Here is a 72,089-nt window from a genome sequence, read left to right as displayed (position 1 = left end):
TGCACCTCTATATCTCCGAAAGCGCTGCATAGAAAAAATTGAGACGTGGCTCATTGTAAAGAACTCTCCATGGGGAATAACATATGTTGATGATGATGTCATAGGTTCCTCCATTATGACATCATAATTCGAAAAGTACAAAACTTCATCCGATCAAGATGAAATTTCTTGAGTGTCATCTAGGGATAAATAAAGTGGAGAAAAAAATAATGATGACGTCATAGGTCATGTAGTTCGGCCGCCATGTTTGTTTTAACACAAAAGCCTTAAAAATCACTAAAAACACGTCCTAGCGAGGGTCTGCAATCCCTGATTGCTCTTTCTTGTTGTAGTTGTGTGAGCGATGATGAGCATTCTCATATTCTATAAACTGCTGTGACTGATGTCTGACGCAAGCAAGTATCGTATTAAATATGTTGAACAGATAATGCTGGAGAATCACTGGAATATGAATATGTGACATTGCAGAAGAATTTGAAATCTGTTGGAATAATGGAAATCATTTAATCACGTTAATGCAATGTGGACACCAAAGGACCTCATGTTTGATCAAAATGCAACTTCTGGGGCAATTGCAACAGCTCCTGGAATGTTACCGCAAGGGGTGAAGTGATAGATGATTCTTAAAATATATTATAATGTGAGGCCTTGGTGCATCACTTCACGCCAGAGTTGAAACGAGCCGGTATCAAGTGGGGACATTCTTCGTCTCCAACAACAAAATATATTTCAAGGTTCGGCCATCAGGCGAAAGCATATAGCAATTGTTTTGGGACATTATTGGTTTAATTTGTGACTAATTTATTGAACATGTGTTAACTATTAATGTTCAGTATTGCAGTGACTTTGTAAACGATGCGTTGAGACAAGCAATATGCAGATACTGGCCGGGTATGTTGTCCTATGTTGTGCCTTTCCTGCTCTATATAATGCTTGCCTTCACACGTCAAATGTGATCACTACAATCCTATCAGACATGAATTGGCAAGTTCGAAATTGTCCAGACTCGCTACCTTGCAATTTTCATCTCTTTTGAAAACTCAAAGAACATCTGGATATCATGAAGTTTACGTTGAATGATAACTTTGCCAAACTTGAACGGCACTCGGTAGAGCACATACCCTCCGCCAGGCTGAACAGTTTATGTTTTGTATTTCACTGATAGGCCAGATCTGGATTCTGACCTGAACCAAAATCGAATCGGCTTGTTCTTGTCGCCGAACCAACTCATTCACCAAGTTTAGTCATAACTCGTCCACAACTTTTTAAAATGTCATGTTGTATATCGCTTTTCGCCCGATCTCTCAATGGTGAAGAATCACTTAAAAATTATCGGATCCAGATTTGTATCTGGATCTTCACCAGTCTTATCATTTTGTCCTCGTCACATACCCAACGTCTCCACCAAATTTCGTCCGAATCCATCCACAACTTTTTTAGATATCTTGTTCACAGACAGAAAGACAGACAGACAGGGGTGAAAACATAACCTCCATCCACCTTTGGTGGTGGAGGTAACAATGTATCCTGAAATGACTGCTTATCCATCCCATATATTTCTACAAATGGCATAATGATCAAATCACTACATTGTTGACACAAATGAGTACCTGCAGCAGGGCAGTACCTTGAGAGAGAGAAAGACAGACAGAGAGAGAGAGAGAGAGACAGAGACACAGACAGAGACAGAGAGACAGACAGACAGACGGAGACAGACAGGTTTCAATGTCGTAATTTTATATTTCCTAAAATATAAAGTCATCCTTAACTTTGTACTACCCTTGTATATTAAGTGAACAATCAAGGAATAAGTCATAATAGATGAGATTAATGGCCTCTTTGCACATCATATCCAGAGAACATTTTGCTAACCAGGAAATTTTAAGCTGAAGAAGCTGGTACCACATTGAGCTGAATGGATATGTTTTGTCGGCCATTCGTCACAACCAATAGTCATCTTAAGTGGAGTTTATTAACATAAATATTCTGACCTTTTTTGGCGGAAATTAGCATTGACAGTGAACATGATATTTTCCTTTTTCAGGCTGTGATGCATCCGCTCATCTGACACCGGCACCAACTGATGTCGGGCAAGTCTTTAATTGTCAGTCTGAATCTGCTTGGCCTATTGTTACTCATGAACTGTCACAACCGTGTACTGGTTGCGAAGCATCAAACTCTGGAAAGGCAGAACCTACCCCACCGGTTCCATGTCTGGAGCAGGAAGAAGGTTGCTTCAACTGGCAGTCGAGTGAGTATGAAAACAATGGTGGTGAGACTGGAATGTTCATGTGCAAGGAAACAGAGGTTTGGCCCAGCCGTGTTGGGCCAGAATCGTTGTCTGGCAAACCCCATTACTGCACCGAGTGTGGCCTGCGCTTTGCCTTCCGCAGCAAACTGGAGGTGCACCGGCGCACTCACACAGGAGAACGTCCATATGCTTGTGAAATGTGTGGCATGACCTTTGCACAATCCTGCAACTTGCTTCGGCACAAACGCACACACGCGGCACAACGACCATATGTATGCTCTCGTTGTTGTCGTGGATTCATCCGCCGTGGACAGTTCTTGAGGCACTCGTCCAAGTGTGTGGCATACAATGTCGTGCTCTATCCTGGCTTCAATGATAAGCAAAGCCTCATCTCAAGGAAATGAGGATGCTTGCATCAGTGGTGAAACTCGTACCTGCATAGATTTTTATTTTCAATGAAAAATTCGGATGAATAAATTTGTTACGTTCACGTTTAAGAAACCAAAGATTGTTGCTTTTGAATAACCGTTGTAAGTAGAAAAAAAAAAACTTGTATTTAATTTTATTTACTCAGCATCGTTTAAACAACGCCCTGGAAATTGTTGCAGTGTTACTTCCAAACAATAAGCAGGCAATTTTAAGGCTTCATTCTTAAATAATGAAAAAGCTTGCATTTCCATCAAACATTCATTCATTCATTCATTCATTCATATTCATTCACCCATTCCTGTTCATTGGCTTAGCGGTTAGGGTGCTGGCTTGGGATCCTGGGATCCTGGGTTCGAATCCCGTTCGATCGCTGAATTAACGCCAGGGGGGCTGACTCAGCCTGTTATCCTTCCGAGGTCGGCAAATTGAGTACCAGTTCACTGGTAATTCCCTGTGTGTCGCAAGAGGCGACTAACAGGGTTGGCGGCAGGAAGGACATCTGGCCGTAAAACATTGCTTCAAAAAGGGGACCACGGTGCCCAAAAAAAGGCCAACCTCTGCTCTGCGGGGAAAAATGGCCTCTAAAGGTGGTTGGTTCTTCTTTTCTTCTTCATTCCAAGCAGGAGATATTTTTAAAGTTCTGAGAACGAAATGCTCAAAATAGTCCAAGATGCCAAATTTTTCTTCAATATGGTGTTCCTTGAATTTGATACACTTACTCCATTTGTCATTCATACTGTCTATGCCAGTAAAATAGAGCTTTTCAGGTTGCTCCTTGTCTCATCTTAGTTGCTTCCGTCGTTTTATTGTCACCTGTGAATTGGCAGCCATGCAAATGGACTTTAAATGTTGAAACGAATAACAGTCACGGGTCCATGTCCAGACGGACTGTATGGGGAGGGGAATGGGGGGATTGGCGGTGACCCAGCTGCTCAAAGCTACTGTCATGTATGATAGTCTGCATAAACACAGGCCTTGTGCAGAGACGCTGTCATGAAAGAGGAGTACACCTTTCATCAACATCCTTTGGCATTTGCTTACTACAATTTTTGCATGTTTCCCTTTGACATCCCAGATATTCAAGACCATTATCTTGCCAGCTGATATTGGGTGAGAAATTTATTGGGTGCAATTTATTGGCTTCCACTGCATGAATTCCAGTTTGGCTTCAGTATAAGAGTGGTGGAGCTACATTTCATTCCCAGTTTCCAGATCAGTGAAGTGTTGGTTGTATGTATGTGGAACAGTTTCAGAATCCCATGACCCGATGCTAGCTGTTGTTGATCGTGAGTGCCCAGATTTCGAGCAATCCATTTTGATAAGACCTTGGACATGCCAACGCAGCCCTGAGAATTTTCAATTTCTTTGGAATAGTTGAGCCCACGGAACCTCCGCGCAATAGACAGGGAAGATTGGAGGTGGGGGAACACGTTGTCAAGGGAATACACAGCTCCGTGGGATAAATAGAACCGTACCTCAGTGCTTAAACAACAACAACAACAACATGCATTTTAAGGCCATTTTCCCTGCGAGAGCGGGGGTTAGCCTTGCGGTCCCCATGAGAATCTTCTCCATTTTGCCCTATTTTCTGCATCTTTCCTTGTTAACCCCCTTGCCCGCATTTCTTCTTCCACCATCTTTAGCCAAGTCTTTCTCCATCTTCCCCGTCCTCTACTTCCTTCTACATTAATTTCCATCACTCTTCTCAACCAGTCACTTTCATCCTTCCTCAACACATGACCAAACCATCTCAACCTGTTCCTCTTCACAGCATCAATCACAGGCTCTATTCCCATCATCTTTCGCAATTCATCATTTGTCTTCCTCTCTCTCTCAACGATACTCCGCACATCCACCGAACCATTCGCATTTCCACCCTTTCCAGCCTTCGTTGCTGCTCTACGTTTATTACCCATGTCTCGCTCCCAAATCATAACACTTCTCACACATGCAGCATACACCTTTCCCTTCAGCTTCAACGACACTCCCTCCTCATCAGCACGCCACTCAGTTCCCGAAACGTCTTCCATGCACATCTCACTCGAGCAACCGTTGCCGAGTCTGATCCACCTTCTCCATTCAGCATGTCTCCGAGGTAGCAAAATGTTTTCACACCTTCCAGCTTCACGCCGTCTCCAAGATCCAACTCAACATTTCCTCCATCTGCAGCTCCCTCTGTGCACACCTTACATTTGAATGGAGCTGCCACACTGGTTAATGACCCTCTCAGACCACTACATTTTTGATGAACCCACTCAGCGCACATTGTACATTGAATGGAGTTCACTCCGACACCCTTCCTGCACACAGCACATGGCCACTTCCCACTTCTTTCCACCTCACCACATGCTTTACCACTTGCCATCACCTTCGTCTTTCCTATATTCACCTTCAGACCTTTTGTCTCCATACATTCCTTCCACTTGTTCATCTTTTCCTTCAGTCCATCCATACTTTCCGCAATCAACACCAGATCATCTGCATACAACAACTCCCACGGTAAACCCTCCTTTACGTTCTGAGCCAGCACCTCCATCACGGCTACAAATAGTAGTGGACTTAGTACCGACCCCTGATGCACTCCCACCTTCACCTCAAACTCACCACTGTTCCCGTCCTTCGTCCTTACAGCTGTGCGTGCTCTTTTGTACATTGCCATCACTACTCTGATCAACCATTCCTCCACTCCTAACTTCCTCAATGCCCATGTCACTACTTCGCGTGGAACCCTATCGAATGCTTTCTCCAGATCAACAAACCCAAGAAACAACTTCTTCCTCTTCTCCATGTACTTCTCCTGCAACTGCCTCACAATAAAGAGCGCGTCTGTCGTTCCTCTTCCTGGCATAAATCCAAACTGCATTTCGTCGATCTTCACCTTCTTCCTTATCCTCCTCTCCAACACCCTTTCCAATACCTTCATTCCATGCTCCAATAACTTTATCGCTCGGTACGAGCCACACTCCAGAGGGTCACCTTTCCCCTTGTTTAGAGGGACGAGGGTACTCAGTTCCCAATCCACTGGAATGCGGCCTTCTTTCACCACCAGATTACAGATCTCTGTCATTCTCTTCACACCCCAACTTCCTGCTGCCTTCAACATATCTCCCACAACTCCCGTCGGCCCTCCCGCTTTTCTACTCTTCATTGCTTTTATCGCTTCCTCAACTTCCTTCTCAGTTATCTTCTCTGCCGGTCCTAAAACTGGGTTACTCTCTATGTTGCCATCCCATTCATTCTCTGTATTCAACAGCATTTCCATATATCTTTTCCATCTTCCTTTAATTCCATCTGGGTCGACAACGATTTGTCCCACTTCATCCTTCAAGCAACTCACCCCCATCACATCACACCTCTCTTTCGCTATCTGCTTTGCAATCCTGAATACCGCTCTCTGACCCTCTTCTGAATCCAAGCTTTCTCCGAACATTTTCCGACATGCCTCCTGCGCCTTTGCTACCTCTTTCTTTGCAGCCTCCTTGGCTGCCTTATAACTTTCATGCTCTGCTTTTTTTGCTCCCGTACCCTTCGCCTTCTGCCACTCCTTGAACTTATTCCTCTTCTCGTCAATCCTCTTTCCAACTTCCTCATCCCACCACCATGTTTCCGAGTGCCTCGGTGGTCCTTTTGTCCATCCACATACCTCAACAATGGCTCCCAACAGACTATCTTTCATTGACATCCAACCACGTTCAAGCTCAACCACGTAATCCTCTACCATACTCAGCCACTCTTTTAATGCCTCCCTTACTGTCACCTCTTTCAACCTCCACACCTTCATTCTCAGTTGGTACTTCACCCGCCGAGCTCTCCTCGTACCTTTCACCCTTATGTCGCAGACAACCAAGTGGTCCTGTGAAACAGCCTCCTCCCCCGGGATCAACTTTGTGTCCCGGAGGTGCCCCCTATCTCGCCTACGCACCATCAGGTAGTCAACGGTTGTCGTCGACCCACCTGACGTGTATGTAACAAGCTTATTATCCTCTTTCTGGAACTGAGTATTACAAATCAACAAATCAGCTCCATCAGCAAACTCCAAAATCCTTTCACCTTCTCCATTTCTCACACCATATCCGTAACCCCCATGAACTCCCTCAAAACCGTCCATACTCCTTCCCACATGTCCATTTAGGTCTCCTCCTACCACAACAACTTCCTCATCTTTCACGTTTTCCATCAGCTTCTCTATCGCACACCAGAACTTGTCCTTCTCTTCATCGCTCCGACCAACCTGCGGAGCATATCCCGAGATGACGTTTACCAAGAGCTTTCCAATCATCATTTTCACCATCATCAACCTATCACTCACTCTAGTCACACTCACCACACTGTCTACAAACTCCTCAGAAAACAGGACACCAACACCATTCACGCCCTCCGGGCACCCTTGCCACACAAACTTGTATTTCTGTCCCTGCCTACCCTTCACCATTCTCACAACACTTCCCTTCCATCTCGTCTCTTGCACACAACATATGTCCACTCTTCTTCTGATCAATACTTCCACCACTTAAGTTTAAGTTGTGTGTTAATCCTCCGCTTTCATCTGATTGCCCTTGAAATACTTGTAACTTTTTCTTTCGTCGATCATTTCCTAAAGATCTGGATTCAGAGGACTTCAATAGTTTACAGCACCCCCCTGAAGTCGATATTGCTACCAAATTGTACATCTCGCAAATTGCCTTTATCTCTAGGTTTACCTGCAAATACACCAAGTCGCCCCATGTACGCCCGATATTGGTCCCTTGTAACTACACACTGTGGCATTCTATCTGGGCCACATGAATCAACCATCCCCTCAACAAACCCGAGAAAAACGCCGAGAAATACCCTGAGAAAAACCCTGAGCCTGGTCCCAAAATATGCATACATGATGAACAGTTTTCCATCTAAGGTTGACATGAGTGTTCTCATCACCCTCCACCAATAAAGCGAGACTTTAAATTAAACAGTTTCCATCACCAAATAAACCTCCTTGACGAAAATCTCCAATTGTTTGGAGCAGTAAATACCGCCATTTTACAACAAACAGAACTTCCACACTACATATTACCTTCACAAAAACAACAACATTAACAACAACAACACGATTGCTCCTTCCAATCGTGGAACACCGTCACAGCACTGTTGTTAAATATAATTTAACTTGCAGGCCTGTGGATTTACTTTTGTTTCATAAAGAAACGTATGATTATTTTATAAATATATTTATTTTCAAAGTGATTTTATAAATATACGGAACTTCAAATAGCAAATAAAACATTTCTGTGTTCGGAAGCCATATTTTATCGGATTTGATCAGTTGCTTTATAAATTATGTTGAAAGAAAAAAAAATCGTCCATCTATCGCAGAAGTTCCTTTAGATAAATGATGTTGATAGGTGGGAAGTGAGCCGAGCCAGATACTAACTTACCACTATTAAAACAGGAATGGGAAAAGGGAACGGGTCGAAACAGGATTCTAAACATGAATGGGTGAAAACGTTTGGCGGCATTTCTCATAGGATTTCTCATCTCATACTCACCAAGCATAGTTTCACCATCCCCAAGCGTTTTGATAAATAATTGGCTTCAATGCTAATTTAGGTTTGGCAATAATCAATTATTACCGCTTTGTTTACAATGAGCTATATTTGTCAATGCACTAACTTGCAGGTACAAAAATAATTCCAGGTTTAGGTACATGTGTACATACTTGTTTGGAATATACTTACAGGAAGTGGACAAAAAAAATGGAAACACCGATGTAAAGTCACTTAATAGGACGTTGGGCCACCACGTGCGGCCAGTATGGCCTGTATGCACCATGATGGAGCGTCCACCAGCGTCCGGAATTCTGAGGGAGTGATGCGGCACCATTATTCCATGAGAACGTTAATCAACTCACACCTGTTTGATGGAGGTGGAAAATGCTGTCTCAGGCGTCGTTCCAGAATATCCCATAAATGCTGGTGACAGGGTCCATATCTGGTGACTGAAATGGCCATGACATATGGATATCATCATTGTCATCTTCATCCAACCATTGGGCGACCACACATGCTATGTGGATGGGAGCATTGTCATCCTGGAAGACGCTCCTCCCGTCAGGAAAGAAATTCTGCAACATGGAAAGATGTTCCCTCAGTACCATTAAGTAGTGATTGGCATTGACCTTGCATTCCAATGGCATGACTGCACCCAAACTATGCCAGGAAATGTGCCGCACAACATTACAGAACCACCAGAACCCTTCACTGTGGGAACCAAGCACTCAGTGTTGTAGAGTTCTTTAAGTTGGCACCACACGTGCACTCGTCAGTTTATCGAGAACATGGTGAAAGACTATTCAACTAACCATATCACATTTCTCCACTGCTTGGTAGTCAATTGCCTGTGGTCTTTGTACCAATGGACTCGCAAACATGCATTGTCAGGTGTGATGAGTGGTCTGTGCACTGCAACCCGACTATAAATCCTGCTCTGTGGTGTAATCGGCGGACCGTGTGATGAAACTGGCTGCTCGGAACCCAGGTTGAAATTTACAGTCAATTGATCTAAAGTTCTTGCCTGCTTTGCCTTGCATTTCAAATTGATGCATGGATATGATGATCCTGGAGTATGTGCTTCCACCCACTGTTACTCTTCGCTGATGATGTCTTTCCCTCAGAGTTCCATGCCGCCACCACCTTAGATACCGTTGCTCATGAAACATAAGCAAGTTGAGCTGTCTTTGCCACTGAAGCTCCTGCCAAAGCTCCCCAACAATTACCCCTCTTTCAAAGTCACTGAGGGGTGCCTCTAACAGCCATGCTAGCCATAATTATAGGCAAACCAGGCCTGTGCAGCATTTTTATACATGACCCTAAGCATGCTGGGATTGTATTTGCTTTACTAACACATGAGCCACATCCGTGTGGAAGCCGTTGCTTTCAATATACTTGGTGTCCCTCATTTACCTAGTTGTTGTTCCCCATCGCACCACGGAGCGTGAGGGGGACTATGGTTTTCCCCTGTGTGCGTGCGCGCGTCTGTGTGGACGTGCGTGCGTGCATGCGTAAGCGAAGGACGGAATTCTACTTTGGTGTGTGGATGCAACTAGGCATATGGAAGAACCCTATTGAAAATTAGGTCGCCACGTCAAAATCCAAGATGGCCACCGCCATGTATGTCTGAACATTGTGAGCGGAATATCTTGAAAATTAAATGAACTACTAACTTCTAATCTGGTGCGTGGGTGTATCTAGGCATAAGGAAGAACGCTATTGAAAATTGGGTCGCCACGTCAAAATCCAAGATGGCCGCCTTGCGTCTTCCACTTTGTCAACGCACAGCACTTCACCGACGGGGGACCTAGGCGTAACGCTTGTTTCCATTTTTTTGTCCACTACCTGTATATTTCTTCATATTGTTGAGTTTATTTATTTATCCAAATATTTCTAATGGTTTCATTGTTTAAATTGCATTTTTACTTTATCTGAAGGGTGTTATGTCCAGAAAATATGTTGCAATTTATTAAAATGTTTCTCCTTCTTTCCATATCTCCTGATATTAATCCATCTGATGTTGAAGTTTGCATACCATGTGACCGACAGAATTGATACTTCCATCGATTGATGTTTTGGTGGTATGCAGTGTACCACTTCTGGAGTCGCTTTAAATTAAGTGTACATTGTATGAAAATTGTACATTAAAAGCAAAGCAGCTTCACTAGTGGGTAATGGAATCCAAGTGGATTTGCATATTTTCCTTGAAAGTAAAACAGGCTTTGTCACCTTTCTGTATTTTCCTTTTTTGGTAAATGATGTTTGAACTTTAATTGTGTGCACGATAAAACCTGCTCTATGTGATTTTTGAATGAAAACTTCAGAACCATTGTTGTAATAAATGTTCAGTGGATCCTCAAAAGTGATCCATATTGATCAAAAGTGATCCAATTATTCTTTGTAATCACAAGTTATTTGATTAGTACAGGTAAAACACCTTCTGATTCATTCATTTTTAATCTGGATTTTTTTTTATTAGCCTCACGCGTTGCTGAATGGATGGGAGGCAATTATAGTGTGTGTGTGTGTGTGTGTGTGTGTGTGTGTGTGTGTGTGTGTGTGTGTGTGTGTGTGTGTGTGTGTGTGTGTGTGTGTGTGTGTGTGTGTACGCACGCGTACGCGCAAGCAGACCTACTTTCGTACAGAATTTTAGATCGTGTATTCTCAGATCTTCTTTCATCGATGCACCCTGGGAAGGCTTTGTATTTTTAAAGGCTCAATCTTGATATTTGCATTGGGGCTGATGGAGCTTTTAGAGTCATCATACTACAGTGGCCTGCAAAAGTCTTCACCTTTTACCAATAATGCCACATTTAGATGAATTACGAATTATTTCGAAACAATTTTTCCAAATGATTTTTTTATTATTCATAACTGAAGAGGTCAAACGAAACAATGTTATAAGAAGGAGGTTACATGTCAGGAATGCCTGCAAAAACGTGTACAAATCAAAATTAACTGGTTGCAAAGTATTCAGCACCTTAGGTCAGTACTTGGTGGAAGCACCTTTTGCAGCAATGAGGTCTTTTTGGGTCGGTCTCTACCAATTTGGCACAGTGAGATGATGAAATCTTTGCCCATTCTTCACGTGAAAATTGCTTTAGTTCTGCCAAGTTTGATGGGGATGGTTGATGGACTGATATTTCCAAATCTCACCATAAATGTTCAATTTGGTTCAAGTCAGGACCTTGACTGAGCCACTCAAGAACATTTACTTTCTTCTTATTCAGTCACTCCAGTGTGGATTTAGCTTTGTGCTCTGGATCATTGTCCTGCTGAAATGTGAATCTCCTACCCAGTTTCAAATTCATGGCTGACTCAAGCAGGTTTTCATCAAGGATTCTCCTGTACTTTGCACCGTTTATTTTCTCTTCTATCGTGACAAGTATGCCAGTCCCTGCTGATGAAAAGCAGCACCATAACATGATGCTGCCCCCAATGTGCTTGACAGTATGGATGGTGTTGATTGGGTGATGTGCAGTCTTTGGCTTGCACCAGACATAATGCTTTGAATTTAGACCAAAAAGTTCAATTTTTGTCTCGTCTGACCACAAAACTTTTTCTCCACATGCCTGCAGTATCATTGAGATGCCTTTTTGAAACTCCATATGAGCTTTCAGATGCGTCTTTTTCAGTAATGTCTTCTTTCTTGCCACCTGTCCATAGAGGCCAGCTTTGTGAAGGGAACGTGATATTGTTGATTGATGAACACTGACCCCCCATGTCAGACATAGAGCCTTTCAGATCTTTCAAAGTCATTGTTGGATTTACAGTGACGTCCTGGACCAGTTTCCTGCTTGCCCAGCTGCTGAGTTTGGATGGGCGACCTGATCTGGGTAGAGACTGGGTGGTATGATATGTCGTCTACCTCTTGATGATGGATTTCACCATACTGGGTACTCAAAGGGATACCGAGTGACTTTAGAACCTTCTTACAACCCTCTCCCGAATGGTGCTTCTTCACCACTTTGTGTCTGACTTCTTTGGTACACTCCTTGGTCTTCATGTTTGCCCTGTTGGTTGACCAAGTGAGTTGCACCTTAAAACACCTCAGATAAGTGTGCGAGATTAATTTTTAAGTTGAACCACTTATTACATACAGGAGAAACATATTACATTTATTTTGTAACCTTTCAAACAACTAATTTCCTCCTGAAGTGATTTAGGGTTAATTGGACAAAAGGTTTGAATATTTAAATGCAACTGAGAATCATCTGATTTTCTCTGTTAATTTGACTTATTCACATTTTATCTGCATTTTTAGCTTCATCACTTTCGATTAGTTTGTGAAGACTCTAATAAGTTTTACTTGAAAGCATCATGAAATAATCTCATGTTGCATCAAAATGTGAAAACCTCGGAGGAGGAAGGGAAAGGGGGGGGGGGGGGGGGGTTGAATACCTTTGCCGGTCACTGTATATAATTTAAGGTGTGTGTTTGTGCTTTGTTTGTTTGAAATTCTCTGCACTCCTGAACTGCTGGAGGGAACAAGTTGAAAACTGGTGCTTGTACTCAGGGTGTGCACAGGAAGGGAAGGATTCAGTCGGTTAAAAAAAAAATTAGTAGTCCCCACGTTTCAGAGTAGGGGGTGGTGGAGGGAGTACCCCAATAAACTCGATGTAAATGTGTAATGAATAGCACTGGTCCAGTGGGAGGGGAAATTTATTAGAAGTCATACCAAAATATTCAAATTCTGGGCAGACAGGTTCTCCAGTAGTCCATAATCACAGAACACATAATTTGTTGGACCACCTCTGGCCTTAATGACACCATGAATGCAAAATAAAAACTTTTCCACAAAATGGTAAGTGGTATCTCATGATCAGTTTATTTTCTTCCTTTCCTCACAGGGTGCTTAGCAAAGTTCTATCATTGTGGATGGTAACTGTGGAGAGATTCAGATGCAATGGATTCTCACATCCCAGAAGTTTTAAGATTGTGGATAAAGTTTCCAATTTTGATTTAAGATTTTAATTTAAATTTTATTTAAGATTGTGGATATTGTGGACTGTTCTAAATGGATTTTTATAACATAATTTAAAGCTCATGGAACAGCTAGGGGAGAGTGAGGTAAGATGAGCCACCATACAAGTTGAGCCACCATTGTTGCTTGGAAAGTAAATTGCTGCGAGATTTATCTGCACCCTCTACAGTTTCTTTAAATCAGTAAATCTTCGTGTTTCATTCTGGCCTACAGAGGCTGAAGGTAAGAAAGTTTTACTAAAACTGCTTTTTCATGTTTTCTTAGTTTTCATTTCTCCAAAAAAAAATCAAGTGATTATATCTTGTTACCAGGAAAAGCTCCAGATTGAATTTATGTGCAGAATGCAGATGACACCTTCAGAATATTGTGTGAAAGTTTTGGTTGCTATCTTCAATGAAGTAATGAGTATGCACGTGTTTATTTCAAAATGGCAGCTATGGGGTAAGTTGAGCAATGGAGTTGGGGCAAGTTGATCCACGGCTCAACTTAATCCAGCTACATTCCATCAAAGTAGGGCTATCTCATTTATTGTTTATATATTGTGGAGCTGTGATCAAGGTTTTAATTTTATTATCTTTTGTTCGACATGACGTAGATGTCAGTTTTAAATTAACAGGCCTCATTTTCAAATACGGAAATGATCTTTAAATGTGATCTCATTTTCCACAGGTGACAAAATGCCTAGAGAATACAAAAGGAAAACAAACCGTGGAGCGTCAAAAGATGTGCTTCGGAGAGCTGCACATGAGGTTCGACAAGGAAGATCTATAAGATCGGTTGCTTCTGATTTCAACATTGACAGAATGACCCTCCAGCGTTTTATTGTAAGATGCACTGAGACCCATCAACCTCATGGGAACATGCTGTTTGGTTATGAAAACTTGGCATCTTCAAAAAAAATATTCAGTGACCAAATGGAAAATGACCTTGCCAAATACATTAAAGACCTCATCAATCAATTCCATGGTCTATCGCCACAGAAATGCAGGGAGCTAGCCTTCAAATTTGCAGTTTTAAACCACATTGATGTTCCCCCAAACTGGCACAGAGACAAAGAAGCTGGTAAGTAGACCTTTCAAAGACAACATGAATGTAGATTGATAGGTATTAATATTGATAGTGAAAGTGATTAGGATAAGATAATGAAAATAATAATAATAATAATTGTGATAATAATAATAATAGTAAAGATGATGACTGTGTATTTTCACAATGTGTGTTAAGATTATAATTTTGACACCGTGCCATAAAGCTATTGTTCCGTGGAATGGGGGTTGGGGAGGTGGGGGGGGGGGGGGTGGAGGGGGTTGGTTGGTGGAGGGAGGAGTCCATAGTTAAAATGTAGTAAGACCATATTATGGACCGTGTGATCCGTGTAGCATAGATTTACTCTTGTGAACAGGGAAAATGTAAGAGTAAGTCGTCTTGTTAAATGTGACGTTGCGGGGGAGGCGTATGTAATTTATAAACAATATAGTCAGGGTAATGTTGTTTGCATAAACACCTGTCGTCAGCAGGCGGGGCCAGGTGAAGACTTTGCCACAAAAAGGCACAGAGGAAAGTGCTCGGTGCTTTCCAATGATAGATCATAATCTGTCTGGCTGGTGTTTGTAAGACATGGCGGCAAGATGTGTTGTAGGGCTCAGAAGAGGCGATGGAGTTTGATTTTTGCTGGAGCCGCCCGGTGGGTGAGACAGCCAAAACGATTGGACATCCCTCAAGGAGCAAGCAGCCAATCACGGGGCCTGTGGCAGGAAACGACGGTCCTGAGATAGGGAGGGCAAACCAGAAGGAATCGGTTTTAAGAAGCATGGGAAAAGGATAGGACACGAGGGTTTGTTCTGGATGCATAAACAGAGTTGGGCTGGAATTATTGGAACAAAAGAAGGTTGCTCTTGGTTTTCTCTCGCTCCTCATTCTTGGACTCTTTTCATCATTGGCTCTCCTCATCTTTAGCTCTGTCCATATTTGTTGTTAACTTTCCACATCTTAAACTCTTCATTGCTGGCTCTTGTTGTCTCACTCCTGCTTCCATAATGGGCCCACACCATCGCCCAGCGCACTCGGCATCACACAAGGGAAGTCTTTGCCTGTATTTACTATTGTTTGTAAAACTGCGATCTGTGGCACCTTGTTTGCGAGTTAGGAATTGTTATTTATTTATATTCTTTATTGTACTTGTGCTTAAACCCTATCTGTGTCCATTGACCGCTTGATTTGTATCGTTTAATAGCGCCTCATTTACCCTCTTCCCTCTACTTTTTATGGTAAACCTTATTGTAATTATAAGATTCAGTGCCTTCAGAAATTATTCACACCCCTGACTTTTTCACATTTTGTTGTTACAGCCTGAATTTAATATGGTTTAAATTTAAAAAAATTGTCGCCGATCTACACAAAATACTCCACAATGACAAAGTGAAAACATGTTTTTAGAAATTTTTACAAAATAATTTTTAAAAATACAGAAATATCTCATTTACATAAATATTCAACCCCCTCCATCAATACTTCATAGAAGTGCTTTTGGTAGCGATTCCAGCTTCGATTATTTTTGGGTATGTCTATCAGCTTTGCACATCTGGATTTGGGGAGTTTCTCTCATTCTTCCTTGCAAATCTGCTCTAGCTTTGTCAAGTTGGACGGGGGGAGGGGTGGGGTGTCTGAACAGCAATCGACAAGTCTGTCCATGCTCTCAACGGGATAAAAGTCTGGGCTTTGGCTGGGCTACTCAAGGACTTTCACGTTCTTGTTCTGAAGCCATTCCAGTGTTGCGTTGGCTGTATAATCGGGGTCATTGGCTTATTGGAAAGTAAATCTGCACCGCAGTCGAAGGTATTTTGCACTCTGAAGCTCGTTCTCCTCAAGGATTTGCCTGTATTGGCTCTATTCATTGTTTCCTCTATCCTTACAAGTCTCCCAGTTGCTGCTGCTGAAAAGCATCCCCACAGCATAATGCTGCCACAACAATGCTTCACTGTAGGCATGGTTTTAGATGGATGAAGAGCTGTGCTTGGTTTCCACCAGATGTAGTGCTTTGCAGTCAAGCGAAAGGGTTCAATTTTTGCCTCATTAGACCACAAAATATTTTTGCTCATGCTCTTAGTCTTTCACGTACCTTTTGTAAACTCCAGGCATGCTGTCATGTGCATTTTTCTCAGGAGTGGCTTCCGTTTAGCCACTCACCCGTAAAGCCTAGATTTGTGAAATGCTGCAGAGACTGTTTTCCTTCCGGCAGGTTCTTCCATCCCAGCCAAGGAACTCTGTAGTTCTGTCAGTGGTCATTGTGTTCTTAATTTGGTCACCTCCCTGACCAAGGTCCTTCTTGCCCGGTTTTTCAGTTTGGTTGGACGGCCATCTCTAGGAAGAGTTTGGGTAGTTCCATATTCTTTCCATTTCCTATTGATAGAGCTCACTGTGCTCTTGGGAACTTTCAACACTCTAGAAATTGTTTTATACTCTTCCCCAGATCTATGCCTCCTCACAATTCTATCTTGGAGTTATATGGACAGTTCCTTGGGCTTCGTGGTGAGGTTTCTGCTCTGACATGCACTGTCAATTGTGGGACCTTAATATAGAAAAGTGTGTTTCTTTCTAAATCATGTCCAATCAATAGAATTGGCCACAAGTGGACTCCGATTGGCTACAGGTGGACTAGGAGGCTAGACAGAAATACGAAAGAGGTAAGCCATTGTGGGAGGGGCTCGGAGAGGAGCATAGGATAGGAGCCTTTCGGAACGAGACAAGCCATTGTGGGAGGGGCTCAGAGAGGAGCATAGGAGTGAAGCGTTTAGGATAGGAGGCCAGACAGAAATAGACAGGTGCAAGTGGGGGGTAGAATCCTGGTGCAATGTCTACTCAGGCCATGTTTCAATTATTAATGGAACAAATAAATGAAAATAATAATAAATTGGGAGCATAAATCAGAGAAATGAGTGGTAAAATGAAATGGATAAAGACGATGAAAGTTTAGCGGCACAAGCACAGGCACAGATTAAAAGTGGAATGGCAAGTTGGTTTAGGGTGGCAAAGGAACGTTCCACAGGGACATACTTGGTGGATAATGGCCTGGAAAGACATCATACCAGTGTGGACACTGCTCTGGTGGAAAGAGACGGTCCACGTGATGAGCAAGATGAAGGGCTTAGAGGGGTCAAAGTTTCGCCACTGTGGTTGGCGAAAAAACAACCTCCATGGTTTGCGGTACGGCTCTCATGGCCTTCGGCTCATTCTCATCTTCTCATCTTCGGCTTCTTCTCATCGGCTCTCATGGGCATCGGGTTAGACCCGGCAGAGGTTCTTCTGGCACGCCCGGGACTGATGGGGTGCGACCCAACACCAGCTTAGCTTTGGTGGACATGCAGGCGACCGAGCCCTAGCTGCTGAGCCAGGTCTCCGAGCCTGCTTAGGGTGGGTCCGAGGTCAGACCGCTAGTGAGTGAGGCTACGACCGTCAAGGTGTGCGAGCTGGTTTCGGTGAAGGTTGTGCCGAATCTCAGGGTGTTAGAGACGGACCTTGTCAGGATGGACTCGGCACCCGGGGTTGTTGACTTGTCATGGACGGGGTGTGTGTTAGTGACTGTAGGGCAGCAGGTAAGAAGGAAGAGGTTTAGTGGTAGAGAGATTAGAAAGAGACAGGCCATTGTGAGCCTGTGTTCATATAGGCCTCAATTGGAGTTAAAATGTTTTTGTATTGATATAGGAATGTGAGCCATGAGCAACTGGCAGCAGCCCATGACAATGGAGAAAAGTTGGAAGAGCGGGTGTCTCAACGCCAGCAGCCGCTACAGAGAGGGGCAGAAAGGCCCATGGTGGAAAGAGACGCTGCAGAGACACAAGGCAGTAACAATGGGGCCATAACTTCTAACTAAAATTGGTCATATTTTCCAAGAAGGGCCAGGAATTTTCAATGAGAATTTATTTTAAACCACCCTCTTCTCCATCATTAAAAAAAAAAAAAAACCTTATTGCAATTATAAGAGACATTTTCCTGCCTGTTTCCTCTTGTGCACATTCTTTCGCCAGGTTCGGCTTTTACTTGCGACATGTCGTAGGTTTCCAAGAGCTTTACGTTGCTGCTGTTGTTGGGTACTTGTTGGGGTTCTATTTTTGACTTGTCTGCTATCTTGGTTTTCTGGTGGGCCTAACACATTAGGCTTGTAGGCCTCTGCTGATTATACACTGCCCGGGTTTGTTGCATCAGATTTCCATTGTCTTTGTTTGGGTCGAGTGTTATTCACTTTGAGGGACCCCAAAAAGGTCTAATCGTATGTCGAATAATGGTAAGGATTAATCAAGCCTTTCAGAAAGCATGGTTGTTTCAGAAAGCGTTATGTTATGCAAATTACTTTTTAAAAATTGCGTTACATAATTTTTGAATTTCCACATATTGTGGTTAAGCAATCCGTGGTGACTGTGTGGCGAATCAGCTCGTCCTGATATAACTGTGGGTAGGGTGACATTGATAAGAACCGCCTTTAGAGGCCATTTTCCCTCGGAGAGTGGGGGTTGGCCTTTTTTTTTTTTGGGTACCGTGGTCCCCTTTTTTGAAGCAATGTTTTACGGCCGGATTCCCTTCCTGCCAGTCTCTTGTGACACACAGGAAATTACCAGTGAACTGTTGCTCAATTTGCCGACCTCGGAAGGATGACAGGCTGAGTCAACCCCCCTGGCGTTAATTCAGCGATTGACCGGGATTTGAACCCAGGTCCTAGGATCCTAAGCCAGCACCCTAACCGCGAAGCGAACACCAGGCTTAGTGACATTGACAAGAGTTGTGGAGTTAATTTTGTAATCACACATTAAATGTGTGTTTCCCAATCGCGCTGTTCATCTTTTTAAGAGTGCTTTACATGTGCGTTTCCCAATCAGCCCATGACCGAATTTTGTCGCAGGTTGTGACCACAGTGCAGTCATTCTTGATAATGAATGATCCTTGGGGAATGGTAACTGAAAGCTAGATGCTAGAATAACTGAACACAGTACAGTATACTATAGTAGTGGAGTACATAGAACCGTTTCAGAAATCCGAAGAGGCATTCATAAGATCACCTGCACAGAATCAAACACGTTACTGAGCCTCTGACGTGACACTATGTAGAGTTTATATTGTCTTGTCATTTTATTTTCTTGGATGCTGATGAAATGTAGTACTACTTGATTTGTTTTGTCTTGCTTTCAGGTCGAGAGTGGTTTGCAACCTTTAGACGCCGCCACAACCTTTTGGTGAAATAACCAGAAGCATTGGGCATGGACACCTACATGTGGGTCCTGTCATGGGAAGGCTCCATACTAAGTTTGGTGCATAACATTGCTGATGGAATAATGAGCTGGTGCTCATTTTGCCGACTTCGGAAGGTTGACAGGCTGAATCAACCCACCTGGTGTTGTTTCAACGGCATGACAGGGGCTCGATCTCAAGACCTTAAGCCAGCCACCTTAACCGTTAAACGAACACCAGGCTACTTATAACAACTAAAGTCATCCAATCAAAATAATTCAATAATTTTTAAATAACAATTCATGATTGGAAAGTTTAGAGAGTGATTATAGAGTCTCCACAGTGTACATTATATACATTACTTTTAGGGGAAAAAAAGTCAATAGTCAAAAAAAATTCCAAAAAGTCAATCATTTTGTTAGTTTTTGTTTTGTATTAGGCCAAGTGTTCCATTTGAGTTCTGAAACATTGTTGTTTTGCGTTTAATAAATGGTACTTGTGAAAATGCATTACCCATTTTGAAAATTGTCTCATTCGTCTCACCCCGAATGGGGATGCGAGACCATTGCAATGCCCGTGTGTGTTGGTTATCTCCATATGCGGGATTCAGAAAGTGGAAAAGATTCCTCCCAGGTCTCCGTATGTGTGTGTGTGTGTGTGTGTGTATGTGTGTGTGTGTGTGTGTGTGTGTGTGTGTGTGTGTGTGTGTGTGTGTGTGTGTGTGTGTGTGTGTGTGTGTGTGTGTGTGTGTGTGTGTGTGTATATACAGTCGTGGCCAAAAATATTGGCACCCTTGCACTTTTTTCAAATAATGCACCATTTCTTCCAGAAAATTGTTGAAATTAAAAAATATTTTGGTATCCACAAATGTATTTCTTTGGTTTGCAGTGGAACAAAACAAAAAAAGCTGAAAAAAATATGAAATCTTAGCTTTTTCCACACAAAAATCCTAAGATGGCCTGGACAATATTATTGGCACCTTTTAGAAGTTGTTAGAAATAATGAGATTTCAAGCAGGTGATCCTCCTTTACTTTGGTATTGAACTCACTTGTGGTGAGTAGCAGGTGCCTGCGATATAAAAATCACTCATTCAACCAGTTCGAATAGAGAAAAGGAGTTATTCTGCTGTTTTGTGTCACTGTGTGTACCGCAATGAGCATGGAGAAAAGAAAGAAAAACAGAGAATTGTCTTTTTTTTCTTGTATACAGAATCAAGACTCGTGTAAGAGCCAACACAACGAGGTCATACAGTTAGTCACAAGGTCAGAGGAGGTCAGACACAAGATTGTAGCCAAGCATGGACAATCTCAAGGTTACAAGTTCATCTCCAGAGACCTTGATGTTCCTGTGTAAACCGTACGTAAGGTTATCAGGAAGTTTAAGGCCCATAGCACTGCAGCCAACCTCCCTGGACGTGGCCACAAAAGAAAACTTGATCGAAGATTGCAGTGAAGGATTGTTCGAATGGTGGAGAAAGCACCTCAATCAACTGCCAAAAGATTCAACCTGACCTTCAGACAACGTACGACGGTTTCAACTCGCACCATCCGTCGCCAACTCAATGAAAGGGGGTTCTATGGTAGGAGATCCAGGAGGACCCCACTGCTGAGAGAGAGAGAGACATAAGAAAGCCTGACTGGAGTTTGCCAAAGCACACCTGAACAAGCCAAAATCCTTCTGGAGACAGATGAGACTAAATTAGAGCTTTTTGGTAAAGTAATCTCTATGTTTACAGAAAACAAAATGAAGCCTTCAAAGAAAAGAACACCTTCCCTACAGTCAAACATGGAAGAGGATCAGTGATGTTTTGGAGTTGCTGTGCTGCCCCTGTCACTGGGTGCCTTCAATGTGTGCTTGGCATCATGAAATCAGGAGATTACCAAGGCATTTTGGAGCGCAATGTTCAACCCAGTGTCAGAAAGCTGGGTCTCCGTCAAAGGTCATGGGTCTTGCAGCAGGACAATGACCCCAAACACACTTCACAAGACACCCAGGAATGGTTCAAGTTCTGAAGTCGCCAGCAATGAGTCCAGATCTAACTCCCATTGAACACCTGTGGGGGGATCTGAAAACAGCAGTTGGGAGAAGGCACCCTTCAAATCTGGGAGAACTGGAGCAGTTTGCACAAGAAGAGTGGGCCAAACTGCCAGTAGAGAGGTGTAGGAAGCTCATTCATGGCTATAGGAAGCACTTGACTACAGTAATTTTGTCCAAAAGCCATGCTACCAAATATTAAGTTTGGGGTGTCAATAATTTTGTCAATGCCATTTCTTTTTTATTTGTTGATTTGAAAGGATATATTAAGTTCTAAATCAAAAACAAAGCTTCTGTAATATTAACAGTGAAATAAAGAATTGTGGAGACCAAATACTTTTGTCAATTTCAACTTATTTTCGTCATTCATCCCAACTCTCATCTCCAGTCATTCATCCCAACTCTCATCTCCAGTCATTCATCCCAACTCTCATCTCCAGTCATTCATCCCAACTCTCATCTCCAGTCATTCCCAACTCTCATCTCCAGTCATTCATCCCAACTCTCATCTCCAGTCATTCATCCCAAATCTCATCTCCAGTCATTCATCCCAACTCTCATCTCCAGTCATTCATCCCAACTCTCATCTCCAGTCATTCATCCCAAATCTCATCTCCAGTCATTCATCCCAACTCTCATCTCCAGTCATTCATCCCAACTCTCATCTCCAGTCATTCATCCCAAATCTCATCTCCAGTCATTCATCCCAACTCTCATCTCCAGTCATTCATCCCAACTCTCATCTGCAGTCATTCCCAACTCTCATCTCCAGTCATTCATCCCAACTCTCATCTCCAGTCATTCATCCCAACTCTCATCTCCAGTCATTCCCAACTCTCATCTCCAGTCATTCATCCCAACTCTCATCTCCAGTCATTCATCCCAACTCTCATCTCCAGTCATTCATCCCAACTCTCATCTCCAGTCATTCATCCCAACTCTCATCTCCAGTCATTCCCAACTCTCATCTCCAGTCATTCATCGCAAATCTCATCTCCAGTCATTCATCCCAACTCTCATCTCCAGTCATTCATCCCAACTCTCATCTCCAGTCATTCATCCCAACTCTCATCTCCAGTCATTCATCCCAACTCTCATCTCCAGTCATTCATCCCAACTCTCATCTCCAGTCATTCATCCCAACTCTCATCTCCAGTCATTCATCCCAACTCTCATCTCCAGTCATTCATCCCAACTCTCATCTGCAGTCATTCCCAACTCTCATCTCCAGTCATTCATCCCAACTCTCATCTCCAGTCATTCATCCCAACTCTCATCTCCAGTCATTCATCCCAACTCTCATCTCCAGTCATTCATCCCAACTCTCATCTCCAGTCATTCATCCCAACTCTCATCTCCAGTCATTCATCCCAACTCTCATCTGCAGTCATTCCCAACTCTCATCTCCAGTCATTCATCCCAACTCTCATCTCCAGTCATTCATCCCAACTCTCATCTCCAGTCATTCATCCCAACTCTCATCTCCAGTCATTCCCAACTCTCATCTCCAGTCATTCATCCCAACTCTCATCTCCAGTCATTCATCCCAACTCTCATCTCCAGTCATTCATCCCAACTCTCATCTCCAGTCATTCCCAACTCTCATCTCCAGTCATTCATCGCAAATCTCATCTCCAGTCATTCATCCCAACTCTCATCTCCAGTCATTCATCCCAACTCTCATCTCCAGTCATTCATCCCAACTCTCATCTCCAGTCATTCATCCCAACTCTCATCTCCAGTCATTCATCCCAACTCTCATCTCCAGTCATTCATCCCAACTCTCATCTCCAGTCATTCATCCCAACTCTCATCTCCAGTCATTCATCCCAACTCTCATCTCCAGTCATTCATCCCAACTCTCATCTCCAGTCATTCATCCCAAATCTCATCTCCAGTCATTCATCCCAACTCTCATCTCCAGTCATTCATCCCAACTCTCATCTCCAGTCATTCATCCCAACTCTCATCTCCAGTCATTCATCCCAACTCTCATCTCCAGTCATTCATCCCAAATCTCATCTCCAGTCATTCATCCCAACTCTCATCTCCAGTCATTCATCCCAACTCTCATCTCCAGTCATTCATCCCAACTCTCATCTCCAGTCATTCATCCCAACTCTCATCTCCAGTCATTCATCCCAACTCTCATCTCTTGTTCTTCACAGCACTAACAATGTAATGTTTCCCTCTGCCATCTTGACGAACGTAGCATTGAGACATCGAGTGTCAGTATCAGAAAACATCATACTTGGTGATGGGAAGAATTCATGTGCCGACTGCGCTTTGTTTCATTCAAATATATTTTACTGGTTTGGAGAAAAAGAATAGGAGGCATTACTTTTGAACATGCCCTCGTACGATGATTAATCCATTCGATTTGATTTAAAGTAAAGCGATTCTTTTGTGCTTTAACAAAACCACTCTTTACGTGTCTTGAGGGGGTGTTTGAACTTTCAGATTAATTTGTGCTTTCTTGTTTATCAAATTATGTCTACTAGAAACGGTACCCGCCCTATGGGCGGGGCTTCAATTGGGAGGCCCAAATGAAAAGGCAAAATATCAGAAATTGAAGGTATTAAAAATTATTTTAAACGATTTATATAAACATCCGTTAAATCATATCACACGCAAATCATCAAAATCTAAACGGTATTTGTAGAATTTCAATAAAATCCACATCACTGTTCATATCGGTAAATATTATTCCATCGTGTTTGGAAAAATTGGAAAAACAATCTAGCCTATTTTACTCCAGGAGGTCCCAGGAATACCCACCCAAAATATCGTTGCGATCGGTTGAGCCGTTTTTGCGGTACCTCCCAACGGACGGACGGACATTTGGTGAATTATAGTAAGATATACTGCTGTTTGATTGTTTTTTGTCCTAGGTTTAAAGTTTGTTTGTTTTGTAAAAGGTGTAGAACTTCGATGCTTATAATGAGATCTGTAACTACAAAAGTTGAGATTCCCTTATTGGATGGCCAAGGTTAGTAATTGAGTAATTAACTCTCCCAAAGCTCCAGGACCATGTGATGAGACATGGTGTTAATTAAAGTTTGTCCAGCTTGCCCAGCATTTTGAGCAGCGATTTCATGTCCTCCACCTCCCCCCCCCCCCACCACTCCCCCCGCCCCATGAGACATTATTGAACAAAGGAACAGTTATTCGGTTTATTGAGAAATTGTTAATTCAGGTCGAAGCAATATCTACAAGCACAGCAAACTGCCTGTTCCCCTAATTTCTGCCCATTATAGATGGAATTACGAGCAATGAGCATCACTTGGGGAATTCAAGGTCAAACACAAGTGGAGGAAAAGGTCAAATATGTGGGACTGATACATTGTTTATCGTCTTTTAATGTCCTGCTGTGTCGATTTTCTGCTAAAAAGTTTTTTCCCCTTTAAGTATTGAGTGCAGCTGTTGGGTGAAAGATTGATCCACTTGCAGTTGAGCAGTGTATAACAGATGCACTTGGGACACAAGTTAAACAACATCACCGAGAATGGAAAAGACTGCGGATAGGTGTGAATAATTTAACATTATCTTGCAGCAGCAAACTGGAGTGAACAGAGGGACGAGGTTGAAACAGGGAAGTGATTCCACAGTGATTCAAAGGGAGTGGAGGTAGATGGAAAATTTTAATCCAGGGAGGTTAATGTTGTCGTTGCAAAAGTAGGAGTACTAGTAGTAGTAGCAGCAGTATCATGAACAGTAGTAGGAATAGACATAGTTGTAGTCGTGGTAGTAGTAGTTCTAGTAGTCATAGTTGTATCGCCACAGACAGTTCTTACGAACAAGCCCGTAGCACGGAGACGGCCAATCAATCTCCCAGGAGCAACCCAGAGATCCCCACATCCAGGATGGTGGACACACCCGCCTTCACTAAGTCAGGGCCACGACAGAGTTCGAGAAGGGAGAGAGAAAGGAGAGTGAGATAGAGAGAGAGTGAGACAAAGAAAAGAGAGGGAGAGAGAGAGAGGGAAAAGGGAGTGAGAGAGAGAGAAAAGAGAGGGAGAGAGAGAGAGGGAAAAGGGAGTGAGAGAGAGAGAAAAGAGAGGGAGAGAGAGAGAGGGAAAAGGGAGTGAGAGAGAGAAAATAGAGGGAGAGAGGGAAAAGGGAGTGAGAGAGAGAGAAAAGAGAGGGAGAGAGAGAGAGGGAAAAGGGAGTGAGAGAGAGAGAAAAGAGAGGGAGAGAGAGGGAAAAGGGAGTGAGAGAGAGAAAATAGAGGGAGAGAGGGAAAAGGGAGTGAGAGAGAGAGAAAAGAGAGGGAGAAAATAGAGGGAGAGAGGGAAAAGAGAGTGCGAGAGAGGGAAAAGAGAGTGAGAGAGGGGGGAGAGAGAGGGAGAGAGAGAAACGAGAGTGAGAGAGAAAAGGGAGAGAGAGAGAGAGAAAAGAGAGTGAGAGAGAGAGAAAAGAGGGAGAGAGAGAGAGAAATGAGAGGGAGAGAGAGAGAGAGGGGGGAGAGAGAGGGAGAGAGAGAAACGAGAGTGAGGGAGAGTGAGAGAGAGAAAAGGGAGAGAGAGAAAAAAAGAGAGAGAGGGAGAGAGTGAAAAGAGAGAGGGAGAGAGTGAAAAGAGAGTGAGAGAGAGAGAAAAGAGGGAGAGAGAGAGAGAAATGAGAGGGAGAGAGAGAGAGAAACGAGAGTGAGGGAGAGTGAGAGAGAGAAAAGGGAGAGAGAGAAAAAAAGAGAGAGAGGGAGAGAGTGAAAAGAGAGAGAGAGAAAAAAAGAGAGAGAGGGAGAGAGTGAAAAGAGAGAGAGAGAGAGAAAAAAAAAAGAGAGAAGGAGAGAGTGAAAAGAGGGAGAGTGAGAGAGAGAGAAAAGAGAGGAAAAGGTGGTTCATGGAGACCGATCAGCACTCTGACCGTGACCGCGCTGCCCTGACGAATCTGGGCAATGGGGAAGATTTGGCCCCCGAATTGTGTTTGGAGGGTTCAACCACCACAAAGAGGCGTCCCCGATAGTTGCAGGGAGGTGAATGCTGAGTGTATTGGTGGAGGAATGAGTATGAATGAAAGGAAATTGGGAATTTACAGTGTGCGGAAAGAGAAGGGATGTAAGACTGGATGATGAAGATGAATTGCAAAAGACTGGGAGAGGTCTCCGACCTGTCTGTAGTAAGAGAGGAATTAACAGAGTTGGTGACTCGTCCTTCCATTGGTAATTCCAGAGATGATCAGCTGACACAGTAAACACACACTCACGGCCCCTTGTTTGAGGTTCAGGGCCTCGATCAATCACCGTGAAAAGAGCAGCACTCTGAGCTTGCTCTAATGAAAATGTAACGGGTGGTGCATATTCCGACTGTGAAAGAGAAATTACTTCTTGTTCACTCGGATTATGAATCCCTTTCCTTACTTTCACCTGGAAGCAGGTTTACTGTTTTGTGCTTTCATGGATCAGTTGTTGAGCACTTTTTGTGGATAATCTTTCGTTTTCCTCCATCCAAATTCATCGGAGGGATGCTATAATGATGGACCTACTGAAGTGAACAGAGGCAGTCTCCACAAAATAATAACAAGAAAGAGCAATCGGAGATTTCAGACCCTCGCCAGGACGTGTTTGTGTGGTGTATTTTTGGAGTGTTTTTGTACAGTCTTTCATTATTTTGTACAACCCCACTTTCATCAGACACGTGTGACATGACGTGCTCTTTATAAAACTGAATTCAGTATTGTATTTTAAATATACATTTTTAAATGAGGCTGTCATCAGAGTCTTTTTAGTCCCCAGGGTCTTTTGCAACCTCGGAGTCTTTTGGGTCATAAGGTTCCTATGGCTCTTTTGGGTCATTGGATTGTTTTGAGTCCTCGGGGTCTTTTGGGTCTTCGGAGTCTCCAGGGTCGTTTTGGGTCCTCAGGGTCTTCTGGTTCTTCATGGTATTTAAGGGTCTTCGGGGTATTTTGTGATCTTGGTGGTCTTAAAGGTCTTGGGATCTTAAAGGTTCTTCAAAGGTCCAATGGGTCTCAGCAGTCCAAAGTGTCGAAAGGTACGTTCCGATAGTACATAATTAATAGACAGGATGCCACTGTCTTAAAACAGTACATAATTAATAGATATATTGAAAACACATGGCTGGAGAAGATAATATAGTAATAGTTTCTTCTTCAAAGATTAACAACTACTGGCTCCCAGACCATAATCATGTTGAAATTTTAAACACGTGTTCCGCTTTACCACTAATACATTACTTTGAAGTTTCACATCGATCAATTAAGTGGTTGAAGAGATATAATTTTTTAAAGATTTTCGTCCAGTCCAATATGGCCACCAAACCCGACGACTTATTAATTTTATTCAAGGACACCATGGTAACCCCAAGGGATGGTGAACATTTGTTTGAAGTTTCCATTCGATCTGTTCAGCCGTTCTGGAGGAGTGGCTTTTTAAATGTTTATTCTTCAAAAAAATCTTAGCCCTCAAACCATGTGACCTATTATGTCATGGTCACGGAACGTTTTGTTCGTCATGCGTATGCAATCATGCATGTAATGTTTTGCCGCGATCTGTTCAGCTGTTTCGGAGAAAAAGGGGTTTTAGTGGTTTTTAAGGCTTTTGTGTTTAAAAAATGGCCGCCGAACCACGTGATCAAAGACGTCAGTAATTTATTTTTCTCCACCAATTTATCCCTCGATGACACTGAAGAAATTTTATCTTGATCGGATGGAGTTTTGTACTTGTCGAATTATTACGTCATAATGGAGGCACCTATGACATCATCATTAACATATTTTATTCCCCATGGAGAGTTCTTTGCAATGAGCCATGTCTCAATTTTTTTCTATTCAGCGCTTTTGTAGATAGAGGTGCAACGTTTTTCGGTTTTTCCAAGATGGCGGCCGAGCCACGTGACCTATGACGTCATAATTATCATTAAAAATTCTACAGGTCGAGTTGCACCTATGGTGAAATTTCCTGTCAATCGGACCAACGGTTGCAGAGAAAATCATATTTATTCTGTGCGGACAGACAAACAAACAGACAAACGGACTCAAATGCAATACCCTCTCAACTGGCGAGGGTAATGAGAACCATGCGGTGTAAAATAGAAAGGAGGATCGCCACAGTGGGCACTTGCGAATTGTTGTTGGGAAAGGCAATCAAAGCCATTCTTTCCTGCATGGGCAATCTGAATACAAAAAGCTGCAAAATCACGATTTTAGACTGTGCAAAACTGTCAGTGTGTTTCGTTTACACAAATATTCAATGTGTGATGTTTTAAACCCCCCGCCCCCCACCCCGTATATGCAATATTTAGTTATTTCATTGCGGAAGGATGTTAGTGCATGACAGCATGCATCGCTCTCCTGCTGGGAGTTGACTTTCCACCTGACCAGGGAATGTGCTTGGAAGCGGGAATCCTAAATCGGTGGATGGAGAGCGAAATGTCAGAGCCCAGTAGGAGAGGTCATGGGAATGAACGGGGAGGAGATGACTGGCATCATGGAGACTTCCGATTTGCAATTTGCATGTTAACAACAATTTGGATAAACGGCTCATCCTGAGCACAGACAAAAGATTTTGCGCTGAGACGTATCAATATTGGTGGATCCTGGGGAAAGAGGTGGCTGGTCCAAAGACCAGCGGTGGAGGGGGTAAAAGATGCATTTATTAAGATTAAAAAAAAAAACTTTTTCTAGCCATTTTGTTATTAATAATCAATATGTACCGTTACCAACTCAGGGTTTTCTGCCACTCCTGCAAGGGCCTTTCCGACCAGCTTGTTGCGAACTAGTCATGACATAATATTCCAGACCATGGCGAAAGAAAAAACCGGGAAATCTTCAGCATAATAATTCATCTTCATCATAATTTTCTGAGCTGCCTCTCTCAATGGCAATGACTGGTGCCATCCGACCGAGTTATACTTGGTGCAGCATCCATACGTTTAACCCATTCGGACCCGCTGTCGACTTTAGTCGCCACGGCCATACTCAACCTTCTGGCCCATTGTCGACGAAAGTCGCCCAAACCAAAGGCCTTCTATAGAGATGGATAGCTTTTTCCATTGTGTGGCTACAGGATCGAAATGAACGGGAAATTACGCAAAACTGGCTTCCTTTGTGTAGGAATAGGAAAGGATTCGAGGAGTGGGTGGGACTACGACTGTCAATTATCCTGATTGGGGCGGGGCTGCTAGACACATTTGCCCAATGGCCAATCGGATCTATATGGGTGTGGTTAACGGTGGAGTATTATCAGGAAGTCAGTGACGGTAACAACCCATATCGCTACCAAATAAAACAAAATGTCAGTTTGTGTGTTTGTACAGATGTCTGTCTCCCTTCATAAGTGTAGGATTTAAAGGCCAATCTTTTTAACACAAATGTGTGTTCACTACGATCTATTTTTAAGGATAAAACAAACTAAAAAAACATTTTCCATAAAGAGTAATTATGTGTCTTATATTGGAATTGTAGACGGTGGCTTGCAAACCGAGCCTCAAGGGCGGTGTACAGAAGCGTTTTTTAAAATAGCAATAAATACAAGACGCAGGGAGGTGAAATTCGCTGCATGTGATGTGCAACGCACATAGAGTAAAACGAGTGTTCATTTACGTTCATAGAATGTCTAATAAATAAAGAAGATATAAGCGCACCTCGCACTAGGCCGAGGCTTCAGACGTTGCGTTGGCACAATCACGAGGCTGCACCGTCGAATAAACTGCTCCAACCCGTCATTTTTTATGAGCTTTTTACTAGTTTAGTAATATTAAAGCATGTGAGTGACTATACACATCGAAATTTGGTTAATGGACACAACGTGTTTATTTCATCTCGCCGATGACGAACCACGTGCGAATAACGACAGTTACCAGAAAATTTCATTCTATTTCCAATTCCTCAATATTGGAAGAAGCCAATTGATGTCATGTAATTTTGAAGATACATCATGACGACAGGCTTAGAATGAGAAGCATGAACGTTTAACTATGGCAAATTCCCAAAAACAATTATCACCTGAAAAATCACCAATAGCATCCACCACCAATTCCTTGAGCACTATTTTTCAAGTGTGAAAAAGTAGTATTTGACATGTTTGTGAATCTTATTAAATTAACCTGTTCATAAATAATGTCCTGTTTTGTAGCCCCATAACAAGATAACCAAGGAAGGGATTTATTTTAAGATCAAAAGGGCTCTACATGTGATCATACGAGTGCATACAATGTCAAAAGTTTCAGGACAGGTCAAAGAACCACCTTTGGAGGCCAATTTTCCCCACAGAGCAGGGGTTGGCCTTTTTCGGGCACCGTGGTCCCCTTTTTGAAGCAATGTTTTATGGCCGGATGCTCTTCCTGCCGGCAACCCTGTTAGTCGCCTCTTGCGACACACAGGGAGTTACCAGTTATCTGGTACTCAATTTGCCGACCTCAGAAGGTATGACAGGGATTGCCAGGCTGAGTCAAACCCCCTGGCGTTAATTCAGCAATCGACCGGGATTCTGAACCCAGGATCCTAGGATCCCAATCCGGCACCCTAACCGCTAAGCCAACACCAGGCTCGTTCAGGACAGGTCACCAGGTAAGATTCTCCGAAAGCTGTTTAAAAGTGCTCAAACCACGTTTCAGCCATTGGTTACAATAAAAAAACGAATAAACTGCAAAATCAAATGACGATTTGTATTGTAAGTTTGCATTATATTGTTCACATAAATGGGTAGACGGGGCAGCTCATAGGTAGAGTACACATATGCATTGTCAAATGTGGAATGGACTCCCGGTAGGCTAAAATGTGATATGCAAAATGCCATCCTGGTGCTTCACAATTTGGGTATATTAGACTATTCTGTCATTTCAGGACTGTCCCATTGTATAGGAAGAGCTATCCCAGTTGAGTTGACAGCCCGACAGTGCACATTAAATATTCCGTGATGGCTTTTGAAAAAAGAAACAAATTGACCATTGTGTGCGTGCTGGGCTCTACATGTGAGTAGGGGGGGAGGGGGGGGGGAGGGGGGGGAGGGGGGGAGGGGGGAGGGGGGGGGAGGCGACTTGTAATTACTTGTGTCAAATATATCAAGATCACCAATCATATCTGAATAAACATCTTCTGCATAAATTTTCAAAATAAAACTATTTGTATCCATATAAAGCAGATTAACATCATTTTGATATTTATTCCTTAGATATTTATTCCAACTTATCACCCGACTTGTAATTACTTGTGTCAAATATATCAAGATCACCAATCATATCTGAATAAACATCTTCTGCATAAATTTTCAAAATAAAACTATTTGTATCCATATAAAGCAGATTAACATCATTTTGATATTTATTCCTTAGGTTATTGCAAAAGTAATCACACATTAATTAATGAGAGAGGGGGGAGGGGGGGAGAGAGAGAGGGGGAGAGAGAGAGAGAGGGGGGGAGAGAGAGAGAGGGGGGGAGGGGAGAGAGAGGGGGGGAGGGGGAGAGAGAGGGGGGAGGGGGCGAGAGAGGGGGGGAGGGGGAGAGAGAGGGGGAGGGGAGAGAGAGGGGGGAGGGGAGAGAGAGGGGGGGAGGGGGAGAGAGAGGGGGGAGGGGGAGAGAGAGGGGAGGGGAGAGAGAGGGGGGGGAGGGGGAGAGAGAGGGGGGGAGGGGGAGAGAGAGGGGGGGGAGGGGGGAGAGAGAGGGGGGGAGGGGGAGAGAGAGGGGGGGGAGGGGGAGAGAGAGGGGGGGAGGGGGAGAGAGAGGGGGGAGGGGGAGAGAGAGGGGGGGAGGGGGAGAGAGAGGGGGAGGGGGCGAGAGAGGGGGGGGAGGGGAGAGAGAGGGGGAGGGGGAGAGAGAGGGGGGAGGGGGAGAGAGAGGGGGGGAGGGGAGAGAGAGGGGGGGAGGGGGAGAGAGAGAGGGGGGGAGGGGGAGAGAGAGAGGGGGGAGGGGGAGAGAGAGAGGGGGGGGAGGGGGAGAGAGAGAGAGGGGGGGGAGAGAGAGAGGGGGGGGAGAGAGAGAGAGGGGGGGCGGGGGAGAGAGAGAGAGGGGGAGGGGGAGAGAGAGGGGGAGGGGGGAGGGGGAGAGAGAGAGAGGGGGGAGGGGGAGAGAGAGAGAGGGGGGAGGGGGGGGAGAGAGAGAGGGGGGGAGAGAGAGAGAGGGGGGGAGAGTGAGAGAGGGGGGAGGGGGAGAGAGAGGGGGGGAGGGGGAGAGAGCGGGGGGAGGGGGAGAGAGAGGGGGGAGGGGGCGAGAGAGGGGGGGAGGGGGAGAGAGAGGGGGGAGGGGGAGAGAGAGGGGGAGGGGGAGAGAGAGGGGGGGAGGGGAAAGAGAGGGGGGAGGGGGAGAGAGAGGGGGGGAGGGGGAGAGAGAGGGGGAGGGGGAGAGAGAGGGGGGGAGGGGAAAGAGAGGGGGGGAGGGGGAGAGAGAGGGGGGGAGGGGGAGAGAGAGGGGGAGGGGGAGAGAGAGGGGGGGAGGGGGGAGAGAGAGGGGGGAGGGGAGAGAGAGGGGGGGAGGGGGAGAGAGAGGGGGGGAGGGGAGAGGAGAGGGGGGGAGGGGGAGAGAGAGGGGGGGAGGGGAGAGAGAGGGGGGGAGGGGGAGAGAGAGGGGGGGAGGGGAGAGAGAGGGGGGAGGGGGAGAGAGGGGGGGAGGGGGAGAGAGAGGGGGGAGGGGGAGAGAGGGGGGGAGAGATAGAGAGAGAGAGTGGGGGGGGGGAGAGAGAGAGATAAAGAGGGGTGAGAGGGAGAGCAAGAGGGGTGAGAAAGAGAGAGAGAGAGTGAGAGAGATATATATATATAGAGAGAGAGGTAGAGAGAGAGATATATATACACAAAGAATTAAGTTAAGCACCCCCCCCCCCCCCCCGTTTTTTTACAACCTCGCACATTACAAGTTTGTTGTCGTCAAAACAGTGTAATATACCATGATATTGCTATATTTTCTGGAGAGGTGATATTATGGTCACATAAAAACATAACAATCATGCCGTTTCAATATTTTATTCTGAATAATTTAAGGTGAAATTTTTTGGGAATTTTAGGCATATTTTCACCTCAATTTAAGTATGGAGCTATAGGTCCATCACGGACAGTGTGGATGACGTTTATGTTTTCTAACGTACAGTCATTGTTCTGAGAAGACCTCTAGCGATCTTTGCGTCAATCCCATCTTCATGGATGACAACGCCAGGCTCACCGTGCGAGACGCGTCCGAGCCTTGCTGGAGCAAGGTGCTGTGACAACCATCCCTGGCCTGCGTACAGTCCTGACCTGAACCCCCTCGAGCACGTTTGGGACATGTTGGGACGACAAATTGCGAAGATGGTCCCTCCAATAGCCAATCTGGATGAATTGGAACGTGCATTACATCGGGAATGGAACAACCTGCCACAGCAACGCATACGACGGCTTACAGGGTCTATGAGACGTAGGGTTGAGTCAGTGATCCGATCACGTGGGTCCTACACACGTTATTGACGCAAAGATCGCTAGAGGTCTTCTCAGAACAATGACTGTACGTTAGAAAACATAAACGTCATCCACACTGTCCGTGATGGACCTATAGCTCCATACTTAAATTGAGGTGAAAATATGCCTAAAATTCCAAAAAATTTCACCTTAAATTATTCAGAATAAAATATTGAAAACGGCATGATTGTTATGTTTTTATGTGACCATAATATCACTTCTCCAGAAAATATAGCAATATCATGGGTATATTACACTGTTTTGACGACAACAAACTTGTAATGTGCGAGGTTGTAAAAAAACGGGGGGGGGGGGTGCTTAACTTAATTCTTTGTGTATATATATATATATATATATATATATATATATATATATATATACACACATATATATATATATATATATATATATATATATATATATATATATATATATATATAGAGAGAGAGAGAGTGAGAGGTAGAGAGAGAGGTAGAGGTAGAGAGAGAGAGATAGAGAGAGGTAGAGAGATAGATATAGAGAGAGAGAGAGAGAGAGAGTGGGGGGGCGGGGGGGGAGAGAGAGAGAGAGATAAAGAGGGGTGAGAGAGAGGGTGAGAGATATAGACAGAGATAGACATACAAACAGCTTCCTCTGGGGATTTGGGTATTATCACCAATCCCTGCCCTGCCGAAAAACTCTGCCTCCCGAGGCTCACCAATCACGGATCATAAGGGTCTCCACCTCTTGGGGTGCCAGAAATCAGAGACCCCAGGGTATCATCAACTACTGCCCTGAGGCCTCATGAATCTATACCCTGCTACACCCACCAATCCCAGTCTGGGACCCTCAGGAATTGCCACCCTGTGGCCCTCATGAGTCTTCGCCCTTCGTGTGAAAAAATTAATCACGTTTTGCATATAAATAAACACATAACCCCATACCAATGTCCTGTTTAAAACAGTTTGGCAACTGTCAAACTCTGCAACAAATTGTTGTTTAAACAATCTCAGTGAACACGACAATCATGAATCAGATTTGGTGGTATAATAATGGATCCCAGTAATCCCCGCTATGTAATACGTAATAACTAGAATACCGCTTAAATTTAAACTAGATGGTATTCATAGAATACTTACCCTGCGCAGTCAACTTGCTGCGAGCCAACTCTTCTGTTTTTGAACATTTTTTTCTTTGATCCAATATGGCTGCCAGACCACGTGAGCGATGGCATCATAAATTTATATTCTCCAATAAAATTGTTGCATAGATCACGCTCAATACATTTCAAACTGATCAGACTAAGCATTGTCCCTGTCGAATTATGACATCATAATTATGGCACCAATGACGTCATCGTTAACAACACCTATTCCCCATATGGAGTTCTTTACAATGAGCCATGTTTCAATTTTTTTTCCATGCAGTGGTTTTGGAGAAATAGAGGTGCAACATTTTTCGGTTTTTCCAATATGGCGCCTGTACTACATGACCGACGACGTCATGATTATCATAAAAATATTCTACATAAGGAGGCACTCCTATGGTGAAAATTCCGTGCCCATCGGACCAAGAGATGCTGAGAACAAAAATTTCACAATGATCGGATACTTGTTGTACTTGTCAAATTATGACGTCATAACGAAGGAACCGATGACATCATTAACATATCTTATTCCCCAAGGGGAGTACTTGACAATGAGCCATGTTTAAATTTTTTCCATGGAGCGGTTTCGGAGATATAGAGGTGCAAATTTTTTCGATTTTTTCTAAGATGGCGTCTGTACCACGTGACCTATGACGTTATAATTATCATTTAAAAAATCTGCAGGAGGAGATGCACATATTCTGAAAATTTCGTGTCCATCAGTCTAATAGCTGCAGAGGAATTTTTGTTTTATTCATACTGATCAGATCAAGTGTTGAACTCGTCGAATTATGACGTCATAATTAAGGCACCAATGACATCACCATAAACATATCTTATGTGATATGTATAAAATAAATTATAAAACGTGATCCATTGAGAGTTGTATCAGCATGGGCACATCCATTTTGGTGGAAAGACTCATTATCTAGCGGTTTAATGCAGCACGTAAAAAGCACCGACACATTTAGCCTCTGCCAAACAATCACAAGAGACGAGCTGTGACATGGCCGTTCGCGATAGTGAGTACTTGACAATGAGCCATGTTTCAATTTTTTCCATTGAGTGGTTTGGGGGATATAGAGGTGTAACGTTTTCCAAGATGGCGTCCGTACCACGTGACCATGTTGAGTTCTTGACAAAGCCATGTTTCAATTTTTTCTATGGAGTGGTTTGGGAGATATAGAGGTATAACGTTTTGCAAGATGGCGTCCGTACCACGTGACCTATGATGGCATAATTATGAATAAAAAAATTATACAGGCGGACGCTTGTATGGTAAAATTTCGTGTCAATCGGACCAACGGTTGGCGAGAAAATGAATGTTTAAAATGCAGACACGTACGGCACATGTACGTACCCGAATGCTTAACCCCGCTTTTCGCTTTGCGAGCGCAGGTTAACAAACGACACAAGTTGCAGACAGCCCTCAGTAGGAAATGTGCCGATTCTTGATTGTCCTTGATGCCGGTAGTTAATTTCAGACAAAGTCTCTTTTCAGACAAAAACGTTTTTTCAAATCCTTATTCTCAGTTAAAAACGAGTTAACGGTTTCAGTTGTTGTGAGTTTAAGGTTTTTTCCCTGACATTGATTTTGCCATTTCATGTTTTTTTTAAACTCAGTGCTAATCTTCGAGAAACAATTAGCTGCTCTCGTGGAATGTTTGAATTATTAAAAATAATGAATAATCTATATCATGTTATGAATACAAATCAGATTTTGAGTCATATATATTCATCATCAGACATATGCACAGCAAGATAAAGAAGAATCACAAAGTGCACTCCGGTCCATCTCTCGCACTTATCTCGAGGGTTAAAAAAAATGTTGCTTTGAGAACAAGAAGCGCAATGCTTCTTTAAAAGCCTGTGCACAAGCAGCGTCGATTTGCCCTTTGGAGTTGGAGATGTCAAAACGTGATCCATTGAGAGTTGTATCAGCATGGGCACATCCATTTTGGTGGAAAGACTCATTATCTAGCGCTTTAATGCAGCACGTAAAAAGCACCGACACATTTAGCCTCTGCCAAACAATCACAAGAGACGAGCTGTGACATGGCCGTTCGCGATAGTGAGTACTTGACAATGAGCCATGTTTCAATTTTTTCCATTGAGTGGTTTGGGGGATATAGAGGTGTAACGTTTTCCAAGATGGCGTCCGTACCACGTGACCATGTTGAGTTCTTGACAAAGCCATGTTTCAATTTTTTCTATGGAGTGGTTTGGGAGATATAGAGGTATAACGTTTTGCAAGATGGCGTCCGTACCACGTGACCTATGATGGCATAATTATGAATAAAAAATTATACAGGCGGACGCTTGTATGGTAAAATTTCGTGTCAATCGGACCAACGGTTGGCGAGAAAATGAATGTTTAAAATGCAGACACGTACGGCACATGTACGTACCCGAATGCTTAACCCCGCTTTTCACTTTGCGAGCGCAGGTTAACAAACGACACAAGTTGCAGACAGCCCTCAGTAGGAAATGTGCCGATTCTTGATTGTCCTTGATGCCGGTAGTTAATTTCAGACAAAGTCTCTTTTCAGACAAAAACGTTTTTTCAAATCCTTATTCTCAGTTAAAAACGAGTTAACGGTTTCAGTTGTTGTGAGTTTAAGGTTTTTTCCCTGACATTGATTTTGCCATTTCATGTTTTTTTTAAACTCAGTGCTAATCTTCGAGAAACAATTAGCTGCTCTCGTGGAATGTTTGAATTATTAAAAATAATGAATAATCTATATCATGTTATGAATACAAATCAGATTTTGAGTCATATATATTCATCATCAGACATATGCACAGCAAGATAAAGAAGAATCACAAAGTGCACTCCGGTCCATCTCTCGCACTTATCTCGAGGGTTAAAAAAAATGTTGCTTTGAGAACAAGAAGCGCAATGCTTCTTTAAAAGCCTGTGCACAAGCAGCGTCGATTTGCCCTTTGGAGATGTCAAAACGTGATCCATTGAGAGTTGTATCAGCATGGGCACATCCATTTTGGTGGAAAGACTCATTATCTAGCGCTTTAATGCAGCACGTAAAAAGCACCGACACATTTAGCCTCTGCCAAACAATCACAAGAGACGAGCTGTGACATGGCCGTTCGCGATAGTCCCCTCAACATACTCGTTCATTCGTGCTCTGACTGCTGAGCTTCCAAGTGGCTGCAGAATGCAAATGCTTTCTGCCAAATCGATGACAAAATATTTTAGTACAATGTCTATTTAGCATAGAGTTAAAGTGGCAAAAAGCAAGGAGTTTATACGTAAGCAGACACGAATAGCTTTAAAAAAATTTTGTGTCTTATACAAAGACCGACTGTTGCTCTGGTAGTGGGTCGATGTTGCTGAAATGATGAGTTCATTCACCCATGCCCATTTACACTGCATGCTGGCATCCAAATAAGCCAAAGAGGCCCCCAGAGATGGAAGGTCTACACCTTACCACTACATGGCCGATCGAGCTTCCCGCTCGGCCCACCCAGAAGTGTAGTATTGACTTCTTGGCCACGATGGCCCAAGAAATTGACATCAATACACTCCCAAATTTGTTCACACGTGGTGTTTCTGGGATGGTGAGGCTTTTTTTTTATGATGATCTTTGTGATCTTCGTCTTTTCAAACGTGTGTTGATGAAAACATCATGAAAAACAATTCCGTTTACATTTTTGTCCTCATTTCCCATCTAAAGCAAAGGACGCAACATAAAATACTTTCTCTTCAACTTGCTCAAGAAAACTATGATCTCGCGAGATTACAGCAACCATCAATAAGTGAAAAAGGTGAGTAATGCCCTTTGGAGATGGTTTGCTAGGTCAGCAACGTGATTGCGATAAACTACCTCGGCTGGACGATTGATGTATGAATGGGTTGCTGATGTCTCGGATGGCCTCGTTGGCCTTTCTGGTTGCATCGCCTTGGACACTTAGACTGGAATAATATAAATGGGCTGAGTGTTGTTGTTTTTTTCAATTCACAATGTTCTTGTACTCCTGTATGCAGCACCTGGCTGCTTGTTGCATCATTTCTCGGGGCACAACTGTGGAGTTGTGCATCATTCTGCTGATGGAGTGTCCTCTGTAGATCAGGGCAGGAATTTTAAATTTGGCTGGAGTACAAACACACAATGACCTTTTAACAGCACTGCCTGTCTTCACATATGTAAAGGAATGCGAGCAGATAGAACAGCTGACTTCATCCCATTTGAAGGTAGAATCCAAAATTACTAGGTATGGCTTTCCTGGAAATCAATTGAACAAAAATAAAAATCAGCAAAACTCGGTGGCATAATGGTTGGAGCATCCTCTCTAGGTTTGCTAGGTCAGCCATTCAAACCCCAGCCGAGTCATACCAAAGACTTTAAAAATGGTATGTGCTGCTTCCTTGCTTGGCACTAAGCATTTCAAAAGGATAGAGCACGGATAAATAACTATAAGTTGGTAATAATAGTGCAGGCTTTGCTGGGCCTAATGGCGTCCTCCTGCGTGGAGGTTCCGTGCAAGGGAAGTCATAATATTATTAAAAGCTGTCAGCAAACAGTTGCCTGGGCACAAACCTGGCCAGAAATGGCCACAGAGCATTCTACAAATGGCCCTCACAAAGGCAGAATATTGTTCCTGTCTACAGATGAAAGTGATACATTGCCATTGAGGAGGATTGGCTGACGGCAGGCTTCCACAATCACTGCTAGGCGACATAGACCCTCGGCCTCCTCTTCAAGTTCGTCTGAGGCTGCAGTCTTTCCTTCTTTTTCTTCTGCTGGCATCAATGAAGTTTTCTTCTGGCCACATAGGTTACCTGGCAGCAGGAAAAGAAGGATTCAATTTGAATATGCAAACATATTGGTTCTGCTGTGGGAAAATTTGAAGATGCAAGGTGCAGGGATAGCACATTTTCCTAACATGCATTTCTGTTAATAATTATATGAGACAAATTTTTAATAAAACAACAAACAAACAAAAATGTAGGTGAAGTTGGTACGTAGGAAAATGCATGGCCTTGGGTGAGCGTAAATGTTTGTTGATGAAAACATCAAGTCTGGCAGTACATTGTAGGCCATTGGTTGTTTCCCTCCTACCTATGTTATGGTTTGTTGTACTCAAGATCACCAACATGTGCTGATTGATGCAAGTGTTGTGCTTTACTTTTGGAATAAAGATAGAGTACAAGTTTGTTGAGTAGTTTTGCTCTTTTTCTTGCATTATAGAAGTTGAAAAATGCCATTGTCAGCCTTCAATACTGAAACTGATTGTTGTTATGTAAACCCTCGCAACGTGTATTAAAAAAAGATAAATATATCAGCAAACTTTCTGCTCTCAGGTTTTTCAAAAACACAATGACTAATGAGGATGGTTAGGAGGAAGGTGAACCACTGAACCAAGTCAGAGAGTAAAAAGAAAAGGGAAAGTGCATTAATTAAAAAGTGCGTTAATTAATAAGTGTGTTTATTAAAAAGAAAGTGCGTTAATTAAAAAGTGCATTAATTAAAAAGTGCGTTAATTAAAAAGTGCGTTAATTAATGTGCGTTTATTAAAAAGAAAGTGCGTTAATTAAAAAGTGTGTTAATTAATAAATGTGTTAATTAAAAAGTGTGTTAATTAAAAAGTGCGTTAATTAATAAGTGTGTTTATTAAAAAGAAAGTGCGTTAAAGAAAGTGCATTAATTAAAAAGTGTGTTAATTAATAAGTGTGTTCATTAAAAAGAAAGTGTGTTGAAGAAAGTGCGTTAATTAAAAAGTGCGTTAATTAATAAGTGTGTTTATTAAAAAGAAAGTGCGTTAAAGAAAGTGTGTTAAAGAAAGTGCGTTAAAGAAAGTGCATTAATTAAAAAGTGTGTTAATTAATAAGTGTGTTCATTAAAAAGAAAGTGCGTTGAAGAAAGTGCGTTAATTAAAAAGTGCGTTAATTAATAAGTGTGTTTATTAAAAAGAAAGTGCGTTAAAGAAAGTGTGTTAAAGAAAGTGCATTAAAGAAAGTGCGTTAAAGAAAGTGCATGAATTAAAAAGTGTGTTCATTAATAAGTGTGTTCATTAAAAAGAAAGTGCGTTCATTAAAAAGTGCGTTAATTAAAAAGTGCGTTTATTAAAAAGAAAGTGCGTTAAAGAAAGTGTGTTAAAGAAAGTGCGTTAATTAAAAAGTGTGTTAATTAAAAAGTGTGTTAATTAATAAGTGTGTTTATTAAAAAGTGTGTTTACTGATAGGCCTGATCTGGATTCAGACCTGAACCAAAATGGAATCAGCTTGTTCTTGTCACCAAACCAACTCATCCACCAAGTTTTGTCATGAGTCATCCACAACTTTTTGAAATATCATGCTACATATCGTTTTTGACCTCATCCCTCAATGGTGAAGAATGACTTAAAATTTAGAAATTCTCCCATCCTGATCTGTAATCGGATCTTCACCAAAATCGAATTGATTCGTCCTTGTCACACACACAACCTGTCCACCAAGTTTCGTCCGAATTTGTCCACAACTTTTTGAGATACCACGGTATGTATCGTTTTTTGCCCTATCTCTCAGTGGTGAAGAATCACTTTTAAAATTCTCAGATCCAGATCTAGATCTTCACCAAAATCTAATCATTTCGTCATTGTCACACACGCTAATTCTCCACCAAATCTCGTCCGAATCCGTCGACAACTTTTTGAGATATCCCTGTATATGTTTAATAATACATACAACAAAACGCATTGCTAAACGTTTATGAGACGTTTAATGTTTATATCAGCAAATGATTCAGCAAAAAATCAGCAAATGTTTATGAGACCAAGTGAAAATGTTTATACAAGAGTGGATAATATTGGTGGCCAACTAGGCATCAAACATAAACAGCTCATTTGCACGACAGACCATTTGTTTTGAGCATCAAATCTGTTGCGAGCAAGTCAGCCCAAAAACTGCTCATCATTGCATGCACCTGATAGTCAGCTCCACTATGTTTTTTCGTTTCAAAATTTTGGTAGATTAGCAAAACTATACATTTTTGGAATATTCAGAGCATGAGGAATCCAAAAATTAATGTTTACATTTGCGTAGACACCTTTGCGAAAATGACACTCAGGACAGTGATGAAGATCTGTAAAAGCATATTCCTGAACGGTATAGACCGAGTAGATCCTGTGTATAGGACTTATAGTTCAATCTGATACTACCTATAACTTCCTATAACAACCTATAACTTCAAAGGACTTGCAATATCATGTATTATGTAATACAGTTATATCACAAATATAAAGACAATGGTTTTCAATTACCTTTGTTTGTTGCTTTTCTATAATCCTGAGCACTATTTTGAGGCCTTTATTGGATTCCTTGACCCAGAAAACACAGGATTAGCATATTTAATTAAGTCTTTAGGTTGACTAGAAGCCGAGATCGCGCAAAATATGTATTTTATGGCGGCCATTTTCAAAATCCAAAATGGCGGCCATGCAGGTGTCTGTGCAAATGCCAACATTGATTTTCGGATTCTCGATGCTCTGAAGATTCCAAAAATGTACAGGTTTGCTAATCCCAAAATTTGGAAAGAAATTATATTTGTTAACATAGTGAACCTGACTATCTTCATCACTGTCCTGAGTGTCATTTTCGCAAAGGTGTCTACGCAAATGTAAACATTAATTTTTGGATTCCTCATGCTCTGAATATTCCAAAAATGTATAGTTTTGCTAATCTACCAAAATTTTGAACGAAATTATATTTGTTAACATAGTGAACCTGACTATGAACATGGGATAGAAATAGAGGCGAATACGTATAGCAAGTGTGCATGATGCTCGAATGACTACAACGTCATGCGTGCACAATTCCGATTGATACTGAGCCAAAAATATAAGAGCAGATGCTATCGTACTTTGTGTTTCTAGTGCACACCATGTGGAAGACTCTTTGCATGGAGAGGCTGCAGAGATGTGTGTATGACGAAACAAAATCGTTTTAGATTGCGTGATCAAAAGGCAAACTGTATTTGAATGACTTTCCTTGTATTTCGAGACCATGATAAAAATCGTAAACATCGTTTGTTGCAACAGCATCCTGGCAAAGAATAACAAGAAAGAGCAATCAGAGATTGCAGACCCTCGCCAGGATGTGTTTTCAGTGGTTTTTAAGGTTTTTGTGGTAAAACAAATATCGCGGCCGAACCACGTGACCGATGACGTCATCATTATCATTCTTTTTTCTCCACCAATTTATCCCTAGATTATGCTCAAGAAATTTCATCTTCATCGGATGATGTTTTGTACTTGTCGAATTATGACGTCATAATGGAGGCACCTATGACACCATCATTAACATATTTTATTCCCCATGGAGAGTTCTTTACAATGAGGCATGTCTCAATTTTTTCTATTCAGCGCTTTCAGAGATTTCGAGGTGCAAATGTTCCTTGTTTCCAATCCAATTTCCAATGTTTCCAATTCCTTGGGTTTCCTTGTTTCCAATGTCGGTTTTTCCAAGATGGCGGCCGAACCACGTGACATATGACATCATAATTATCATTTAAAAATTATACAGGTGGAGTTGCACCTATGGTGAAAATTTCCTGTCAATCGGACCAAAAGTTGCAAAGGAAATCATATTTATTCTGTGCGGACAAACAAACAGACAAACGACAAACAAACAGACAAACAGACGGACTCAAATGAAATACCCTCTCCTCAGGCGAGGGTAAATATGTTTCTTACTATGCATTCAAGTTCTTCCTTAACCATTATTTAAGTTGTACAATATCGATGAAAAGTTATTTTTCTTCACTCTGACCTAATGATTTTCTGTGCATTTAAATTTGTTTTGCTTGTCAATACGATAATAAGATTGTGATATAAACAATATGCACAGACGGACATGCTCCAATGTGTTGAGTGCCATGTCTGAGTGTGTGAAGACTGGTAGGTGAGCTTCGGATGATTAGGAAGAGCCATTTGTTTGTCCAGAGTGTGAGGATTAAGGGTGTGCTTTAGACAATGACAGGCAGCTTGTCATGATTCAGTGTATTTTTGGCAATGTTCATGTGTTTTAGAATGTCTGATGATTATGTATATCTGGAGTGCACGTGTTAACAGTGGGCCTTATTACCAAGCATGTCGGTTTGAAGGCCCAGAGTTGTGACATCGACCGATATGCCTCCACTCACATTATTATATCATGATGCATACTTGTACAAAGTTTGATTAAAATCCCTTCAACTGTTCTCAAATATCACATTTTTACCAGATATGACTGACCTCTGACTTTTGATACCAAAATCTACTCAGTTAATCTTTGCATCAGAATATATACTTATACCAAGTTTGGTTAAAATCCCATCACTGGTTCATAAGTTAGCGCAGGAAAAGAAATTTTAACGAATGGGATCTCTGACCTTTGACCTCTTAACCCCATTTTCAAATTCGTACATCTTTACATAATTACGAGTATATATACTGGTACTAAGTTTGAGTTCATTTTCTTCATCCGTTCTTAAGTTGACATGGCAATGAAAACTTTTCACGGACGGACGTAAAGCCGGACGGACAACTCAAAAACATAATGCCTCTGGCGACTTCGTCGGTGGATGCATAAAAACAGATGGAAGGTCTAAATACTCTATTGTTTTGATATTGGTAGCTGATGGTATCCTGGTTCTCAATGCATTGTTTCACTTTTGTCAAATAAAAACATTTGTGATTAGAAAGGATTTTGTCTGAGATGGACCTCATATAGGAAATTGAAAGAATGTGGAACTACCCAGACTCTTCCTAGAGCTGGCTGTCCAACCAAACTCAGCAACCGGGGCAACCAAACTCCGCCCATCAAAGCCTGTGCTTTTATAACCCACATATGGTTGTTTGTCCATGCTCTATCCTTTTGTTTAATGCTGAGCGTTAAGCAAGGAAGCAACTCTTGCTATTTTTACCACTTAAAAAGTCTTTGCTCTGATGCAGACATGCTCAGACACAGAGCGGACACTCTAACCATCACACTATCCACCAAGGCAGGTCATATCTGGCCAATCATAAATTTTTGAAACAGGTTCTCCTCAAGGATTTGCTTGTATTTGGCTCCATTCATTGTTCCCTCTATCCTTCCAAGTCTCCCAGTCCCGGCTGCTGAAAAGCATCCCCATAGCATGATGCCACCACTATCATCACCATGATGAGCTATGCTCGGTTTGAGCCAGACATAGCGATTTGCATTCAGGCCAGATAGTTCAATTTTCATCTCATCAGACCAGAAAACCTTTTGCCTCATGCTCTCAGAATCTTTCACGTGCCTTTTTTCAAACTCCAGGCATGCTGTCATGTGCCTTCTTCTCAGTTGGCCTCCACCCGGCCACTCTCCCATTAAGCCTAGATTGGTGAAGGGCTGCACAGACTTGTCCTTCTGGCAGGTTCTCCCATCTCAGCCAAGGAACTCTGTAGTGCTGTCAGAGTGATCATTGGGTTCTTGGTCACCTCCTGACTAAGGTCCTTCTTGCCCAGTCGCTCAATTTCGTCAGATGGCTAGCCCGAGGAAGAGTTTCGGTAGTTCCATATTCTTTCCATTTCCTAACGATGGAGCTCACTAATAATTGTATTTATAAAGATTTTGCCAATCATAATTGAAAGATTTTGCCATTGCAATAATGCCAATATATTCCATCATTGTACACAATGTACTTGATGTTTTTGCATCGATTGCTCACGGGCTGTTTCGCGTTATTTTCTCAGACAATGCATGCCAACTGCAGAACAGGGCATATGCATGAAGGCACGGTTATAAATGTTACCAACACCTTTAAAATGTAATGTAAAAAGGTTCTATGACCATTTTCCATCTCAAACCTATTCCCATTCTAATGACATTGCCCTTTTGAACTAACCAGTTACATTTTGTATTATTAATTCCTTCTCAAAAGTAATGCATAAAATCAGCACATAATTCATGTTTAGGGTATTCTTAATCCTAAACAGCTGCAGTGTTTTCCAGCCATTCAGTGGCATTTTCTGCTTCCTGCAACAGCAAACGATGCCACAAAGCCCTTTCTGATGTGCCCTTTAATGCTTAAATTCGTTCATAAAGCCCTGCTACACTCATGCACGGGTTTATCCCATCTCGTCTGCAGCGATCGTGCACACCCTCTCACCACTGCTGCACCAAATCCTGTGTTGAGACCTTCAAACATATCTTGCCTTCTCTTCCTGGAAGACAAATTCGACTGCAGGCAAGCTCAGATCATTCCACAAAGTCCGCAACAAGTGTGTGTCCACTCTTAAGAGAGCCAGAAAACAACATCTATCCAACCACATGATTGAACTTTCAAACTTGTCTCCCTCCTGTAAACCTGTTGGTGCCTTGTCAAGTCTTCCTCTGGTGTATGCTACCCTTCCATCCATCCCTTCACCTCAAATGGCACCAAAGCCAACTCCGCTCGTGAGAAGGCCAAATATCTCAACCCGGTGTTTCCTTCCAAATCTTACATACACAACTGTTCACTTCCTCTTTCTATACTATACCACTCACACCCAACTTCTCATGGACACAGTCTTTCTCACCTCAGAAGGTGGAGAGGTTTCTAGCAAGCCTTGACTCCAATTCCTGTGAAGATATCAGATAGCATCAGTGCTCGCATCCTAAAAACCTGTTCTGCCGCTTTTGCATATTCTCCTTCTGCTCTGTTCAACCTATCATTTGCCATAGATCACCTTCTGGCTACTTGGAAGTCAGGCAACATCACTGCATTACAGAGAAATGGCACAAAACAGATCCTCTTGACTACAGGCTTATTAGCCAACTTCCAATTTTAAGCAAAGTCATGGAATCTATAATCGCAGTTGACATCAAGTCCTTGCTTTTCTCCAATGGCCCAATCTCACATCTGTTTGTTTTCCAACCCGGTCACTTTACCCTGGAAGTTCTGCTCCTGCTCTCCTAATAATGGATGGAGTCCCTCAATCTCAGACATCAGACAATAAATCAGGACCATCTCTATGGACATATCTAGAGCATTTGACACAGTCTGGCACCCCACCATGCTGCTCTCCAATCACTGTTCCTACAGCTGTCAAGGACACCTCATCTCATGGATTTCCTACTTCCTCCACTCCTATAGGCAGTGCATCTCTCCACAGGATATTATCCTCTCTCCCTGTAAAGGCTAGAGTGCCCAAAGGCAGTGTCATGGGCCCAGGCCTGTTTTTCCATCTTCATCAACAATCTTTCTGATTGTCTAGAAAAAAAACTCATCCTTATCGTTTTGCTGAAGACTCCACCTTTTGTTGTAGCAACTCTCATCCTTCAGATAGGTAGGAAACAGCTTCTTCCCTTTCTGAAGACCTTCATAGAATCAGGAGCTGGTCTAATACTGGGAATATGTCTTTCAACCTTGTGAAACCTCACACACTCACTCAGTATCTCTAAAATAACCATCTGTTGAACCCTCCAATATGCCTCCTTGAAAAAATGCTTAGGAAAATACAGTCCCTCATACTTTTTGGCCTCACCGATACCTCGGCAAACAATATATCAGAGTTAGCCTCCAAAGCGAGCTGCCGACTGGGCATTCTCCATCATGCCAAATCTTTTCATGTCAAATCTGAATTTCTAATAATGTACAAGGCCTTCAATTACAGCTTGATGGAGTACTGCTCTCCCCTTTTGGCTAGTGCACCTGCTTCACCTCTTTCCCATCTTGGTGCCATTGAGATCAAGGTCCGCAAGATCATTGGAAACTTCTGCAATGAAGCTGATGGACCTGTTTTTCCTGCATTGCAGAGGTTGGTGGCTTTTTTGTCTTCTCCTGTGTCCCTCTTGGTCTTGCACCCTCTGCCCTTTGCATGCTCTGCTGCCCCTTCCCCCACACCCCCCCCCCCACTCCCTACTCAGGATGCATGTTAAGCCACCCTTGGTGAAATTTCCCAAATCCAGAATCACTGCTCATCTCCATTCACTTACTCTGTTCCTCTGTTCCTCTTTTCTCTTACCTGCGGGACTCACTTACTCAGTCTGTTCAATCCCATTGTTCCCTCCAAGGTTTCAAGATGGCTGTTCATCTCCGTGGGTCATCCATATTCTATCTTTTCTGCCTTCATTAACACTTCCTAGGCCCATCCCCTTTTTCTAGGTTATTGTGTTTTCACCCCTCTCCCTTTCCCACTCTTCTATTTTTGGTTCCATCTCCAGTTTTCCATTCCTATTCTTCCAGCCCCATTCTCATTGTGTTTGAACTTGTATCCTGTTTGTTCACCCCTCCTCCTCCCCCAACTCTCTCATTCATCCCCTCATCAATTCTTCCTGCAAGTGTGCCTCTGTTTGTGTCGATCTACCTGAGTGTGTTCTATACTTTCCACGGTGTTCTAGCTATTCTATTTAGTGTTCTTGCTCTTCAACAACCTCGACTTTGTCTACAAAAAAGAGAAAAAAATGCTGATACTTATAGTGAGGGCTCCAAAAGAGTAAATCACCTTTTTGCCAGCAACCGACACTGTGATTGACCTGTGACCTTGAAGCAACAGGAGCTGGGAATTATGCTCGAAATTTACTGCTAACGATTGTATCTGGAGAAAGGCATAAGAAAGACAGTCTTGAAAAAGTTGTGTGTTTTATCTTACCATTACCATTACGGCTGTTGTAATGGTAAGGGGTGTTGCAAAACATTTTACCTTTTTTCCCCCCCGAGAACCCGTTGCGGTTGTGCACGCATTCGGGGGGAAAAAAAGGTAAAATGTTTTGCAACACCCCTTATTGCTATCTTTTGAAGTTTAATAATGGACCCCAATATAAACTTTTTTGTCTGATGTAACAAAAGTGCTGCACTATCTCTGTCAGACCAGGATGTGGGAATAATCAGAAAATACAATTCTGACTTTCACCAACTTATAGATGTTCCTTTATGAATACTTTTAACAATATACAGTACAGGGTGTTCCAAAAGACCCGGACAACTTTGGTTGTTAATATATTTAGAACCACAAATGACACAACGGTTTATATGATACAGAAACTCATAAAGTTTTGTGCGCACCATCATTGCACTTCAATGTGAGCTGCGTTTTTTACGTGCAGGACATCAAGGTTGTACATGACTTCTTGCCATGTTTGGCTCAGCATGTTTGCGTCCACCAATGCGCATGCAGCTGTGATCCCAGAATGAAGATCCTGCAGGTTTGCCATCTTGGTGTTGCAGACAACATCTTTGACAAATCCCCACAGAAACAAATCAAGGGGAGATCCATCTCAGCAAATCTCAACATCCATCCATCCATCTCAACAAATCAAGGGGTCTGGTGATCATGAGGGCCAGGCAGTTGATCCATCTCAGCCAATCCAGCGACCTGGAAAATTTTCATTCAGGATGGCTCAAACGACTAAGACCCAATCAGGGGAAGCGCCATCCTGTTGAAAAATGATATCGGGTTGCAGGTCTTCAATCTGTGGAAAAGCAAATCCTTCCAATATGTTCATGTAAATTGTTGAGGTCACTGTATCCTCCACAAACAAAAACTGACGCATCAAGCAGTCATGGAGAAGGCCACACCACACATTGACCTTTGGGCTGTCGCATATGTGTTCAATGACAACGTGGGGGTTTTCCGAGCCCCAGACCCTCACATTGTGCCGGTTGACCTTCCCCAATACATGAAAGCAAGCTTCGTCCGTGAACATGACCTTTTTCAGGTAATCTTCGTCATCCTCTATGCGACTGAGCATTTCCTAGGAAAACACCTTGCATTTGTGTCCGTCATTTGGTTTGAGTTCCTGCAGAATCTGCACCTTATGACATAAAGCTTTGGTAATTTATGCTAAATCCTGTGTATAGTGGTGGTTGGTAGTCCCAGTTCTCTGGATGCGCGTTGGATTGATTTACTGGGACTTTTTTGAAATGATTCACGCACTCGTTCAATGTATGCTGCACATGTGCTTGGGAGACCGGTACTTTTCTGTTTCTGACAACTTCCAGTCTCTGTAAACCTCTTGTAGCACTCTCTGATACAAGTCTGCGATGGTGGATTCCTTCCATACCTTGTATGGAAATTATGCTAAACTTGCATGTCGGATCTCGTCTCGATGAACAATTTGACGCAATGAGCTTTCTCCTGTGGGGTCGCCATTTTCTTTTACATTAAACCACCAGACCTGAAAAGAAAGAAAGCTTTATGAGTTTCTGTATCATATAAAAAAGGGTATTGTTGTATCATCTGTGGTACTAAATATATTAACAACCAAGGTTGGCCAGGTTTTTTGAAACACCCTGTACCTTTCAGCAGGTGAACAAAATACGTTTTGGATGATCTATTAATGGGGTATTTAAAATGTCTGTGTATGCATAATACATAAGTGGCCCCTTACAACATTTATTGGTCCATAACTGTGATGGAGGCCCCATGAAATAACATGCATAATCAGCTTCCAAAGAGAAAACTGATTGGATTTATGGATTCATAATATCAACACAGTACTTTGTTTCAGAAAAGTGTAGACATGAAGCTTGATGTGCCATCTCGGGTTCAGCAATCACTTCTTCTATTGCCTCTGGAAAATTGGTGAAAATCATTTGTGATTTTGGTTAATAAAGATAAATGGGCTTGCGTGTAATGACATCGCAATGCCCAGAACTGCTGATGGACCTCTTTGTCACGTGCCATCACGATCGATAAGAAGGCAATGGAAAACTCATGATTAGTTGGCTGAGAAATGACTTTGGTAGGGAGATATGGAGGGATGGTGAGAGGTTATGGCATTATATAGACTTGTCAACACCCGCTCGGAGCGAGACATTTTCTTTTCAGAATTGGCATCGTTATCCCACCCGTAATACCCCTTCACTCCTGCGGGGGTCAGACGTTCAACCACTTGCACATTTCATATGTACAGGTGAAAAATCACAGGTTGTCTCCCCAAAATTGCGCGAGGGGCGAGGGGGGAAGGAGGAGGGGTTGTGGCGTGGGGGTAGCAGTATTGTACAACACTACCCAAAAGTTAAATGTGCAATTGTTACCTGATTTACAAAGGTTTTTTTGTTTTTGATTTTTGTATACAACATCGAGGGTCGTGTAAGAGCTAACATTAATGACAAAAAAACAAACAGACAAAAAAGACAAAATAAAGGGAGCGGGAGACAAGATGGGGAGAAGGGGAAGCACACAAGTACAACATTTGAGAGCAAGGACATCGGGAGATCTGTGGGAGGGAGAGAGCTTGGGGCGAGGAGGCGTGGGAAGGGGGGTGAGGGGTGGGGGAAGTAAAAAACACATGGAGTAAGAAAAAAAAAAGCACGACACAGCTAGAACTTCCAGGAAAAAAGTCGGTATTTCAGAAAAGTGGATCTGGGGTGAATTAACGGGGGTAGAAAAGATCAAGGTTTTGGATGGGGGAAGATAAGAGATGGTGGTGAACAGCTGTTTTAAAGACCTGGAGGGAGGAGTGGGATTGAAGAGAGTGAGGGAGTTTGTTCCAGAGGCGGGATAAAAGAGGAATGAAAGAGTGAAGGTGAGCAGAGAGTCTTGATTTTGGCAGTTTCACCAGAAGAGGGTTGCTGGCAGACATTGTGCGACCTGTTGGAGTACTTGGAGGACAGAGCACAGACAGGGCTGGGGGGCTAGGCCAGAGAGGAGTCGGTAGAAGACAGAAAGACCACCAACCTGCCTGCAGTGAGTGAGTGAAAGGCCCTCAGTTAGCTTCATCGCAGGAGATTCCAATGGTTCTGAAAGCTTTGATTTCAACAGCGTGAAGCCGAGCTAGGTGTGAGGCAGGAGCACCAGCCAAGAGGAGAGAGCAGTATTCCATTGAGCTGCGGATGAAAGCCTTGTATGTGGTGAGGAGCTCAGGTGTGCCAAGGAAGGACGTCCAGTTGGCGATTCGTATTGGAGGCCTGCTTGGAAATGTGGTTTCCCAGGAAAGATCATGGCAGATTGTGAGACCCAAGAGATCGAGTGACAGAACTTCTTGGAGAGGATTGTTGAGAAAGTAGATTGTCCAGACGGTCTTTTCGGAGAGACATAGTAAGAGTGTGAGATTTGTCAGGATTGAAAGACATGTTCCACTTGTTTGACCAGTCTGTTTGACCAGACAGGTTTGAGAGTTCACTCTTGAGAGAAGAGAGATATTGTTTCCTGGCTCTCCTGAGGGTAGCCACACACTTGTTCCGGGCTTTGTGAAAGGAAATGAGATTGCCTTTCATTGGATTTCCCTGCCAGGAGGCAAAGGCAAGTTGTTTCATGGCAACTGCCTCACCACAAGATTCCGTTAACTTCACAAGAGTCACAAGATTTCACAAGATTCCTCACCACAAGATTCTGTACCATGGATGGGAGGAAGGGTATGACAAGTGAAGACAGGATGGGATAAATCTGTGCATGAGAGAGCAGTTTACTTTGGAAGAATTCCCAGGATGAGTTGATGTCAGAGGCAGTAGAGATGGGAGACCAGTCCAGATGATTGATGGCTGCTTGAAGGCCAGTTGGCTGGTTGATGATGGTTGATTGATGGCCAGTTGGCCTGAGTGGAATGCCAGACTCGTTGACGCTGAGGAGGCTTTCTGAGAATGGCTAGAGAGATATCCTTTTTAACAAGTATATGGTCAGATGAACCGATTGGAGCAGAAGAAGAGCAGCAGACATTTGCAGGGAAGTTTGTCATAACCAAGTCTAGAAGAGAAGATGCTCCGTTGACTGAGATCCGGGTCGGGAAATTGCCAGATTGTGTCAGTCCCAATGAGTCACAGAATTGGTCCATGTTATCAGACAGCGAGATGTAGATGGAGTCATCACTGTTTGGTGGACGGAACAACACACATATGAACAAAAGGTGGGAGAGAAGGGGAAGCCATATCCAGAGGTACTCCGGGGGTGAGGTGGAGAGAGGGCAGGGCAGGGAGAGTGAGGAAGAGAGTTTTTTTTATAAAGGTAGCAACCCCACCTCCAGGACGAGGCTCAGATCTATCACACCAGAGGAGGGAGTAACCAGGAAGAGATATTAAGGAATCAGAGACATCTTGAAGGAGGAAAGTTTCTGTTAAGCAGATCAAGACTGGTTTGTCAGAAGCAACCTGTATGGAGAGATCAATCAGGTTTGAGCGAAGGCCCCGGATGTTTGAGGTCCATACCGTTAAGGAAGAGGAAGGGGTTGCACCGGATACAGGACAGGGGAGGGGAGGGATAGGGTAAGATGAGGAAGAGGAGGAGGAGGTAGGGAGAGCTGTTGATAGTGTGTCAGAGATTTCAGAAGACTGAGGAGAAAGGGAAGGAGGAGGAGGACAAAAGGTTTGATGGTGATTGGATGAGGCACAGTGAGGTGTTGTTTGGGGTGAGGGGGGAATTGGAGAAAAAAGGAGGGTGGGGAGATTTGAAGGGGAGGGGGGAGGGAGGAGTTTTGACATGGAGGGGTGAGGAGGGAATTTAGGAGGGGAGGGGTGAGGAGGAAGTTTGAGAGGGGAGGGGTGAGGGGGGAGTTTAGGAGAGGAAGGGCAAGGGGGGAGATTTGAAAGTGATGGGTGAAGGGGGAGTTTAGGAGGAGAAGGATGAGTTTGGATTTTCGAAAGTGTTGGATGGTTCATGGAAAACAAACATTTATTGCAAAATGAGTTTCTTGTGATTATCAAGTCAGAGATCTGTTTGAAAACGTTGGAGGAGGGGTGGAATGCAGGTGAGTTTAGGGAATGTAGAAAGGAAGAACTGAAAGAGATTGAATTTTCATTTGAAATGAAGAGATTTGGTGAGAAAATCGAAAACAACCTTTTCAAGAAGAAGAAGAAGAAAAGTCTGTTATAATATACAACAGAATACAACACTTCAGGGGAAAGTAAAACTAAACTGTGAAAACTATCTGGGGAAATTCCATAAATGAGGGCATGAAGGATTCTTAAGGGGGATTAATTAACGAACACGGGCGAGAAGGAAATTCGTTGTTTTTTTGGGGGTGTGGGTTGGGGGGGATTAAGACTTTAAACAAAGGGTAAGCTGTTCAGGGGAGTATGGGGTGACAAAAAGACTGAAAAAAACAATGAGAGAACGAAAGTAAATGGACCACAAACAACCGCCGAGAGGAGACAACAAAGCCTCGACGCCTGGAAAACCAGGCCTGAAAATCCTTTACAAGTGGTGGTTTACACAGACAACAGTTGTGTATATGATTTTTCAGACGTGACTCCTCTTCTACGAATGAGATGGAGAAAATCAGAGATGAGAACAATGTCAAACATACCAAATTAAGGCAAAAAAGGTTTATTTGTTTGAAAAGCCTCCAAATTGATTACATTGTTTACTATTTAATACAGCACTCAGCAAATTAACTTTTTAAACATTTTATCTCCGGCGTCTAATCCTCGTCGAATAGCTATTGGAGGTACGACTTTTAAAACCTCAGTTCGAGAAACATTAGTCGACAATTAACAATCCAATGCAGTATTTTAAGTGGTGAAGCCACTTCAATATTTGGCTTTGTCCTTTCCATCCATCCATTCATCAAAATATGAAGAAGAAACTTTTAATCCTACCGTGATTAAATCAAAAGGGTTCCAAAGTGTAACTCTAGATGGTTCTAAAGGGCAATTCTAGAGGGTTCTAAAGGGTAATTCTAATGGTTTCTGAAGGGTAATTCTAAAGCATAATTCTAATGGTTTCTAAAGGGTAATTCTAAAGGGTGATGCTAAAGGGTAATTCTAACGGGTAATTCTAATGGGTAATTCTAAAGGTTAATTCTAAAGGGTATTTCTAAAGAGTAATTCAAAAGGGTAATTCCAAAGGGTAATTCTAAAAGATAATTCTCATAGGTAATTCTAAAGGGTAATTCTCATAGGTAATTCTAAAGGGTAATTCTCACAGGTAATTCTAAAGGGTAATTCTCATAGGTAATTCTAAAGGGTAATGCTAAAGGGTAATTATAATGGATAATTCCAAAGGTTAATACTAATGGGCATTTCTAAAGGTTAATTCTAAAGGGTAATTCCAAAGTGTAATTCTAAAGGGTAATTATAAAGGGTAATTCTAAAGGGTAATTCTAAAGGGTAATTCTAAAGGGTAATTCTAAAGTGTAATTCTAAAGGGTAATTCTAAAGGGTAATTCTAAAGGGTAATTCTAAAGGGTAATTCTAAAGTGTAATTCTAAAGGGTGATTCTAAAGGGTGATTCTAAAGGGTAATTCTACAGGGTGATTCTAAAGGGTAATTCTAAAGTGTAATTCTAAAGGGTAATTCTAAAGGGTAATTCTGAAGGGTAATTCTAAAGTGTAATTCTAAAGTGTAATTCTAAAGGGTAATTCTAAAGTGTCATTCCAAAGGGTAATTCTAAAGGGTAATTCTAAAGGGTAATTCTGAAGGTTAATTCGAAAGGGTAATTCTAAAGGTTAATTCCAAAGTCATGGAATCCATCATTGCTTCAGATATGAAATCTTTCCTCTTCTCCAATGGCTTGATCTCTGATCATCAATTTGGTTTCAGACCTGGTCACTCTACTCTGGACATGCTGCTACTGCTTTCTCAGCAATGGATGGAGGTCCTCAATGCCAAACAGGAAATTAGAGCTGTCTCCCTTGACATATCACGTGCCTTCGATACGGTCTGGCACCCCGCTCTGCTCACCAAACTCTCCTCCTTTGGTATCCATGGAAATCTCCAAGCATGGCTGGCGGACTTCCTCTCTAGTCGTAGTCAACGTGTGGCCCTGAATGGGTTTCTCTCATCTCCTCTTCCTGTTCAGGCTGGAGTTCCCCAAGGCAGTGTTCTGGGCCCTGTGCTTTTTCTGGTCTTCATCAATGATCTCTCCGACTCTCTTGAAAATCCTCTCTATCTCTTTGCTGATGACTCTACTCTCTGTCGCTCCATTCTTCATCCCTCAGATCGGCAGTCTGCAGCCACCTCACTCTCTGCAGACCTGGACAAAATAACAGACTGGGCAAACAAGTGGAACATGTCTTTCAATCCTGACAAATCTCACACTCTTACGATGTCTCTCCGAAAAGACCGACTGGACAACCCTCCCATCTACTTTCTGAATAATCCTCTCCAAGAAGTTCTGTCACTCAAACTTTTGGGTCTCACTATCTGCCATGATCTTTCCTGGGAAAACCACATTTCAAATCTGGCCTCCAAAGCCAGTCGCCGACTGGGCATCCTCCGTCGTGCGAAGTCCTTCCTTGGCACACCTGAGCTCCTCACCACGTACAAGGCTTTCATCCGCAGCTCAATGGAATACTGCTCTCCCCTCTGGGCTGGTGCTCCTGCCTCACACCTAGCTCGTCTTCACGCTGTTGAAAGCAAAGCATTCAGAATCATTGGAATCTCCCGCGATGAAGCTAACTCCAAGGGCCTCTCACTCACTCACCGCAGGCAGGTTGGTGGTCTTTCCGTCTTCTACCGACTCCTCTCTGGCCTTGCCCCCCCAGCTCTCTCTGGGCTCTGTCCCGCAAATATTCCTACAGGTCGCACAAGATCTGCCTGCAACCCTCTTATGGTTAAACTGCCAAAATCAAGACTCTCTGCTCACCTTCACTCCTTCATTCCTCTTTTCTCCCGCCTCTGGAACAAACTCCCTCACTCTCTTCAATCCCACTCCACCCTCCAGGTCTTTAAAACAGCTGTTCACCACCATCTCTTAACTTCCCCCATCCAAAACCTTGATCTTTTCTATCCCCGATAATTTCACCCCAATTCCACTTTTTGAAATACCAACTTCTGTCCTGGAAGTCCTTGGTGTCCTTGTGTTTTATACTTCTCCCACCCCCCCCCCCCCTTTCCCGCGCCTGCTACCCCCAAGCCCTCTCCCTCCCACACATCTCCCTGCTCTTAAATGTTGTGTGCTCTCAAGTGTTTGCGTGCTTCCCATTCTCTTGTCTTCCGCTCCCTCTTTTTATATATTTTGTTTGTCTGGTTGATTTGTTTGTGAAGTAAATGTCAGCTCTTTCACGAGCCTCGATTCAGTATACAAAAAAAAAAAAAAAAAAGGTAATTCCACAGGGTAATTCGAATGGGTAATTCTAAAGGGTAATTCTAAAGGGTTATTCTAAAGGGTAATTCTAAAGGGTTATTCTAAAGGGCAATTCTAAATGGTGATTCTAAAAGGTGATTCTAAAAGGTGATTCTAAAAGGTGATTCTAAAGGGTGATTGTAAAGGGTAATTCTAAAAGGTGATTCTAAAAGGTGATTCTAAAGGGTGATTGTAAAGGGTAATCCTGAAGGGTAATTACAAAGGGTAATTCTAAAAGGTGATTCTAAAAGGTGATTCTAAATGGTAATCCTAAAGGGTAATTATAAATGGTGATTCTAATGGGTAATCCTAAAGGGTAATCCGAAAGGGTAATTATAAATGGTGATTCTAATGGGTAATTCTAAAGGGTAATTGTCATGGGTTTTGTTCGTTTCCAGGTGTTGCCCTATTTCATATTAAAATGCCAAACTGAAGCGCTTCCTTCAGACATGGGTGCGATATTTTTTTTTACAGGCTACAAGGCTCATGGTGGAGATACTATTATGGAATTAAAAGCAGGGCGGGCAGGATAGCCAAAGTCCTAGAGGTATGCATACTCGCCATTGCCACTCCATGAAGGCAGGAATTTCACCAGGGTGCTGACGATAACTCGCCTCCTCTTGGGCAAGCACACCATGGGATATTTAATGTCCACCAATGACCAGGGCCACTAGATGGATCCTCTGGTTTATTATTCCTCCGAGGGACGGTGTGTGTGCGACACACATACACACACACACACACACACACACACACACACACACACACACACACACACACACACACACACACACACACACACACACACATTTTATAGCTGAGTCGCGAATCAAACCCAGGTTTGGCAGTTCAAAGGCGAGTGTACATACCTTTAGCCTCCACAGGCTATCCTGCCAGCACTGATCCGATCTGATGTACCATATTCTGTCACAGAGCGTTGGTTCTGCCGAAGCATTTTCGAAGCCAGGGTGATGCTGGGTGGTTTGCCATCCCTATCCCAAGAGTAGTTAGGGTAGGAATTTAGGATTTCGCCATGGTGCCAGCTGCAGTCATGGCCAAAAATATTGGCACCGTTGCGCTTTTTTCAAATAACTCACAATTTTCTCAAAAAATAAGTTGAAATTGACAAAAGTATTTGGTCTCCACAATTCTTTATTTCACTGTTAATATTACAGAACCTTTGTTTTTGATTGAGAACTTAACATATCCTTTTAAATCAGAAAATAAAAAGAAATGGCATTGACAAGATTATTGACACCCAAGACTTAATATTTGGTAGCACAGACTTTGGACAAAATAACTACAGTCAAGCGCTTCCTATAGCCATAAACGAGCTTCCTACACCTCTCTACTGGCAGTTTGGCCCACTCTTCTTGTGTAAACTGCTCCAGTTCTCCCAGATTTGAAGGGTGCCTTCTCCCAACTGCTGTTTTCAGATCTCCCCACAGGTGTTGAATCAGATTTAGATCTGGACTCATTCCTGGCCACTTCAGAACAGTCCAGCGTTTTGTCCTGAACCATTCCTGCGTGCTTTTTGAAGTGTGTTTGGGGTCAATGTCCTGCTGCAAGACCAATGACCTTCCACGGAGACCCAGCTTTCTGACACTGGGTTGAACATTGCGCTCCAAAATGCCTCGGTAATCTACTGATTTCAAGATGCCATGCAGACATTCAAGGCACCCGGTGTCAGAGGCAGCACAGCAGCCCCAAAACATCAATGAACCTCCTCCATGTTTGAATGTAGGGAAGGTGTTCTTTTCTTTGAAGGCTTCATTTTGTTTTCTGTGAACATAGAGAAGATGTGCTTAACAGAAAGCTCTAATTTGATCTCATCTGTCCACAAGACATTCTCCCAGAAGGATTATGGCTTGTTCAGGTATGTGTTGGAAAACTTCAGTTGGGCTTTCTCAGCAGTGGGGTCCTCTGGGTCTCCTGGGTTTCATCGAGTTGGCGACGGATGGTGAGAGTTGAAACTGTCGTATCTTATGTCTGAAGGTTAGCTTGAATCTGTTTGGCAGTTGATCGAGGTGCTTTCTCCACCATTCGAACAATCCTTCGCTGCAATCTTTGATAAAGTTTTCTCTTGCGGCCACGCCCAGCGAGGTTGGCTACAGTGCCAAGGGCCTTAAACTTCCTGATAACATTGTGTACGGTGGACTCGTGAAGATAAAGGTCTCTGTAGATCGATTTGTAGTCTTGATATTGTCCATGCTTGGCTACAATCGTGTGTTTGACCTCCTCAGACAATTCTCTGGTTTTCTTTCTTTTCTCTAGGCTCATTGCGGTACACAGTGACACAAAACAGCAGAATGACTAATTTTCTCTATTCAAACTGGTTGAATGAGTGATTTTTTTTATATTGCAGGCACCTGCAACTCACCACAGGTGAGTTCAATTCCAAAGTAAAGGAGGATCACCTGCTTGAAATCTAATTATTTCTAACATCTGTTGAATTAGATTTCAAGCAGGTGATCCTCCTTTACTTTGGAATTGAACTCACCTGTGGTGAGTTGCAGGTGCCTGCAATATAAAAAAAATCACTCATTCAACCAGTTTGAATAGAGAAAATTAGTCATTCTGCTGTTTTGTGTCACTGTGTACCGCAATGAGCCTAGAGAAAAGAACTGACTCTGGCCCTGCCACTTCCGGTCCGGTATGAAGAGGACGCAGGCGTCACATGCTCGCCGCTTCTTCGACCGGGCCACTGTCAGTTGCTTTCTTTTTTGGTGGTCGTGCGGATTTTTTGGCCATCGAGTCTGCCCTCTGCATAGCCCCGGCTCTGCTCCCTGCTTCGCCTGCCCGGCTCCTGCGCCTGCTCGCTGTTTCCTCGTGCGCGCTCTCGTGGGTTGTGACCAACGCAGCGGTTTGGTGGCGGTTTCCCGCCGTGATCAACCTTGGCCTCGTGATCGTCTCTTTGCTCCTGCCTGCCCTCTGCTTGGTCCCGGCTCTGCTCCTGGCTTCACCTACCTGGCTCCTTCGTTTCCTTGGGCCTGCTCTCGTGGGTTGGGACCATTGTTTCACCTCCTCAACCTTGGCCTCGTCTCGTCTCTCCGCTCCTGCCTGGCATGGCTCTGCGGTACTCCGCCGCAAGGCTCCTTCTGCTCAATACCCGCTCCACCCCATCATGCATCTCTGCCATCAAATCAAATGGACTCCTCCGACGACCCAGGTACATTCACCGTGGCTCCGGTCGTAAGTTTGTTTATTTGCAATCAGGTCACTCCATCCCCGTCCTCTGGTCGGCTCAGCGCACTCTCACTCTTCGTCCCAGCGCACCTGGTCACAGCAACGCACACGATCGCACCTCCTGCCTACGAACCCTGGCTAAATCACCTGAATTCATCCCTGCTGTTCAAAACAACATCAAGCTCACCCTGTTCAACACCCGGTCCCTCAACAACAAATGCCTCATCCTGAACGAATACATCCTGGATAACAAACTGGACTTTCTCTGTCTCACCGAAACCTGGCAACAACCTCTGGACTACTACACACTCAACCTCACCACACCCAATGGATATTCCTACGTCAATAAACCACGCTCGGAGGGCCGAGGTGGTGGAATTGCTGTTATCCACCGTCAAGACATCAAGACCTCATCTCCATCTCGTCTGCTCCATCATTTGAACACCTGGCTTTTAAACTCTCTGGTCGCACGCAGTCAGTCATGGCTGTCGTCTACCGCCCTCCCAAACCACACCCATCATTCCTGTCTGACTTCTCCTACTTTCTGACCCAGCTATGTTCCCTCTCCCCCTCAATCCTCCTCCTTGGTGATTTCAATATCCACATGGACTCCACTGACTCCACAATAACCACTGACTTCACTGATTTACTCACCTGCTTTAACCTCACTCAACATGTCGACTTTCCTACCCATATCCGTGGTCACATTTTGGACCTTGTCTGCTCCACTGGATTAAATTTGCACCATCTCTCTGGCTCCGACCTCACCCTCTCTGACCACTTAGCCATCACTCTGACCATCAACATCCCCGCCCCAACACCAAGACGTTATCGCACTATCACCTTCCGTAAGCTAAACACTCTTTCACCTACCTCATTCTCATGCACCCTCTCTGAAAAAATGTCCACTTCTCCCTTCATTGACCTCCACACCCCTTCCGACCTCACTGACTACTACAACCACACTCTCTCCTCCTGCCTTGACCAGCTTGCGCCTGTAAAAACCAAAACAGTTTCTTTCACCCATTCTGCTCCCTGGTTTACCCCTGAACTCCGCCTGATGAAAACTCGTGCTCGCCAACTTGAAAGACTCCGCAATAAAACGGGTCTCACAGTTCACTCCCAAGCCTACAAGGACCACCTACAACACTACAAAGATGCCCTCTCCCGCGCCCGCCCAGCCTACTACTCTCAAATTATCCACTCTGGCTCCGGAAACCCAAAAGCACTCTTCTCGACAATAAACAAACTCCTCCGCCCCCTGAACACCACCACCCAGTCATTCACAGTAGACAACTGCATCTCCTTCCTATCTTTCTTCCAACGCAAAATTGACAACATCTACAACAGCTTGACGACCGCCACACCCGCTCCCCCTCCAACCACCTGCCCCCCCTTGTCCTGCCATCCCCTGTCTCGGTTCTCCCCAATCTCCCCTACTGACCTCTCTGAACTCCTCATAGGAATGAAAACTGCCACCTGCACTCTTGACCACATCCCCTCCAGCTTTGTCAAGGCCTCCCTCCCTGCTCTCTCTCCACTTATCATTGCAACACTAAACTCCTCCCTGTCTACAGGCATCGTCCCACCTTCCCTCAAAATTGCTGCTGTTACCCCCATTCTAAAAAAACCTGGTCTAAACCCTGACACCCTAAACAACTTCAGACCCATCTCCAACCTACCCTTTCTGTCAAAAGTTTTGGAACACGCTGTAGCCACTCAACTCAAACATCATCTCTCTGCCAATAACCTGTATGAAACATTCCAATCTGGATTCCGCTCCAACCACAGTACTGAAACTGCTCTCCTCAAAATCACCAACGACCTTCTCCTCTCCTCTGACGCTGGCAACCTCAACATTCTCGTCCTCCTCGACCTCAGCGCTGCCTTTGACACCATCGATCACACCATCCTCCTCACCCGACTTGAATCCACCTTTAACGTTACCGGCACTGCCCTCTCTTGGATTAAATCATACCTCTCTGACAGACGCCAGTTCATCTCCATCAATAACTGCAAATCCCCCACTGCTCCCCTCCCCCAAGGTGTCCCCCAAGGTTCAGTTCTTGGCCCCCTCCTCTTCATCCTTTACCTGTCCCCCCTCGGTCACTTAATCCGCCGTCATGGTCTCCAATTCCACTGCTTCGCCGATGACATCCAGCTTTTCATCTCCACCAAGTCCGTCTCCACCGACACCCACTCTATCCTGACAAACTGCATCACTGAAATAAAATCCTGGCTTCAAATCAACTTCCTCAAGCTTAACTGTGATAAATCTGAAATAATCATCATTGGCCCAAAAACGCTCACAAAATCCACCCATAACTTTGCCCTCAACATCGACGGTAGCCCAGTATCCACCTCCCCTCACATCCGGAATCTTGGCGTCATCTTTGACCAAACCCTTTCCTTCGACAAATACACTAAACAGATCACAAAGTCAGCCTTCTTTCACCTGAAAAACATTGCCCGTCTCCGCTCATCCCTCTCCTCCACGGCTGCAGAAACCCTCATCCACGCCTTCATCACCTCCCGTCTGGACTACTGCAATAGCCTCCTCTATGGTTCACCCTCAAAAATCACCAATAAACTCCAATACATTCAGAACTCCGCTGCCCGTCTACTCACCCATTCCCGGACCCGTGACCACATCACCCCCGTCCTTTACAAGCTTCACTGGCTCCCCATCCCCCAGAGAATCCAGTACAAAATCCTCCTCTTGACATACAAAGCCCTCCATAACCTGGCCCCATCCTACCTGGCTGACCTCCTCTCCAGACACACTCCCACCCGCAACCTCCGCTCTGCTGGTACCAACCTCCTGACCCCCTCCATCCAGACCAAATTCAGATCCTGGGGGACAGGGCCTTCTCCATCGCTGCTCCCACCCTCTGGAACTCACTACCTCACACCATCAGAGACTCCTCCTCACTCACCACATTCAAAACATCACTAAAGACCCACCTGTTCAACACTGCATTCAACATTCAACCCACAGCATCTAACCCCTGACTCTCTCTTCTCCTTCTCCCTCCTTTTGCTTTAAATATTTCCCTATTGATTCTTGTCTTTTTGCAATTGTTGTTTTCATGTATTGTTATGCATTATGTTTTCCACTCTGTCAAAGCGCCTTTGGGCTTCTGGAAAAGCGCTATACAAAATAAATGAATTATTATTATTATTATTAACAACTTCTAAAATCTAAAAGGTGCCAATAATATTGTCCGGGCCATTTTGGGATTTCTGCGTGGAATAAGCTAAGATTTCTTATTTTTTCACCTTTTTTGTTTTGTTCCACTGCAAACCAAAGAAATACATATGTAGATACCAAAATATATATTTTTTTCCCACAATGTTCTGGAAAAAATGGTGCATTATTTGAAAAAAGTGCAAGGGTGCCAATATTTTTGGCCACGACTGTACAGCTCGCGTACTCTTAACGAAGGACACCGTGGGATCTTTAACGTTTAGGAACTAATTCCGGCAGACAGGACCCTGTTAGCACCAAGCATACTTAAATGGATGACGATGAAACATCATCATAATGTTAATAATAATAATAATAATAATAATAATAATAATAATCCTACTATTTTGCTCAATATATATGTAGCTCTTTTATGCGTAGGGACTGTAATAATAAATTGCATTGTTGGTGTCAAAGCCAGTTTCAAATGGAGCACCTCAAGCATTTAAATTACATCAGATGTGGCAATAAATGTGAATTGTTGCTTCCCCACAGGACACCCCATTTGCATTTTTGCCACTTCCATCCCTACCCCGTTTAGAATCCATACGGGCACAGGGAATTTGATTACAACAACAACAACAACAACAACAACAACTAGAACGGCACTCGGTAGAGAGCATACATCCACCAGGCTGAACAATTTGTTTTGTATTCCACTGTTAGGTCGGATCTGGATTCGGACCTGAACCAAAATCCAATTTTCTCAGGATTTGGACCCAACTCAGGATTCCTCAGACCAATCTTCAGGATTCGGACCCAACTATTCCACCAAGGTTTGTCATAATCCGTCCACAACGTTTTGAAATATCATGCTTTGTATAGTTTTTGGTTCTATCACTCAATTGTGAAGAATCACTTAAAAAATAAAAAATTATTGTATCCAGATCAAAATTCGGATCTTCACCAATATCGAATTGATTCTTCCTTGTCACACAACAAACCTGTCCACCAAGTTTTGGCCGAATATGTCCACAACTTTTTGAGATATTGTTCTTCATACCATGCTACATATCCCTGTCTCTCAATAAAGAATCACTTTTTAAAATCTTGGATCCAGATCCGAATCTTCACCAAAATCTAATAATTTTATGTGTCACACACCCAATCTGTCCACCAAATTTCGTCCGAATTTGTTCACAATCTTTTGAGATATCCTGTTCACAAACAAACAAACAGACAGGGGTGAAAACATTAATAACTTCCATCCACCTTCGTGGCAGAGTTAATAATCACAACAAGAAAGAGCAAGCAGAGATTGCAAACCCTCGCCATGATGTGTCTCGTTTCTTTGGGTCCTCTGGTTATATTGTCTTTTGGGTCCTCGGGGCATTTTGGGTCCTCGGGGCATTTTGGGTCCTCGGGGCATTTTGGGTCCTCGGGGCATTTTGGGTCCTCGGGGCATTTTGGGTCCTCGGGGTATTTTGGGTCCTCGGGGTATTTTGGGTCCTCGGGGTATTTTGGGTCCTCGGGGTATTTTGGGTCCTCGGGGTATTTTGGGTCCTCGGGGTATTTTGGGTCCTCGGGGTATTTTGGGTCCTCGGGGTATTTTGGGTCCTCGGGGTATTTTGGGTCCTCGGGGTATTTTGGGTCCTCGGGGTATTTTGGGTCCTCGGGGTATTTTGGGTCCTCGGGGTATTTTGGGTCCTCCGGGTATTTTGGGTCCTCCGGGTATTTTGGGTCCTCCGGGTATTTTGGGTCCTCCGGGTATTTTGGGTCCTCCGGGTATTTTGGGTCCTCCGGGTATTTTGGGTCCTCCGGGTATTTTGGGTCCTCCGGGTATTTTGGGTCCTCCGGGTATTTTGGGGCCTCCGGGTATTTTGGGTCCTCCGGGTATTTTGGGTCCTCTGGGTATTTTGGGTCCTCTGGGTATTTTGGGTCCTCTGGGTATTTTGGGTCCTCTGGGTATTTTGGGTCCTCTGGGTCTTTTGGGACCTCTGGGTCTTTTGGGACCTCTGGGTCTTTTGTGTCCTCTGGGTCTTTTGTGTCCTCGGGGTATTTTGTGTCCTCGGGGTATTTTGAGTCCTCGGGGTATTTTGAGTCCTCGGGGTATTTTGAGTCCTCGGGGTATTTTGAGTCCTCGGGGTATTTTGAGTCATCGGGGTATTTTGGGTCATCGGGGTATTTTGGGTCCTTGGGGTATTTTGGGTCCTCTGGGTATTTTGGGTCCTCTGGGTCTTTTGGGACCTCTGGGTCTTTTGGGACCTCTGGGTCTTTTGTGTCCTCTGGGTCTTTTGTGTCCTCGGGGTATTTTGAGTCCTCGGGGTATTTTGAGTCCTCGGGGTATTTTGAGTCCTCGGGGTATTTTGAGTCATCGGGGTATTTTGAGTCCTTAGGGTATTTTGGGTCCTCAGGGTATTTTAGGTCCTAAAATAATGTTAGGTGATTGGATCCTCTGGGTCTTTTGGGACTACATCTTCAGGCATCAGATGTAGTTCATACACAAAAGTGACTTCACAATCACTTGGGTTATTTTGGGACCTCGGGTTATTTTGGGACCTCTGGGTCTTTTGCGTCCTGTGGGTCTTTTGGATCCTCTGGGTCTTTTGGGTCCTCGGGGTATTTTGGGTCAGGATGTCTTTTGGGTCCTCTGTGTATTTTGGATCTTCGTGGTATTCTGGGGTTTTAGGGTTCCACAGTGTCTTAAAGGGTCTTAAGTGTCCTAAGAGTTTTAAGGGTCTTAGTGGGTCTTTATGGTCCTTATATGGTATTCGTGGTCTTAATGGGTCTCAGGGTTGCAAAGGTTTGAGTGGGTTTTAGGGACCGTAAAGGATTCTAAAGGGTCGAATGTAATTAATACACATACGTTCTGTGCGGACAAAGAGACCCAAATGTAATAACATCTCCTTTGGCCCAGGGTAACATCTGTAGGCCTACGGTTCTCGGTGGTGTAAGAGTTAGAGCGTCCGTCCGAGTCTGCGAGGTCGGTGGTTCAAATCCCAACCGAATCCTACTAAAAACTTTAAAAATAGAAAATGGTGCGTGCTGCTTCCTTGCTTGAAGCACAACATTTAAAAGAGCAGAGCACGGACAAACAACGCTGGGAGGGCAATGGCAAACCACCTATGTCCTACTCCTAGTATAACCCTTGCACCAACAAACTGCTTCGGCATCACCAACGTTCTGCAAAGAGTTTATAACATCAGAATCAAATCAAATCCACACGAGATTCACTCAATTTCCGAACCTATCACAACAAAGGTAAAACGGTACATCATGATGTAATACAATCGTGATTTTGATGAATACATTGCCGACCGGATCCCTTGAGGCGCCTCAGACACAAGTGCGAGCTGAAGGAAACACACACATTCTATCCTCACCGAGCATGTCGTGCAACAAGTCTTTGAGAAGATGTCCCACAATGCCGTAAGCCACAGCCACGAGAACGAGCGCGACCATCAGGAGGTAAAGCACCGCTTGGGGCAAGGGGACCACGGTGGTCCCCTCCTCGGTCGCAGGACCGATCCAGGTGTCGGTCGGGATGGCCGTCCGATTGAAAACCTGAGCTGGAGGAGCGGGAGGGGAGGCGAGCAGCCCGAGGAGAGCGAGGCTGGTGTTTGCGCACAGCGTCAGGCGGCTCATGGTGCGCGAGCCAAGGATACGACCTACCTGTACCTACATGTTGCTCTGAGTGATCCTTTTCTCTTTACAATCACTTTAATAACAGCCGTGCTGCGAACCTCCTCCACCAGAGGACCCGCCTCCTGCCCCGCCCACTCCATTTTGCTCCACCCCTTCAAATTGTCGCGTGCACCCTTTTTACCTCCAACAATAGCTTAATAATAATTAATAACTAATAATAATAATATTAATAACAATAATAATAATAATAATAGTAATAATAATAACGAGAAAGCATCTGAAAATGCAAATCCCGTCCGCATCAGTTTGTATTCAGACGTATTTATTTTCTACCTTTTGATTAGTGAACCAATTCAGTGACCCAATATGCAAATTCTTTAAATTTCAGGTTAATCGGATGAAAATTATCAATTTCATGTGATGCTGACCTTTGACTTTTTGATAAAATGATTGATTTGCCTTGTCCGTATTATGATAACGCTTTGGTGAAAATTTGAAGACAAAACTCAAATGGTAAAAGAGTTACAGCTCGGACAGACACACACTGCCACAAATACAGACACATATACACACACACACACACACACACACACACACACACACACACACAGACAGACAGACACATACACACAGACAGACACACGGAAGCCCCTACTGAGTGAAAGAAACATGAAAGCCCGCTTGGAGTTTGCAAAAAAGCCCCTAAAGGACTCTCAGACTGTGACAAACAAGATTCTATGGTCTGATGAAACCAAAATTGAACTGTTTGGCTTCCGTCTGGCCACTCTGCCAGAAAGCCCAGATCGGTGGAGTGTTGCAGTGATGGTTGTCCTTCTGGAAGTTTCTCCCATCTCCACACAGGATCTCTGGAGCTCAGCCAGAGTGACCATCGGGTGCTTGGTCACCGCTCTTACCAAGGCCCTTCTCCCCCGATTGCTCAGTTTGGCCGGGCGGCCAGCTCGAAGAAGAGTCCTGGTTGTTCCAAACTTCTTCCATTTAAGAATTATGGAGGTCACTGTGCTCTTGGGAACCTTCAATGCAGCAGAGATTTTTTTAGGCTTCCCCAAATCTGTGCCTCGACACAATCCTGTCTCTGAGCTCTGCAGGCAGTTCCTTCGACCTCATGGCTTGGTTTTTGCTCTGATATGCAGTCAGCTGTGAGACCTTATATGGACAGGTGTGTGCCTTTCCAAATCATGTCCAATCCATTGAATTTACCACAGGTGGACTCCAATCAAGGTGTAGAAACATCTCAAAGATGATCAAGAGAAATGGGAGGCATCTGAGCTAAATTTCAAGTGTCATAGCAAAGGGTATGAATACTTATGTAAATGTGATATTTCAGTTTTTTCTTTTTAATAAATTTGCAAAACTTTCTAAAATGCTGTTTTCTCTTTGTCATTATGGGGTATTGAGTGCAGATTGATGAGGGAAAAAATGAATTTAAACGATTTCAGCATAAGGCTGCAACATAACAAAATGTGAAAAAAGTGAAGGTATCTGAATACTTTCTGAATGCACTGTAAATAGATGAACCAAAGGACCAGGAGATGGGTTGCTTCCAAGGGCGGTTTATTCAATCCAGAACCGTACAGCATAAATTACTCAAAAGTGAGCGCAGCACAGACCACACGTTCCAGAGCCTCCAGGCCACACTTCCGTCCCGTCCTGCGCTCAAAAACCAAACACCGGAAGTCCCTTCCAGAAGATCCGTGCATTCAAATAACTAACTAATTATTGTGTTACATTATCAAACCAGTGAACCGTCGTCATCTGTTCACTTCCGGATTCGGGAGCAAAGTCCATGTCGATCACATTTTTAAAATCATAATTGTATTGAGGAATTTCTGAAACCTCCCACCCACCCTACACCACCCGCTGGAACCCCAAAACGTCTCATGCGGGTGTGTGGGGGGTCGGGGGAGGGGCATAAATTATCTATGTAACTGTGTACCGTGTAGCTCCACCTGGTGTTGGTGGCAGAGGGTATTACCATTTCCTTTTTTACCTGGCCAACACTGAGGTTAAAGTACACTTCATATGGGGAAATTTTTCCTCCTTTCCTTTCCCCCCTCCCACAAAACGGAGGGGCCTATCAAAGCCACCCCCCCCCCCAAAGATGTATATGTAGTACAGTCGTGGCCAAAAATATTGGCACCCTTGCAATTTTTTCAAATAACTCCCAATTTTCTCGAAAAAAATTAATTGAAATTGACAAAAGTATTTTTTTCTCCACAATTCTTTATTTCACTGAACCTTTGTTTTTGATCCAGAATTTGATATATCCTTTTAAATCAGAAAATAAAAATAAATGGCGTTGACAAAATTATTGACACCCGAGACTTAATATTTGGTATCACAGCCTTTGGACAAAATAACTGCATTCAAGTGCTTCCTATAGCCATGAATGAGCTTCCTACACCTCGCTACTGGCAGCTTGGCCCACTCTTCTTGTGCAAACTGCTCCAGTTCTCCCAGATCTGAAGGGTGCCTTCTCCCAACTGCTGTTTTCAGATCTCCCCACAGGTGTTCAATGGGACTTAGATCTGGACTCATCGTTGGCCCCTTCAGAACAGTCCAGCGTTTTGTTTTGAACCATTCCTGGGTGCTTTTTGAAGTGTGTTTGGGGTCATTGTCCTGCTGCAAGACCCATGACCTTCGACAGGGACCCAGCTTTCTGACACTGGGTTGAACATTGCGCTCCAAAATGTCTTGGTAATCTCCTGATTTCATGATGCCATACACACATTCAAGGTACCCAGTGCCAGAGGTAGCACAGCAACCCCAAAACATCACTGAACCTCCTCAATGTTTGACTGTAGGGAACATGTTCTTTTCTTTTAAGGCTTAATTTTGTTTTCATATCCTGGTGTGTACCCCGGTTTAAAATAGGTACACCGTATCCTTGCGCATCGTACGAGGCAACTAAGGGTTGGCGCCAGGAAGGGCATCCGGCCATAAAACCATTGCCTCAAACAGGGAACCATGATTGTCGTGGGGCCCGCAAGGCTAACCCCTGCTCTGGCGGGGAAAATGGCCTTAAACTGCAAACATAAAGATGATGTGCTTTACGAAAAAGCTCTAATTTGGCCTCATCTGTCCACAGGACATTCTCCCATAAGGATTTTGGCTTGTTGAGGTGTGTTTTGGAAAACTCCAGTTGGGCTTTCATATGTCTCTCTGTCAGCAGTGGGGTTTACCATAGAACCCCCTTTCATTGAGTTGGCGACAGATGGTGCGAGTTGAAACTGTCGTACCTTGTGCCTTGAAGTTCAGCTTGAATCTGTTTGGCAGTTGATCGAGGTGCTTTCTCCACCATTTGAACAATCCTTCGCTGCAATCTTCGATCAAGATTTTTCTTGCGGCCACGCCCAGCGAGGTTGGTTACAGTGCCATGGGCCTTAAACTTCCTGATAACATTGCGTATGGTGGACACATGAACATCAAGGTCTCTGGAGATGGACTTATAGCCTTTAGATTGTCCATGCTTGGCTACAATTTTGTGTCTGACCTCCTCAGACAATTCTCTGTTTTTCTTTCTTTTCTCCATGCTCATTGCAGTTCACACAGTGACATAAAACAACAGAATGACTCCTTTTCTCTATTCAAATTGGTTGAATGAGTGATTTTTATATTGCAGGCACCTGCAACTCACCACAAGTGAGTTAAATTCCATAGTAAAGGAGAATCACCTGCTTGAAATCTAATTATTTCTAACAACTTCTAAAATCTAAAAGGTGCCAATAATATTGTCCGGGCCATTTTGGGATTTCTGTGTGGAATAAGCAAAGATTTAGTAACGTTTTCACTGCAAACCAAAGAAATACATATGTGGATACCAAAATATTTTTAAAATTCAACAATCTTCTGGAAGAAATGGTGAATTATTTGAAAAAAGGTGCAAGGATGCCAATATTTTTGGCCACGACTGTATATCTTTCCCTCTCCTACCCTTCCAACCCCAGCTTCCCCCTTGCCCCACCTCCTCTCAGCTTCTTCCTCATCTTAGTCCCTCTAAGCTTGCCCCACCCCTTCACTCTCGGTTTCTTCACCTTCCAGTTTTCTGCAACCTCTCCCCCTGCACTTCGCATCCTCCCAGCATCCCCAAACTTCCCGCATTCCCCACACCCCCAGCCCTGCACCCTACTAGATTCCCCCACCACACACCCTCACAGCTTCCCCCCACCCCACCACACACACTCCTAGATTTCCTCCCCAACCACACATGCTCCCAGCTCTCCTTTCCCCCTCCCCACCCCGCACCCTTCCACTTCCTCCTGCCCCAGCCCCTCTCCTTGCTCCTTTACACATTCCTGCACCATACCAGCAGCTTCTTCTCCCCTGTCCCTAACTATCTGGGTCTCAAACATCCGAGGCATCTGCTCCAAATTGACAGATCTCTCAATCCAGGCTGATGTCGATAAACCAGACATCATCTGTTTAACAGAATCCTTCTTCCCAAAGGACGTCTCCCCGGCCATTGTCTCCTCCAATTTGATATGTCTGAACGTTACATATTTACATCAATAACTCAATTTCTCACTGTCCGTGTACTCATATTACACCTCACGATCCTCAGGAGTACCTCTTGCTATGACCTTACCTCCACTCCCACCTCTTGCTAAGCTTCGCCCTATAGAATAGGGAAAGGCTTATTGCTGTTGTAGGGTTTGTTTCTACAATTGGCACACCCAATTTTTAATCGTACCACAGAGTTTCTTAGACCTCTGGTAGTACTAAACCATCATTAAAAAAAATAAAATTCTTCTTGCACACCTTATTTCCGTGCTGTCTCTCGAAGCCGGCTTGGACTTTCAATTAAAAATGAGATTTTGCTTCAATAATGGGAAGAGGACAATGCAGGGTTGACAATTTTTTGACTTTGACCTAATTTATAAGGTCATGACCCAATTATAGACATTTTAATATTTTTCACCATAACGCAACTACGTTTTGGCTGATCCAAATTTCCTTCACAAAATTGCCCTCCTCAGATAGCCAAGAGTAAGCCGCATTTATGCTTAATTTACATCATACCCCTCCGAGTTAAATGTCAAATGGTGGTCTTAAAAAACCAAAACGCTTTTTATGTTTTTGCTCAATTTTTCCCATTGTGGAATCTGAAAGACTGCTTGGCCTTCCCATATGTTTTTGTATTATAATAGTGTACCTGCACCGAAGTTGTGCACCTGACATTTGATTCG

At 43.5% G+C, this 72,089-nt stretch overlaps 1 protein-coding gene and 1 non-coding gene across 13 annotated transcripts in view; one reads left to right on the top strand and one right to left on the bottom strand.

Moving 5' to 3' along the window:
- LOC137430461 (uncharacterized) overlaps positions 1-21,777 on the top strand; it is a 63,680-nt gene extending 41,903 nt beyond the window's left edge. For 6 of the 12 annotated variants that reach the window (XM_068121300.2, XM_068121316.2, XM_068121286.2 and 3 more), the window contains exons 7-9: positions 2,045-2,251; positions 13,859-14,251; positions 19,370-19,917. In XM_068121300.2, the coding sequence (XP_067977401.2) occupies positions 2,045-2,251; positions 13,859-14,251; positions 19,370-19,422 (653 nt within the window). In that variant the 3' untranslated portion in view covers positions 19,423-19,917. Of the gene's footprint in view, positions 1-2,044; positions 2,252-13,858; positions 14,252-19,369 lie in introns of all 12 variants that reach the window. The other 6 variants (XM_078779369.1, XM_068121328.2, XM_078779356.1 and 3 more) reach the window with 3 other exon arrangements.
- Positions 21,778-37,707: 15,930 nt separating this feature from the next.
- LOC137430541 (uncharacterized) lies at positions 37,708-66,936 on the bottom strand. Its single transcript, XR_013623657.1, has 2 exons — positions 66,624-66,936; positions 37,708-39,744 (listed from the first exon to the last, which is right to left on the bottom strand). It is a non-coding gene; the product is annotated as an uncharacterized LOC137430541 (transcript).
- Between the last annotated feature and the right edge of the window lie 5,153 nt (positions 66,937-72,089).

Source organism: Myxine glutinosa, chromosome 1, assembly GCF_964187855.1.
Source record: "Myxine glutinosa chromosome 1, kmMyxGlut1.1, whole genome shotgun sequence".
NCBI lineage: Eukaryota > Metazoa > Chordata > Myxini > Myxiniformes > Myxinidae > Myxine > Myxine glutinosa.
The sequence above is the reverse complement of the archived record's forward strand: the minus strand, read 5'-3'. Positions and strand labels throughout refer to the sequence as shown.